Here is a 65,662-nt window from a genome sequence, read left to right as displayed (position 1 = left end):
CCTGAACACAGAGCAGACCACGGGTGGCTTGGGGATGTGGGAGAGAAGGTTGGAATCTGCCTGAGCATCTCTGGGTGAGTCTCTCCCTGTGTCTGGCCCTGGGTTTCTCTGGAATCACCTGTGCAGGTGGAGCATGGTTCTGGGTGCGCTGGTTCCTGGCCTGGAGGTGGTGAAGCTCCAGGAACACGTGGCAACTGCCACCCTCCCTCCTTCTCCCCCAACCCCACCTCACAGACCTGAGGGTCCCCAGTGGAGGGCAGCCAGGACCCCCATGGCAGGATCATGCACACACACATGCACACGCATGTGCAATCACAGCCATGGCCCTGTAATCACAACTGCCGAGCTCTAAGCACCTCCGTTACATTTCCTTGACTCCACACGATGCCCCCATCTCCCCCACTTCTGCAGAGAAAACACAGGTCTGACCAGTTAGGATGCCTGAGGGAACCCAGCAAAACCAGCCCATGATCCAGGTCCTCTGGATCCCAAAGCCTGTGCTTCTTCAGGAAACCACCTTTATTCTCTACATACCCTGAAACTGCACACACAGTGGCACGCACATGCACCCATGTTGCACAGACACGCAGCACAAGGCACACTGGCAACATGCACACACCTCACATGTGCACTCAAGCATGCACTATGCACACGGCTGACGTGGCTCACATGTGTAGGTTTGAACACCAACACATACAAAAGCAGCAGTTGTGTGGACACCCCCCCACATCCGTGGGCCACCTGCTCCCCTTCCAGGCTGGCAGACAATAACGTCACATTTTCTGAGGCACCTGGTCAGCCACAGCCTCCCCCCGCTGCCGCAGATCCCCTTCACTCCCCTGGGCAGGAGGACAGATCTGAGGCTGAGAAAAGGTTTGCTGGGGTAAGTTGGGGGGCTCCACATCTCTGACCTCAGACCTCCTTGCCAAGGGTCCCCAGGCCCTGGAGAGGATCTTCCTCTGTGTCCTGACCAGGAGGGTCCAAGCTACAAACCCTGACCTCAACCCCTTGCTGCACCCCCTCCTTTCCTCAGGCGGGGAGCCCAAGGCCACCAGGTGCCAGCTAGGATAGTGAGCTCAGCTCGATTTCAGGAGCCTAGACATTTTTGGTAACCACAGATACTGGCTGCCTTCCCAGCTGCAGAAAGGGCTAACACTTTCCCCACGAGGCACATGGCCCCCTGGAGCAGGACGGGGTACTGACCATGGCAACTTGTGTCTGGGCTGAGGGCAGTGGGTGCTGCTGATCAGGCATAAAGGGGCCTGTGAGCCCCCAACCCTGTGCTCCCAGCCCACAGTGTCCCCTTGGGTTCCTGTCCCAGACCTGTAGGGGAGGCCACTGGGAACCAGGTCAGGGGCAGCATATGGCCATCCAGAGCCAAGGCCCAGGGGCCGGTGGTCAGTGCTGGAGGCCGCGCTTGCATTTTCCCCTTGCAGAGCTGCTGTCCCTGAGTCCCCTGCCCACCCGAGCTGGCTGCTTGCTCAGCCACATTGCCAGGATGCAAATGATGGGTCCCTGGGCGACCACGGGCACGCTTCTTAACCTCTTGAGGTCTGTGTTCATCACATTTATTTACTGCCATTGTCACTTGCATTTATTTGATAAATTATATAACATACGGATATTGTTATTCATTGCTTTGTAACAAGTTAACCTAAAATGTATTGACCAAAACAACAAGCATTTTTCATCTCAGGGGTCCCTGAGCGTCAAGAACCAGGGGTAGCTTGGCTGAGGGCAGAATGGTGGCCTCGTCTGAAGGCTCGACAGCCAGTGGGTCCACTTCCCAAATGCACTCTCATGGCTGGAGGCTGCAGGTCGTGGAGTACAGCAGCCGGCTTCCCCCAGAGTGAATGATGGGAGACAGAGACGTACAGACAGACAGTGCTTGCTCGCAACCTAGTCTCAAAGCAACATTCCCTCACCTCTGCAGTGTCCTACTGGCCACATCCCCTGGTGCACACACACGACGTGAACACCAAGAGGGGCCTCCGGTTCCTCACCCATGGTGGGCTCTGGTGAGTGTAGCCCCAGGCTCCTGGGGCCGGGCAGGGGAGGAAGCAGGGATTTTCGGTGGGTTTTCTCTCACAAGCTCTAAGCACCTCCAGCCCCGTCCCTGCCCCAAATTTCCGAGTGACTGTAGCTGAATGGACTGGCAGGCTGACTTCTGTCACCACCAGGACTGAGTCCCTCTCCACATTTCAAACATCCGTGACCTGCTGCCATTGTCAGGCCCCCAGCCCTGCCTCCCAGGCAGACCCGCTGCACAACCCCCACAAAGGCAGGCCGGCTGGGGTGCACAGGCGCTCAGGGAACCTTTATTGACGCGTGGTCCTGGCGGGGGGGTGGGGTGGGGGTGGTAATGGCCAGGGCCCACCGAGCCGCCCTCCAAGGGGCAGGAGGGGATCCAATCCAGGCTCCCTGGAGGTGTTTCCTGTATTATTCAGCAGGTAGTGTCTGCAAGACAAAAACTAAAATAAAAATAGCTGGGGGGGGAGCCTGGGGAGAGAAGGCCCAGTCCCACCCCCAGCAGGAAGTGGGGAGCATGGGAAGAAGCACGACACTGTTGGAGTGCTGGTGAGGAGACAGGGACTGGGGCAGGAAGGGGGTCTCCGGTGACACCCCGCCCTTCTAGCTGACCTGACCTTCCAGACGGGAGGAGTTCCTGCCCACCAACCCAGCTGAGCTTCGGGTTACCCCCTTGGAGGCCCCCTCCCCCCCCACAAGGACAGACCTCCTTAGCACTGTCCACACCTCCTGTCTGTTCAGCTCTGCCCAGGACTCGCAGCTCAGGATGGGGGGGGAGCTGCCCTGAGGGTCCCGCAGAGGGAACCAGAATTGCAGAGCATACATCCAAGGGTGTGGCCAAGGGCCACACGGCTGCCATCATCCTGAGGCAGCCCGTGAACCCGGAGAGGTGGGGCGAGGTAGCCAGAGAGCAGGAGGCCTTGGTGGGGACTCGGGCATCCCCACCAGGCCTCTCCCGAGTGTCCAAGAGGGCACAGCAGATGTAGAAGTTGTGCACGGAGCAGCCTCCTCCCGTATACCTCCACTCCCCCCTGGCGCCCCAGGCCAGGCAGGGGTCTCAATGCAGCCTCGGGTGGTGGATCCAGGGGTTAGCCACATGTGGGCGCGTGACCTGGGAGCACCCCTTCGCTGCAGCTAGAGCACCGAGACCGCCCCCAGCAGCCGCAGGTGGAGGCGGGGCGGAGCAGGCCGGTGACTCCCGGGTCCTCTGGGGCCGCTGTCCAGCGCTGCCAGGTGGCGTTCGGTACTCACGGTGGGTGAGGCTGGTACACCCGGTCCCCTCCCATGGCGGGCTGGTCCCGCGGGGGACGCCCTGAGCCCGGTCCTAGGGGCCCTTTGCCGATCTCTCCCCAGTGCCCCGACCCGGGGCTGCACGCCCCGTCCCTCCAGGCGCAGGCTCAACCTGTGGATGGGCCCAGGACGGCTTGTATCGAGCCGGGAAAACAAAGCACGAGGCGGACCCGGCCAGAACCGCGGCTACAGGGCAGAGGGCGGTTACCCTTCACCCCAAAGCGGTTCAGCAACTCGGCCGCGGACACAAGTCCCGCCCCGTCCAGGACCCTAGGCGTGGGAGTCGGGAAGGGCGCCCTTTACAAGCCAATCCGCCCGCTCGTGCGCGGCTCCCTTCCCACACTGCGGCGCATCTTCGGGAACTCGGGAGCTGTTACCTTCCTGCCCGGGCCTCGCGGGGACCCCTCACAACCCACACCCCAAGGCGGGTCTCTGGCTCCCGCACAGACCCAAGCAAAGCCATCCCGGGCGCAGGCGCGGACTGGGCGGGGCGGGGCGGAAACAGAGCGACGGAGGGGCCGCCCGTAGCCCGGCCCCACGGGGAGCCCACCAGCGAGAGAGGCGCAGACCCCTGCATCCGAGGGGTGCGGCGGCGGGAATCCCCCGGACGCTTCTCTGACTGATTCGCGCGCTCCGCGCCATGCGCCGCGAGCGCTCTCCAAACCGCACTCCGGTCCGCAAACACCTTCCACAAAGGCATTTCCCGTTTGAATTAAAAAAACAAACAAACAGAAAAAAACTTTCCACTCAGCCTCTAGAAATAAATATTCTCGGGAAACAGTTTTGGCAAAGGGCCTCGGCCCTGGAACAGCGCGCGGCCTCACCGCAGCCATGGCCTCCAGGGCGCGCTGCGACGCTGCGGTCCAGCGCAGGGGGCGGCAGGGGGCGGCGGGGTCAGGCCCGGCAGGAGCACGAAGGCGGCCCCGGAGCCCAGCAAGGGGAAGGGGCCATCCAGCGCGGGCAGCAGCGGTCGGCCCGCATAGGCCTCCGGCGCCGGGCGACGCGAGGGCCCCAGTTGGCCCAGGCAGGCCGCCAGGTGGCCGAGCAGGCGGGAGCGCACGTCGGCTGGGACGCCCTCGCAGCTGGCCAGGAAACGGCTCACCTCGGCCAGACACTCGTTGAAGCCGGCGCGGTACTTGCCCAGGACAGCGGGGTCGGCGTTGAGCGCGGCTGCAGAGGCGGCAGGGACGCGCGGTCGGTGCCCTGGGCGCCCCGCGCTTCGGCTTACCTCTTGCCCACGCCCCCTCGCGCCTCACCTGTCACCTGCACGCGCCGCAGGCTCTGCAGATGCCTCACCGTCATCTCCAGGATGTCCGCTTTCTCCAACTTCGAATGGCGGGAACTCTGGGCGCAGGGACCCGGCAGGCTGTAACCAGCCGTGCCTTGAACTTGGCGTCCCGGCTCCTGGATACCGCCACCCTCCCACCCCGCCTCACCTCTTTCCTGAGGGTGTCCAGGATGAGGGTCTTGAGCTGGGCGAGGCTGTCGTTGATGCGCGCTCGGCGCCGCTTCTCCATCACCGGCTTGGAGGACTGTGGGTCGGGCTGTGGCTGAGTCCAGCGTCCGGCCGCCCCCTCCCCGTATACCCCCTGTCCCTCCCGGCCAGGACCCCACCTTGCGGTGCTCGGCCGCGATCCGGGGCTTGTTTGGGGTCCGGCTGGTGCTGGCCGGCGCTGCGGTGAGCGGCAAGGCGCTCGGCTTCTCCGGTGTGTCTGCGGGCATGGCGCGCCCCTCGCCAGGCGGAGCGCGCCGCCGGGGGCACGGGCAGGCTGGCGGGCGAGCGGCGGGCGCACGGACCCCTCCGGCGGATCCCCGGCTCCAGGCTCGAGCGCGGCGCCCCCCGCCCGGCTATTTAAGGCCCAAGGCCGCACGGCGCTGGCGCGTGTGAACACCGCTCCGCTTTCTTTCCCACACTCGCGGCAGCCAATGGTAGGACGCGCTTCCCCCTCGACTCCCGCGCGGGCGACAAAGGAGGGCCGGGCACCCCCGCCCGCGTCCATTCTGGCAGGTCGAGGCGGGGGGCCATCGGCGCGGGGCCGGGGGGATCGTCAAGCCCCTCCCCCACCGCTTCCGGGAAGCGCGCCGGCTGGGGCTTGGGGTTCCCGGTGCAGAGCTCACGCGCGGGAGATTTGCCAGGAAAACCCGCGAGGGGACCGGGCCAGGCGTCCGCCCAGAGCGGGCTCGCCTCGGCCACCCCCTTCCTCCTTCGCGATCCCCACCCTCGCCCGGCGCCGGCCCAGGGCTTCTCGGCACAGTCGCCGGATCTGACCTGCGGCCCCCCGCTCAGTCTCGGGGACCCCCATCCCCTGCGCCGGAAAGGCCCCCGAACCCGGCTGCCCTGTCCCGGCGCTCTCTGCGGCCCCGCCCCTTCAGCTCCCCTCCTGTCGGCATCAGTAACTCAGCGTCAGCGGCCCTGTGCGTGCTCACCCACTGACAGTTTTCCCCGCACCTTATGAGACTGGTGCTGCTGCTTTCTTTTTTCAGAGGAGGGAATTGAGGCACAGAAAGGTTGGGTCATTTGCCCAGGGTTCCAGTTAGCAAGGAGCCATGACTGGGGTTGGAACCAGGCCTGTTTGCTGCAGCACAGCCTCTGCCTGGCCGGCTGCCGCCCCCCCCCGCCCCCCCCAGCTCCGCCAGCTCCCCCAGCCCCCTCTGGTCTCCTGGCATCTGGCACGAGGCCTGTGACACAGCAGCTGTGACGTGAGCATCGTTTGAGAGGAACAAGCAACAGCAGTCACCTAGCCAGGTGCAGCCAGAGAGGCGGGGCTCCACTGGCCGAGGTCACCGAGGTCACCGGGCAGAAAGGCCCAGGTGGTCCCTGGCCACCCAGACGAGGGGGCTGCTCCTCTCGGCGGGGGGGGGGGTCGGCAGTATGACGTCCCAGGACAGGGGTGGTGGTGAAGGTGCAGGTGGATGATGTGGAGCAGAATGCAACCACGCAGGTGGAGCCTGGCGGCACGGCCAGGTACTTGGGTGACAGTGTGGGGATGGCGCAGGCCGCGGTGTGTGATGTCTAACTGTCACCAGTTTGTCTCTTTACACCTCAAATCTGTGGTCTCCGTTAGAAAAGGCCTGAGCCTTATCAGGTCCTGATCCAATGGGTTTGGGCTTCATCAAGTTACCTCCCACTCAGTTAAGAGTCTAGGGACAGATGATAGTTTAAAAGTAAAGAGCCCTCAAGACAGGAAAATTCACCTTTAGCACATTTTTACTGAAGGAGCATTTAAGGTAAAAGGAACAAGTTTACGATGTAAATATGAATTGATACATTACCAAGCCTGGGAGCCCCCTGCTCCTCCAGAAGCAGCTGGAGCTCCCCTTGTCTCAGTTACAGAAAATTTATAGCAGCTTGATTTAAAGTATCTTTCATTAAGTCATATTCTGTTTTTACTTTAAATAATGAGTTGTGAATACAAGTGACTCAGGAAGCAAAACGTTTTGATCCATGATTGGTTCAAGATCAAAGGAGGGTGTCCACAATGCTGTTAAAGACTTAGCCTTGAATGCCTGTAAAACTCTACTGATAATATTTTTACTAATTAATCTATGACTTCTGTAAGAGCAATGTAACATACTTTTACTTATATAAAGTCTAAAAATTAGAATAAAGATTACTATGACTTGTCTCTAACTTGTTAATATAGTTTTCTCATTTTATTCTCTGATTAGTTTAGCCATTACATCATATTGATAAACATACATTTGATTAGGACTGTACTAACTTTGCTACATTATTTACGACTTCTCTGTGATTAAAGTAACAGCTGCAGCCCATCCTGTTTCCACAGAGGCCCAGGTGATGACATGTTAACTATATCTAAGAAGGTTGAGAGGGCCTTTCTGCTTTCTTGAAAATATTCACAGCTTTTCTGACTGTTTAGCCTCTCCTTCAGTATAATCTTCTATATGGGACTTGAAGTCTATGAATCACCTGTCCCAGTTATTATAGTAAGGCCTTTCTATTTTCTATCATTTGGAAATTGTACTTGAGTGTTTTGGGGTAAAAGTTCTGTTAAATGTGCTTCTGTATCAGAAGGAGTAACTGGTTCTTCACCATCAGAGCAGAAAGCCTCAGGTGGTCTGTGAGAGCAGCACGGAGGGGAGAAGGCAGCGTCTCATTGTCTGGTTCCTCAGCGGAGAGATTGTCCAGTAACAATATTCTCCAGAGTCCCCAGCGCTGTGCTGAGCCCCACAAAGCAGGGCACACGAAAGAGGAGGCGTGATGGTCATGGTTTTCCCCTTGATATTTCCAAACCTGGTGGTGGGAGGAAGGGCCCTGGGGACCCCCCAGTGCTTGTTCTGCTGAGGGTCTCGTGACACAGCCCCTGCGGGAGGTGCTGCTGTCTTTGAAGTGCCCCAGGCCCTGGCGCTGGCCCTGGCAGCCAGTCATGGACGGGTCAGGAAAGGCTTGCTGACCGCCAGGGTGGGCCGGCCTGTCCTCGGTGCCCGGAAGGCCCTCATGGCGCGGGAGGTCGGCTCTAGATGCACACCGTGAGGACAGCTGTGGTGAGAGACGGAGGACGCAGGGCCGTGGCTGGGATGGAGGAGAAAACCCTGCAAGGCACCCACCCGATGGGGTCTTCAGGGAAGAAGAGGGGGAGGCAGTGGCATCCTGGTGTCAGACAGGAGGTGCTGGGCCAGGGGAGGGGAAGGGGCCACCTACAGGCTTTGGCCTGGAGGGGTCTGGGGGACGGTGGGGGGATCATCTCAGACGCTGTGGGAGTGGAGGGGTGTCTCCTTAGGTGTGATGTCCCAGGCTGGCAGGTTCACCCTGCCCAGATCTGCACCTCGTTGGGGATCCCTGTCCCTGGAGCCTCTGTCTAGAAGCCTTTTCTTCCCTCTGAGACGAATCCTGCTCTGATCGTCTTTAGTCCCACGCCTCTTCCAGGAAGCCCTCCCTGATCCAGGTCCGGAACTGGTCCTAACTCAGGCCTCTGCTGTCACTTTGGACACCCACAGTGGAGCAGGCTCAGAGTCCCACTCCTCCCCATCTCACCCAGTCGGGTGCAGGCTCGGGAATGGGGCCAGGCCCAGGTGTGTTAGTGGGGGTGAGGGAAAGCCAGTGGGGGTCACAGAGGGGACCTTGCCGAGCCCAGAAAGCCCCAGGAGCTCTGGTGGAGGCTCCCTCGCCTGCCCGGACCCCCTTTACAGCCCTGCCCTGGTGCCCAGGTGGCTTGGGCCAGTCTTGCTGAGCCCCTGACTCTCCCCTGAGTCTTCAGACTGTGCCCCATATTGACCACCAACACCTCCTCCTCTGCTGGGAGGGTTTGTCTCGGGCTCTGGCTGGGGTGCTGCGGTGTGGCCCAGGAGAAGGAGTGGCTCTGAGGTCCTGGAGAGAGGGGTCCGCTGCTCTAGGGGTTCCGATCTGCAGAACTTGCCCAGCTCCCCAAGGGCAGAGCCCCTCAACCCAGTGTCCGCTCTGGTGGGAACTGGAACCAGGTGTCCCCAGAGCCCATTCTGAGTGGTCAGCTGGGGCAGCGCTGGGTGTGCTGGAGGGTCCCCTTCACTCTCTGCACCAACAGGCTGCGAGCAAGAGCGGGGCCTGGGAGGGACGGTGCCGTGTGTGGGTGCTGCCTCCTGCCCTGGCTGGGCCCGGAGGGACGGTGGGATTTATCCTCATGGCTAGACTCCACCATCACCCGTCCCTCTAGAACGTGGCTGCCGCCGGGGCCGCCCAAGGATGAAAGCTCCACGCCACTTTCTCAGCAAGCCCTGGTCGGACAGAGCCAGCCCTCTCCCAGGGACCGTCCAGTGGTGACCTCAGCCACTTGGTGTCATCCAGGAGGGTGGCCTCTGGAGCTGTGGTCAGCCAAGGACAATGCGGGTAGAAGGTTCAGATGGATCTGGGCGCACGCGGAGCTGCTGACATCCCTGTAGTTTGGATCCCTGCCCCCGCCCGGAAGCTCAGCCTGTCGCTCCGGCCCGGGGAGCAGTCGGTCCACGGGAGAGACGTCTCCTAGGCGGCAGGAAGTCTCCTCAGGAGCCTGGAGCCAGAGGGCTGGGACTTAGCGCGGAGATGCTGAAGCAAAAGCCCATTTCCTGGTTGTGGGGACGGTCCCACAGGTGGTGCACGTGTCAACACTCCTTCAGTAACTAGGGGCCGTTGTCGAATGTCAGTTGTACCACGTTACATTAAAGTGAAAAAAGTCAAACTCATGGTTTCCACGTTTCTGAATGTCATATCAGATCAGCCTTGAGATCCTAAATTCACATGTGCTCAATAAAACAATTAGGTTTATGATTTTAAGCAGAAAGGTGAGAGGATGTTACTGAATTTGTTAACAAACTAAGATCCACCGCATTTATACATTTAATTTCACTACACTTATAAGGGTCTCACGTGTTGGACAGGTGCTTACTGAGCATCTTCCATAAGCAAGACCTGCGACGGATGTCCCGAGGAGGGGAGGTGGCCAGGCAGTAATGAATAAACGAATCGATTGCATTCTGTGGGGAGAAGAGAGCTGGGGCGGTGAGGGGCACGGGGATGTACCTGCCCCCTCCTTTTTTCCTTTAAATGGGGGGTCGGGGAAGCCTCACAGAGCAGACTTGGAGGAGGTTAAGGCAGTACACGGGTGGGGGGTGCGCACGGGAAGAGGGCAAAGCAAGTGCTGGGCCTGGGGAATGAGGGGGGGTACGGGGAGGGTCCCGTGGGGGAGGACCGCCTGGGCGGAAGATGGGGGCAGGGTCTGTGGTGGCCCAGGCGAGAGGCAACGGCCGCGCGTGCGTCGGGGCGGTGAGGGTGGGTTATGTTTCTGGAAAGGGCTTTTGTTGCCGCTGTTAGACAGGTGAAGGGCTTAAAAATGAAACAAATAGATTAAGTGCTATACATGCCATTTAAAAGGTTTCAACTTCTCAAATATTCTTGCTCCTCCAGAGATTCTGGGGTTCCCTCAGGGGCCTTGTTTGAACCCAGCACAAGGGATGGGTTGTCTCTTCTGAGACTGGACAGAAGACTGTGACCCTCCTACTTGCCGTCTCTTCTCAGCTGCTCTGACGGAAGCAGCTGCCAAGTGCTAGGAGAGCCCCTCGTGGCAAGGAGCTGAGGGCAGCCCGTGGCCAGCAGCCCGTGCAGAATGGAGCCCTGCGACAAGGTGTGAGTGAGCTTGGGAGCAGACCTTTGCCCAGTTGAGTCTTGAGGTGACTGCAATCCCGGCCAGAGGGCAGCCCAACGAGGCCCAATTCCTGACCCACAGAAAGTCTTTTAGCCCCCAGGTGTTGGAGTGCTTTGTTGTGTAGCAAGAGATAAGGCAAACTATTGTAAATCTTTTGTCTAAACACAGAGAGCATGGCAACTTCATAATCTGCCTCTGGTAATCCTCATGGCTGGGAATCCTCAGGCTCAGCTCCTGCTGGCTTTCACTCATGGTGCCTTGTTTCCTTGTTCGCTGAAGGCCTGGGATGAAGGCATCTTGCTCCAGAGGATTTGCACTTCGTTTGCAGGATCTGGGCACCACTAGTACCAAAGCACCTTAGACAGAAGTCATGCTTGAGGTTCAGATCTCCCTGAGGACTGCCTCAGTCACCCCCTCTCGAGACAGGTTCTCTTCGAGACACGTTTTCTTTCGTGTCTGCCTCCCCCCTTCCCTCCTGCCCATCTGCCCGACCTGTCCTGCTCGGTACCAAGGCCACCGTCTCCCACGTTCCCTGGATGGGGGGTGGGGGTGTGGCTCCAGGATCCCCCTTTTCCGGAGGCAGGGCCGGCTTCAGGTGCACCACCTCACCACAGCTGGGTTTACTGCTCAGCTGTTGCCGTCTTGAAATTCTTAATAATCTTTTTAGCCAGGGCTCACAATTTCATTTTGACCTGCTAATTCTGGGGTTGGTCCTGCCTGGAGGGGCCACCTTCAGGGATCCTGCCCACTGTGGGGTGCGTTTCTGAACTCCCACCTGCCTGGACCCCGTCCTGCCTTCTGAGAGCATGTTCCTCACCATTTGTCAGTTCTTTCAATCCTTGGAATGTGTGTGTTTTTTGTTTATGTAGCTTTGTCAGTTTTCAGTTTTCGGGGGGTGGGTCTGAATGATGTAACCAACAATCCCAAACAGTAGAAGTCCTACAAGAAGAACTTAAGAGCCTAAGAAAAAACTCTAAAAGTTTGAATTTGTAACTTAAATACATTTAGTATAAACTTTTAAAATCTTCGCATGCACAGAAGCTCCCCCAAGCCCCTGCACACCTGGCTGTGGGATCAGGGGCTCTGGGGCCAGCAGGCAGGGGGTCAGGGCCAGGGAAGTGTGCACGACGCCCACAAGCTCCGCAGCGCTGAGCCCAGAGGGCAGGACTGGAACAGGCTCTTCAGGACTGAAGCCCTCGGGCCCGGGACAGACACCCAGTGCTGGGCTGCTCGAGGGAGTGCAGGAGCCCCCTTTGTCCTTCGGGAGTTGGCACAGCCGCCCGGAGCTGTGGCTGTGCTTTGTGCCGTCAAGGCCGTGGCTGAGCCCCCCTCAGGCACTCACTGGCCGGCACTGCGGTGAGTCCTCTCCCAGCTGGGGTCGGCCCAGCAGGGCTGCACTTGGTCAGCTAACTTGCTGAGCTCCTGCCGTGTCCCAGCCCCAGTCTTCCAGGGGGAAGATGAATCGGGCTCTGGGCTCAGGTGGAGTTTGGGGACTGAGTGCTGAGATCAAGGCCAACTGGGTCCATAGGCAAGGGGCAGGCAATGTCAGGAAAGGGAGATGGGGGCGAGAGGAAGTAAGCAGGAAAGGGAGGTGGGGGCGAGAGGAAGTAACCAGGAAAGGGATGTGGGAGTGAGAGGAAGTGACCCGGAAAGGGAGTTGAGAAAGGAAGTAACCAGGAAAGGGAGGTGGGAGCAAGAGGAAGTAACCAGGAAAGGGAGGGGGGGCGAGAGGAAGTAACCAGGAAAGGGAGGTGGGGGAACCCAGGAGGACGTCCAGGAGCAGGGCTCTGCGGCTGCAGGCAGAGGAGAGGGCTGTGCGCGTGTGCAGACACATGTGCATGGGTGCATGGCCAGGCAAGGCTGGCTTCTCACGTGAAGGACACATGATCCCCACTGCGAGGACCGTGGGGCCAGGAGGAGGCCATGGGGTCCGGGGAGTCATGGCCGTTTTCCTGCAGGAGAATTCTCTGCTCCCCCCACACCCACCCGCGGGGTGGGCCCTGCTCGGTCAGTCGCCTCCTTAATGCGCGCCGTCCTCGCAGCACCGTGGAGGTGAGAGGAAGTAACCAAGAAAGGGATGTGGGAGTGAAAGGAAGTGACCACAAAAGGGAGGTGGAGGTGAGAGGAAGTAACCAGGAAAGGGAGGTGGGAGTGAAAGGAAGTAACCAGGAAAGGGAGATGGGGGCAAGAGGAAGTAACCAGGAAAGGGAGGTGGGAGTGAGAGGAAGTAACCAGGAAACGGAGATGGGAGAGGAAGTAACCAGGAAAGGGAGGTGGGGGCGAGAGGAAGTAACCAGGAAAGGGAGGTGGGAGTGAGAGGAAGTAACCAGGAAAGGGAGATGGGAGAGGAAGTAACCAGGAAAGGGAGGTGGGGGTGAGAAGAAGTAACCAGGAAAGGAAGGTGGTGGTGAGAGGAAGTAAGCAGGACAGGGAGGTGGGGGCGAGAAGAAGTAACCAGGAAAGGGAGGTGGGGGCGAGAAGAAGTAACCAGGAAAGGGAGGTGGGGGCGAGAGGAAGTAACCAGGAAAGGGAGGTGGGGGTGAGAAGAAGTAACCAGGAAAGGGAGGTGGTGGTGAGAGGAAGTAAGCAGGACAGGGAGGTGGGGGCAAGAGGAAGTAACCAGGAAAGGGAGGTGGGAGTGAGAGGAAGTAACCAGGAAAGGGAGGTGGGGGCGAGAGGAAGTAACCAGGAAAGGGAGGTGCATTAGCCTTGGGAGATCAGGAGGCACGAGCCAGGCCCAACCCCAGCCATGGATGGGCTTTTCACCCCCAATATTCTGTTTCCATGTAAGTTGGTGGTTTTCTTTTTACAAAAAAGAAATGAAATTCAGGGCAGCACACAGAGAGGCTGAGAGGACACACAGACATGGGGAGGAAGCCACTGAGGCCAGAAGCTGGAGGCCACGAAACCGCGAGAGGAGGGAGAGGCCAGCCTCTGCGCCAAGGGTCTCTCCACGAGGCCAAGGAGCTGAGGGTCGCCAGCAGCCGGTCTTTGAGGAGGAAGTGTCGCCGGTTGGTGCCCTGATTTGGACATTTTCACAGCCTCAGAACTGTAAACTTGTAAGTTAGTAAATCCCCATTGTAAAAAGCAACCCATTTGTGCCAGTTTGGATATACTATGTCCCCCGAGAAAAAGCCATGATCTTTTAATCCAGTCTTGTGGGACACTGGGATTAGGTTGTTTCCATGGAGATGGGACCCACCCATTCAGCATGGACCTTGATTCGTTCACTGGAGTCTTATAAAAGCTGACAAAGAAAAGAACCTGAGAGCTGCAGCTTACAGAGACATTTTGAAGACGGCCGTTGAAAGCTGACACTTTGGAGAACGCCACTTTGAATCACAACCTGGGAGCAAGCAGACGCCAGCCCCGTGCCTTCCCAGCTAACAGAGGTTTTCCGGATGCCAATGGCCTTTCTCCTGTGAAGATACCCTATTGTTGATGTTTACCTTGGACACCTTGTTCCAGTTTCTAATGCTGGGTTATGCAACACACCAGACATGGATTGACTTTTATAAAGGGGGCTTATTTGGTTACAAAGTTACAGTCCTAAGGCCATAAAAGTGCCCAAACTGAGGTATCAACAGGAGGACACCTTCACTGAAGAAGGGCTGACAGCTTCTGGAACCCTCTGTCAGCTGGGAGGGCACATGGCTGGCGTCTGCTGGTCCTTTGCTCCCGGGCTGTGTTTCAAAATGGCTTTCTCCAAAATGTCTCTCTCAGCCGCAGCACTGAGCTCATTCTGTCTGAGCTCATACAGGGCTCCAGCGATTTAATTAAGACCCACACTGAATGGACGGGGCCACACCTCCATGGAAATAATGTCATCAAAGGTTGGGTGGGTCACATCTCCACAATCAAAAGTTTCCACCCAACAAGACTGGGTTAAAGACCATGGTTCTTTTAGGGGAACATAATATACCCAAGCCGGCACGGCACAACCTTTCTATGGCTGACGGCCTTCCATGTGGTGCTGTGCGGTGAGCTCTGTCCCCAAGACGCCGTGTTCAAGTGCTCACCTCGACCTTATTTGGAAACAGGCTCTTTGAAGATGGGGTGAGTTCAGACGAGGCCCAGCTGGGTTAGGGGGGGCCTGACCCCAAGTGACCAGTGTTCTCATGCGAAGGGGAGATTTAGACACACGGTTATTGATTGAATCGTGTTCCCCAGAAGATGCTGAAGTCCTGCTTCCCGGTTCCTCAGAAAGTGGCCTGATCTGGAAACAAGGTTGTCGCAGACAGAATCAGGCAAATTGAAAGGAGGTCACCCTGGAGAAGGCTGAGTCCGCAGCGACCGGCGTCCTTAGGAGAAGAGGACGCGTGGACGCGCAGGGGACGGCAGCACCCGCCGCCAGGAGCCAGGAGCGGGGGTGGCGCGGCCCCCACCCCACCCCTGACGTCAGGCCTCTGGCAGCCCCCGGAGACAGACCCAGGCCGCAGCCCATCCTGCTCACCGCACCGTCCCACCTTTGGGCCACCGTCGGCTCCGAGCATCAACCACGGGCTACGGGGTGAGTCCAGGTTTGTGGGGCTGAGGACTCGCAGCAGCTGCCCTGCTGCAACCCCAGTGGCGTGTGAGGGCTGCAGTTGCCCCTCGTCCTCACCAGCACTCACTTGTCTGCTTTCTTGCTGTTGTGTAGCCATGTGGTGGGTGTGAGCTGGTGTCTCGTTGTGGTTTTGCTATGCGTTTCCCAGATGCTGTTAACCGTCTCTCTGCCTTCTCTGGGGAGATGTCTACTCACGTCTGTTGCCCAATTTTTAATTCGGTTGCTTGTCCTTCTGTTGTTGAGTTGAAAGAGCTCTATGTATGCTCTGGGCACTACCAGACCCTTATCAGATATACGATTTGCAAATATTTTCTCTGATCCTCTTTTTTTTTTTTCCCATTTTCTGGATAATGTCCATAAGTTCATTTTTTGTGGAAAATGAAATATACAGCTCTTTGTGAAAAGAGAATCTGAACAAATACCCTCCTGGATCAACGGTGAGTATGTCTGCATGGTGTGGACTGCTGCTGTTTCGTGTCGTGCCTGAATTAAACACGGCGATGCGGTCCACGTTTATTCAGTTTGCTAACCAGTAAACAGAGAGTGCAGGTTTCCGGTCACTCGTCCCTGTCTGGGCTTTGGTGCATTTCGGGGTTTCTGACACCGGGAGAGGTGAACGCTGCTGTGGGTGCCGACGGCACTGGGTTTTGTTTCTGTCTCCACTCCCGGGCACGACTTGGGAAAAGGAAACCGAAACCCAAGCAGCAGCCGCCTCCCCGGCCCCTCCCGCGGCGTGACGTGCGCTCTCCGGGCTCATAAAAGGGCTGAGCGGCCGCGGGCGGGCAGCCGGGCGAGGAGGTGGACAGCGGACAGCATAGCCTGGGGACGAGCCGGAGCCGCAGTCATGGTGAGGGGCGCAGGGGGGGCGGGGGCTGGAGCTCCCTGCCCTGCCCCCAGGGCGAGCCCCACTGTGAGCCGAGGGACGGCAGGGCTCCGTCTGGAGACCCCCTGGGGGCACAGAGCCTGGCCTCTTAGGTGGCGACATGAGGGGCCCTGTCCGCCCTCCAGAAGCACCCCACTCTGTGCTCTGGGGTCCGGAGCTTGCCCTGTGGCCGGTGCGGGGTGCCCAGGGGGCCCTGGGCGGGGCAGGGTGCTGAAGCTGTGCGATGTGCCCACAGGGTTGGGACCTGAAGGTGAAGATGCTGGAGGGCACGGAATTCCAGGTGCCCATGACCGAGTCCACGCTGGCATCCGAGCTGAGGCAGCAGATCGCCCAGAGGACCGGCGTGCCCACCTTCCAGCAGCGTCTGGCGGTCCACCCGGCTGGCATGGCGCTGCAGGACGGGGTGCCCCTTGTCCGGCAAGGCCTGGGCCCCGGCTGCACGGTCCTGCTGGTGGTGCAGCGTGCCGAGCCCCTGAGCATCCTGGTGAGGGACAGCAAGAGCCGCAGCAGCGCCTACGAGGTATGGCTGACGCAGACCGTGGCCGAGCTCAAGCAGCAGGTGTGCCAGCGTGAGGGGGTCCAGGCAGACCTCGTCTGGCTGAGCTTCGAGGGGAGGCCCATGGATGACCGGCAGCAGCTGGGGGAGTATGGCCTCAAGCCCCAGAGCACCGTGTACATGCACCTGCGCCTGCGGGGCGGGCGGGGGTGCAGGACGGCTCCCCCCAGCCAGAATCCCTGACATGTCAGATGACAAGAATAAACGCTGATGCAGACTGAAGTGGCCTCTGCCGTCTGTCCCTGGCACCTCACATTCTTATGTCTGTCTGTCCCTCATTCTCCCCCTCCCCGCGAGGGGGTTGGGGAAGGGGAAGAGGGAGGGAAGGACCCAGAGGGGCTCACGATGACCAGGTTAAGGGACGGTCCCACCATCAAGAGCCTCGTGCAGTCAAAACAGTGACCCTCTCCCCTCTGGAGACACTGAAGATCTGCCCCCACACTCTGGGAAATTCTTTGCTAGAGGAAGAAAAAGAACATTTGCTGGGCCTCTCGAGGCCAGGCGTGAGCGTCCCCAGCCCCTGCACAGCTGCCCCTCTGCACACCTGCATCAGCAGATGGGGGGGGGGGGCAACCTCAGGCCCTTCTGCGCCCTGAAAGGAGACTGGACATGGACCCTGGGCCTGCTTGGGTCAGTTGTGAAGGGAGTTAGGGCTTGCGGGTCCCCCATCAGTCTGCCCTGCCCATGGGCTTGGGCGAGGAAGGGGTGCGGCCACACACATTGAAACTGAGCAACTGGAGGCAGCCCTAGTGCCAGCTAGAGCCCCCTATGCCCCCGGGGGCCATGCAAGGCCATCCGCTTACCGGACAGGCCATGGCCAGCAGAAGAGGGACCCACGGTCCACACAGGAGGGCCCTCCCAGATGGGGTGGCTCCTTATTTGGCACATCGACACTCCCTTCCTCACAGGATGCTGGGTTCTTGTAGTCTCCTGTACCAATTCCCCAAATGGATCCCAGGATAGCCAGGATGAGCCAGCTTTGGGCTCAGGAGGGATGTGGGTCGGCCCCGCTCCTTTCTGGGACAGAGTCCTTGGCCGTGGGATGCTGGCAGACAGAAGTCCCCTTTCTGGCCTGTAGGGGTCCACATCTGGGCTGGGGAACCCAGGTCTGGGTGTGTTGTGACCACCTTTACAGACAGGTGGATGTGTTTGCTGGGGTGGTGAGGAGTGTCTCCAGGCTCCAGCCTTGTACCGGGCTCCTTCGCCCCTTCCGCCCGGACCTGTGCTGGGTGAAGTCCTGGTCCAAGTGGGTGCCCAGACCCTAGGGGTGCTCTGGAGGGGTCTTCAGCCACGCACTCCTCACAGCCTCTGGGTCGGAGATCTGTGGCTGGCTTGGGGTGCAGGCAGCAGAGCAAGCTCAGCCCCGCGGAACAGCGGGGCTCTCTCTCTGCCCCCACCCCCTCTTCAGCTAGGCCAGACCCAAACTTGGCCTCTCTGGACCTCAGTTCACCCCCCTACCGGGCCAAGCTGGCGCAGCGCCTCTCTGGGGATTGGGGAGAGCGCGGCCGGCCCCGCAGCTGCACGACGGCAGGAGGCGCCGTCCGCCCTGCAGTGGGGCCCGAGCCGGCCGGGAGGCGGGCGAGCCTGCGCCCCGTCCGGCCAATCCCCGCAGACCCCCGCCCACACTGGTCCCGGCCAGCTGAGGGCCGCCTCCTTGCCCCGCGGACTGGCGGCTGAGGGGGAGGGGGTCCTTCCCTGTTCCAGCAAGAGGGACCTGGCGTCCCGCGATTAGGTTCCTCCGGCCTGGGGAGGTTGCCACCCCGCAGAGCCCGGAGGGAATCAGGCGGCCCCCACCCCACGTCCGCGGCCTGGGAGCCCCGGCCGCTCCCAGCCCCAGCGCCGCCCCGAGCTCCTTGGAAGTCCCGTCACGTCGCTTCCCGATTATGCATTAACCCGATTTGAGCCGCATTTCCTGGAGAGGGGGGTCCGGGAGAGGGAGGGGCGTCTGTCCGCCGAGAAGCGCCGCCGCCGACCGGACGCCTCGGGCCCGCCCCCCGCTCCTGGGTCCCCGCCCCCGGCCGGCGCCGAGGTCCCTGCGCTTTGTTCGCGGCCGGCGCGGGTCGGAGGGCGCCGGGCGGGCCGGGGGCGGGGCTGTCCGGGGTCCCACCCCCGCCCCGCCTCCCCCCGCGCCGCCGAGCGCCCGCCGCCTCCCCGCGCTGCGCCCCGACCTGTCCAGTCCCGTTGGCGGCGCGGCCCGGCCCCGCGCGCTCTGCCCGCCTGCGCCCCGCGGCCGCGCCATGGCGAGCCTGCGGCTGTCCCGCTCGGGCCCCTCCGGCCCGGCCCCGCTGCGGCCGCTGCTGCTGCTCCTGGTGGTGGCCGCGCGCGCCCTGCCCGGCGCCGGCGGGACGTGCCCCGAGCGGGCGCTCGAGCGGCGGGAGGAGGAAGCGAACGTGGTGCTCACGGGCACGGTGGAGGAGATTCTCAACGTGGACCCGGTGCAGCACACCTACTCGTGCAAGGTGGGCCCCCGGGACCCCGTGGGACCCCGACCACCGCCCCCAGCGGCTTCCTGGCCCTGCAGACCCCCTTCGAAGCCCGGGCAGAGAGCGTCATCCCTTCGCCACCCGGCCCCCTCGCCCGAGGCCCGTCCCTCGCGATGCCGGCCGTCCCGCTGGGTCCCCCGCCCCCAGGTCGTGGGAACGAGCCCGGACGCCCCGCAGCCTGCGCTGCGCTCCCTTGGCGACCGCCGAGTCCCGGAAAGCTCCCGAGCGCCGGAGGGAGTTCCCGTGGTGCCACTGCGGTCCCTCCCGCCTTGGAGCCCAGACCTGCGAGACCCTCCTGTGTGTGCCCCAAGAGAAACAAGTGCAGCCTCCACCCCGCCCCCATGTATGGCTGCCGCACCGCCCCCCCCCTCCCCCCCGCCACCAGGCGAAGAAAGGAAATGGGGGTGAGGGAGGTTCCAGGCCGGGGTTGGGGTTGGGGTAGGGCCAGGCGGGTGGTCTCTGCGGTCCGCCCCCTCCCCAGAGGCCTTTACAGGGGAGAGGGGGATTGGACGGGAGAGAGGGGTGCGTGGCTGGGTTCCCTAACCCACAGAAGCCGGGTGGGAGGGGCTGCTGCAGAGACGTGTTCCGGATCCCCAGCCCCTGATGTGTGGGGGCAGGGCCAGGTGCCTGTCCACCCCCTTCTCAGAGAGCCTGGGCTCCCCTGGCCACAGGGAGGGGGAGTTTGCCTGCCTCCCCCTCGGCTGGAACTGGGGACCGGGGTTGGTCATGGTGGTTTCCCCTAAGGCCTACCCCAAGGGAGGGCTCTGGGGACCCAGATCCTCCCCTCCCCTCCCCCCGCCCGTCCCACTCTGGCCCCCGAAACCACCGCCCGGACCAGAAATCGGATCATTCCTCCTCCATGGAGATTGGCCTGTGTGGGCTACAGCTGGGATCCCCCGCAGCCCCCTCCCCTCAGACCCACCAGGGCACTGTGCCAGGTCCCTGCAGGATTTTCCCGACTTCCTCCCGCTGCTCCTGGGTGTGGCTGGGGTGGGGGGAGGAGATGGAAGCCACTGGGCCCGTCCCCTGCCTGGGCAATCCGGGGCCTACTGTGTGTCGGGGTGGGGGGGGGAGGTGACGGGGGTTTGGATGAGGCTCTGCCTGGGAGACCAGGGTGGAGGGGTCCCAGCCGGGTCCCCCGTAGCCTCTCACCAGCCGTGGGGCAGGCCCTGCCACCGCCAGCGAGTGGTTCCCGGGAGGCTGCCCACCCAGCCTGCCGCTCCCACCCCTGGGGGGCCCTGGGGTAACCGTGTGGGCGTCGCCTGGGCAGGCTGGGCCGCTAGTCAGAGCAGGTGCCCTCGGGGTGAGAAGGTGGAGGGTGGGGTGCCTGGCGCTGTCCAGGCTCGATTCTGAGGCTCATGGGCCGCTCAGCTGAGCACAGTGAGCCAGGAGGACGGGGCTCCCACTCCTGGGGGCTGGAGTAGCCCACCCATGGGGCTGCCAGGAGCCGAGCGGGGCCCCCCAAGAGCCCATCACCCTGAAACCCCGTCTGTGCTCGCTGCACTGGCTTTGTCTGCTGGGAGCCCTGTGTGCGGGTGAGCAGATGCGGAGAAGAGAGAGGGGCTTGGAAGGCAGGTGCCTTGGCCAGGTGGGCTCCGTCCCAGGTCCAGCTTGAGTTGAGGCAAACAGTGTTGGGGTCTGGGCTGGCTGGGGGTCTGTTGGGCCCAGGAAGTGGGAGCAGCCCCATGGCATGGTCGTGTTCATGGGTAGCAGTAGCTTCTGGGTTCCCTGCAGCTTCTGCCTGGGGTGCCTCAGGCTCCTGACCGTCCAGGGCTTGGGGTTACTCATGCATCCATCCAAACCTAAGCCGGAAACCAGGGAAGGCTCTGTAGCCCCCTCTTCCTCCAGGGGAGGGGGTCAATGATGTCTGCCTCCCCCCCCCATATCCACCCAAGGTTCGGGTCTGGCGGTATCTGAAGGGCAAAGACGTGGTGGCCCAGGAGAGCCTGCTGGACGGTGGCAACAAGGTGGTGATCGGCGGCTTTGGAGACCCCCTCATCTGTGACAACCAGGTGTCCACTGGGGACACCAGGATCTTCTTTGTGAACCCAGCACCTCCATACTTGTGGCCAGCGCACAAGAATGAGCTGATGCTCAACTCCAGCCTCATGCGGATCACCCTGCGGAACCTGGAGGAGGTGGAACACTGTGTAGAAGGTGAGGGGCTGATGTGGGGACGGCCAGGGCCAGTGGTGGTCAGGGTAGGCAGACAGGGGATGGCGGGCTGTGGGCAGAGGACGCTGTCTGCTGGCTGGAGTGCACGGCGTTTTGCGGCCCAACGTCGCCCCTGGCTCTGCTGTCCCGAGAGCAGCAGCTTCAAGTCTGCTCCCCCCCCCCCCGCCCCCATCTTCTGACTTGGAGCAGAAGCGAGTCCCAGCTCTGCGAACAGACGGGCCTCATCTGCTCCACCCCAGCTCTGCCCACCCCCCTTGGAGGGCCTTTTTCCAGGAGAGAAGCTGGGACCAGGTGAATGAACCCCAACTCTCTACGAGCCTACACAAACCCCTGTCGAGCAAACCCTGCTTGGGGCAGGGGGCAGAGGGTTTAGAGGGGGCTGCCCTGGCACTTGTCTTGAGAGAGCTGTTGGGGGGGGTGATCCCTGAGCAAGTTGAAGGACCCCTCCTTGTCCCCACCTGTGTTCTGAATGGCCCCAGAGCACCCCCCACCCCCACTTAGCCTCTCACATGACTAGCCCCCACCCACCCCACAGTCACAGTTGGGGGCTGAGATCCATGGCTGGGGAGTGAGCCTGGGGGGATGTAGGAATGGCTTGTCGCCCCTGCATCCTGTCTGTCCCCTCATGTCTGCCTGGGAAGGATGTATCCGAGGTGGAGGGGTGGTCGGGCGAGCACGCTTCCTCCCAGGGTGGTGGGAAGGATCTCTGACTTCCTGTCCCGCCGACATGCTCTGTGGCCAGCAGGGAAGTCCTACCTCTAAGCTAACACACTGCCAGGGGTCCCTGAATGTTGCCTCATCCCCTTGCTTGCCTTGCTTGCCCCCGGGGTCCAGGCCCAAGACATCCTGTGGAGAAGGGTTCTCTGGGGCCAGCAGTCTGGAGAGACCTGGGGTCTGGGGTGCTCTGGGTCCCATGTCCCCTTCCAGGCCTCTCAGCTGTGGGGCCCCAGCCCGAACCTCATACCAGGGGGTACTGGAGACCCTGGCCCTGCCCAGGAAGCCTGTGGTCTGTGGAAAAGAGGGGCTTGGCAGGCACGAAGGTGACATCCTGGCAGGGGGTTGAGGGCAGCAGTGACAGGAGCTGGGTGAAGGGCTGGGGGTGGCTCGGGGACAGGAGTGGGTGTGAGACATGATGCTCGGTTCTGGGAACGGGTGGGTGGGTGGGTGCCAAGGAGGCGCCCGACACTGGGCGAGGGGGTCCTTCCTGGGGAGTGGTCTCAGAAGGGACAGGAGGAGGAGAGCCAGGATGCTGGCCAGTCCCTGTCCAATCATTTCCTGTGCTGTCGGGAGGGTCTGGGCCGAGGGCCCCGAGACTCAGTAACTGAGGATGCGGCTGTGGGGTCAGAGGGCACGTGCTGGGAGGGTCACGCCAGGCTTTGCACCGTGGAATGGCTGGAAGGGAGGGGTCAGGGGCCTGTATCTGTTCTGTGGGAGGTGAGGACACGGCCACGCTCCCGGGGCCGAGACTACCTTAGTGAGGGGCCCAGCCGACCCCTCCCCCACTCTGCCCGGCCCCCCAAGGGCACAGGGTAAGGTTTGCGGAGGTGGCCCTCTCCCCAGACCACTGATGGCACCTCGCATGGAGCTCCCCCCGTGGGAAGGCCCAGAGCGGCCGGGACACAGCCTCCTGCAGTGGTCCCAGGCCCCCCTCCCTCCAGACGGAATCCCCGGACGCCCGGGGCAAAGCTGGTCATCTGTCCGTCTCCAGCTGACTTTCCAGCCCAGCAGCCGCCCTGAGGCCCTGTCCTCCCTGGGCAGCCCGAGGTCCGTGTCTGTAAAATGGGCGGGTCCTGGGCTGCTGTGGCCTGGGGAGGGGGCTCCCTGAGGAGGGGGGTCCTGGGGGCAGAGGACCTGTGGGCCCCTCCCCATCCCTGCCTGGCCCGTCTGGCAGGCGAGACCCCCGAGCCGCCACTGAAGGGGCACCTGCTGCCGGCCGCACACCTGGCGCCAGCTCTAGCCTTGCCTCCCGCCTCCCGCAGCTTCTCCCCGGCTGCCATGGGCCTGCCCTGCCCAGCGAGGCCGCCCCAGCCCCCAGCCCCTGGGAGGCTCCTCCCCCAGCCCGCCCCGGGATCCACATTCCTGGAATAGCTGAGACAGGTACGCGCTCCTCCCTGCGGCCACCTGTGGGCGGGGAGCCCGCCGGCCTGCTAGGGCCCCGCCTCTGGAAGGAGCCCCCCACCCGCTCTGCCGGGGAAGCGGCCCCTCCTCTCCCTGCACCAGCACCCACGCGCCCTGAGCCCGCCCGGACGGGCACCTCCTTGGCGGGTCCTGCTGGGCGCTGCCCACCCTCCCCACCCCTGCCTCACAAAGGCCCACGGGGTGCCCCGAAGCCTCCAGGAGGGCCGCCGGCCTGGCTGCGGGCCGGCACGGCGCCCGGGCCCACCCCTCCCCACGAGGGGCCAAGCAGAGAAAGGAAGTGTTTGCCTCGGCTGGGCCTGGCACAGGGACCGGGCCGGGGGCCAGCCTGGGAGCGAGCCTGGCCCGGGGCCTGGCTGCCCCTGCCCAGCCATGCAGCGGGGGTACCGGTGGCCGCGCTCTCTGGCCCGGCCGGCCTGGTTCCCGCCCGCAGCACCCTCCCTTCCTGCCTGCCGGGCCATCAGGAGGGCAGTCGGCTCAGGCTGCAGCCGGTGGGCCGGGCTCCTCCGGCCTCTGCCTGCAGAGCAGCTCACGAGGACACTTCCAGGCTGCAGAAAGGCTGCCCCCAGGGACCGGGTGGGCCAGGCGCCCCCAGAGGGCCCCAAGAGCCCCTCCCCCAGCCCCTACCTGGCAGGTCTGGGCTTGAGGCTGGGGGCGAGAGCAAACCCAGGTGGGGGTGGCCCCTTGGATGTCACCCGAGCTCACAGGGGCGGGAACCCCTTGCCATCAGAAGCCAAAGGCCATGCAATGGTTTGGGGACGGGGGCCCTGCCTGGCTCCCCTCGACCCCACCCAGTCACTTGCCGAGAGCCCTCCCCTCGTTTTTCCCTTTACTTTCCATTGGAAAATGGGAGTTGTTTTTAAACTGTCCTTCCTCTCACCTCTCTCTGTCTACACTGGCCTCACCCAGGGGAGCTGGGCAGAGCGGGTAATGATGGACCCTGCCCAGTCCCCCCAGCATCCCTTGAGGGTGCTGGTCCTGCACTGGGCAGACAGGAAATGAGGGGGTCCCAGGAAGGTGCTGTGCAGGCGAGGTCACTGGTCAGGGCTCACTGGCCCGGTCTGGGGTTCCCCCTGCTGCCCTCACAGGCTGGGGGACAGGAGTCCAGGGATTGCAGAGGGTGAGGCGGAGCTGCTCCAGCGGTATTTGGGGGTGGAACAGACTTCAGGGCCACAGGGGTCCAGCCAGAGGTCATTCTGGCCATCCCCCTGTGCTGTCAGGCCCTGCTGCCTGAGGCTCACTTTCTTCCTGAAGGGTTCACCCCCCCAAACTGGTGAGAATCAAAGCCTGCCCCCATCAGCAGCATGGCTTGTGTGGGGGAGCAGCTGCAGAAAGTGGTCTCCCTCACCCCCAGGCCTTTGCTTCTACCTGTGAGATCCAGGGCAGGCCCCATCACGGGCTATCTGGCCACCCCCCACCCCCCACTCCAGGAGCTGCTCTTCTGATCTCTGGGCACGAGGGAGACCCCAGAAGTAGCCTCTAGGCCTGGGTGGGGGAGATCGGGCCCCCTGCCCTGCCCTCCTGGCTCCAGCACCCCCAGCCACTGGATGGGGGGCCATGGGGAGGCGCCAGTGCCACAGTAGCCCACCTGCTTGGCAGCCCCCCACAGCCCCAGGAAGCCGCCACACAGGCCTCGCCATGAGAAAAGCACACAGCTGCTCCCAGGGTATGCAGCTTGCAGGGGAGGAGGGCAGTGCTCACTCATGGTGTCCCCCACCTTCTGCCTGGAGTGGAGCCCCCACCACCAGCTGCGGCAAGATGGCCTGCTGGGGTTCCTGGGGCCTTCAGCAGGGAGGGAGGCTCCCCTCCAGCACAGACCCTGAGAACTTCCTCTGAGGACGGCCCCCTGCCAGGGTGCTCACAGCTGGACGTGGGAAAGGGGAGGCAGGCCTGGTCCCCCAGCCCCGTGCCCCCCATGGAGTGGAAGCTTGGGGGAGGAGGCATCTTTGTCATCACAGGCAGCAGCTGTTCACAGCTGTGAGTGTCCTGGGTGTGTGCCTGTCTGTCCTGTGCTCACATGTGTGTGCCTGTGGGTGCTGCCTGTGTGCACACATCTGTGTCTGTGTGTCCGAGAGTGCATGTGAGCATGTGTGTGTGCATGCGTGTGCTTGGACTGGCCCCAGCCCACTCCTGCTGCCCCCTGGTGTTAAGCTGGGCCCCCTGTGCCTGGTGCAGGGCGGACACGGGCAGGTGCTAGGCCCGTCTCTGGAGAGGACTGGCAGGTTCTCAATGTCAGTGACAAAGGTACGTGCCAGCAGGGAAGCCCAGAGACAGGCAGAGTCCTGAGGGCCCCTTTGGCCTCACCGTCCCCCACGTGTCTGCCAAACCCTGGTGGCCTAACATGGCAGGCACAGCTGGGTCTGGTGCTGGACTGGAGTGGGCCTGACCCACCAGCCCCCTCCTCAGGCCACCTCTGTGCCAGGCACTGGGGAGGCAGGAATCTTGGTGTGGCTGCCAGGGACAGATGTGGGACTCGGTGCACGTCCAGAAGGAATGCAGAGGACACAGGCTGTGGGCTTGGGAATGCCAGGCTGTCATTCATTCATTGCCTTGTTTCTGCTTCACCCACCCGTCCACTCAGTGGCTCCGCAGGGGGCGGCTGCTGCCATCTGCCCAGGCTCCCAGGACACGGCCAGGCGGCCAGGCCTCAGCCGAGCTTTGAGGGGTGAAGGTGAAGGGGGAGGGCGTTCTGGGAGGGGTGGCGAGGGGTGCAGGGAGCAGCTAGTGATCTGTGCAGTCTGGACGAGCACAGGAGGAAGCTGTGGGGAGGGTCCCTAATGGCTGCGAGGCCTGGCTGGCTTTCCCATCTGAAACCTGGGGTGCTGGTGGCCCCTTGGCCGTGACCTCATCCACCTGGCCTCCTGGGTCTGCTTTTCTGTCTCTCTGCCCCCTTGCTTCCAGCACCTTGGCCTCTCCTGGTGTCGGAGCATCTGCACCCCAGGCTCTGTGGAACCACCACCTACCTGCACACAGACCTTGCCAGGCTGGGTGTCCCTGGCACCTCCCCACCACATCTCCTGACTCGTGGAGCACTGACCAGATTGGGGCCACACCCTGGGCTCCCCGAGCTTCCCCTTTGCTTCTAGAGATGGGCAGGGCCGGGCTGAAAGGGCAGGCTGGGGTGGCTGCACAGGGGCAGAGGGCACCTGCCCCGTCCCCACCTTTCCCCAGGTGCCTCTGGGCCTGGCCTCGTTCCGCTGGGGCCCCCTGGCGGCTGCAGCCGCCTCCTGCCAGGTGCCCGGTGCTCGAAAGGCCTCGGGATCGGCCCTGCCCTTTGCCCTGTGGCCCCTGGGCTTCCCCTCGCCGGCCTCCGTCTGCGGCCCACCCGGGACCTTTGGGTGTGCTGTCCCTGGCCTGGGGCTTTTCTCCCAGATCCGGGCCCTGCCCCTCCCCGCGCTCAGCGGCCCAGACCCTCCAGTGCAGGGCGCGGTCCCAGGCCACCCGGCCTCTCCGGGCTGCGTCTGAAGTTGCCGGAATGTGCGTGGAGCGTAACCGCCCTGAGGGGGAGGGGACCCAGCTCGGGACGCGCCTCCCGCGCACAGCCCGGACCGTGGGCGGGGCCGGGGACCCAGGCCGGCGTCGGGCGCCCCCTGAGCCCGCTTTGCTTAGTCCAGCAACCCGGCAGAGCAGGCTTTGTTGCCCGGTTCTCCAGGGCACCTCGTCCCGGCCACACCACTAAGTGACGGATTCAAACCCAGGCCGGCCCAGGGGCCTGCGGGGCGCGCCGGGGCGGAGGTGGGGCTTTGGCCTGAAGCCCGGCGGGAGGCGCACCCCAAACTAGCCCGGCCCGGGCCCAGCAGGGCTGAGCTGCTGTGAAATGCCCATTGTCTGCCCAAGGCCGGGGTGGGGGCTCCGCCCGGCCTCCCCTCTTCTCCTGCGCGGTCGGGACAGACACCTGCGACGCTGGGCCGGGCCGCGGCGGCCTGGGTTTTCTCGTGGACCGGGGCGCTCTCTTAAGTCCCCGGGGAGGGGGCGGACAGGCGGCCCCCAGCCTGGAGGTCGGGCCTTGCGTCAGGGTGCGTGTGCGCATGTCCCTGTGCGTGCCGGGGTGGGGGACTCCCTGCGGGCAGCTCCGAAGAATCCGGACCCCGCCCCCGCTGCAGACCTCACCGCCCCCTGGAATGGGGGGAGGGAGGAGCCAACTCGGGGGCAAAGGGCCCGCGGTCGCCTTGGGGGCTGGATTTGCCCACCCCTCTCAGGCCCCACCCCACCTTCTCAGCGGCAATCAGAGCCTGTTTGTGCCTGCACGCTTGGGGTAGGGGGGTGAGCGTGTGACACCGTTTGTGCATGTGGATGAGCGTGGGAGGCACCGTGTGTGTGCATTAGGTGAGGGAGGAACATGTGTGACACCCAGTGTCTGTGCAAACTTGGGCGAGTGTGCATGCATGTCTGCCTGAGACCCCGGTGCTGTATACGTGTGCAGTCATGGGCTGCTGTGAGTGTGAGCCCAGAGAGGAGGAGGCTCTGTCGGTGCCTGCGGCAGGAGTCTGCGTGGGCTAGTCAGGGCTGAATGAATGTCTGGAGATCCCAAAATAGCTCCAGTAGTGTGAGCTCCCCCAGGCTGGGCCTGGGGCCTCAATGGCCCTTTGTCTGGCTGATGTGTGGGGCAGCCTTTGAGCGCTCCTTGAGGAGGGGAGGGGGGCTCAGACCCGGGCTGGACTGGGCGGGGCTTCCCTTCCCCCCCCCCCCCCCGCCCGGCTAGCGGCTGGCCCTGCCTGAGCCCCACCCAAGGCTCTGCTGGCCCCCTCCCCAAAGGAGCACCCAAGGCTGCCTGCCAAACCCAGGGTCTCTGCTTGTTGGAGGCTGTCCTCTTGGAGACCCTCACAGGCCCAGACTGCTGTGCATTGTTCCCCCACTGACACCCAGTCCCATCCCCTGCAGGGTTCATCCTCGGAGGCAGCAGCAGGTGAGGGGGTGTGTGGGTGCGTGAGCTGGTGGGCACAGTCCTGGGGCTTTGTGGGCAGTAAGTGGGCAATTATGTGTGGACAGCCCCAGCCACCCTGAGAAGTCCACTTCTTCCCCCAATCAGTGCCCGTGGGCTTTGGAAGCCAGACCCTTCCCCCGGGTCCATGGCCCAGGGTGGGCTGACAACTCACTGTCCAGGGTATGGTCTGGGGGGCTGCGGGCAGAGCCAAGTTCCAATGAGCATGAGGGATGGGGGCAGGGGTGCTCCCTGCATGGTGAGGGTACAACCAGCCAGGGGCCAGGGGTCTCCGGGTGGTTTGAGAATGGGACTCAGTTAGGGTCTCACACATGTTGTGGCCTGGGGGGCACTATGCCGTTTGTTTTGGCTTTCCTTGAAAGGTCTCTTTAGAGCCGCACTGGCCCTGGGGGGCACTGACAATGGACAGAGGCTGATTTACAGTGAGTGTGTGAGTGTGAGTGACCTCGGATGTGTGTGGCCATGAGTGTGGCTGTGTGTGTAACCATTAGTGTGCATGCAAGTGAGTGCATTTCTGGGACTGTGTGGGTGTGCACGTGAGTGTGAGTGCAGTTGAGCGTGAGTATGGGTGTGTGAAAGTGTGCTAGTGTAGGGGTGTGTGCCCGTGTGACTGAGGTGAGTGGGTGTGAGCAGGGGGCAGGTGGGGGGCTGTGGAGTGTTGAGTGTGCTTACAGCTGTGGTGGGGAAGGGTCAGGGCCATATGGGGGAGTGGCTGGCAGGCGCTGCCTGGCCCCGGAGAAGGGCAGATGGGCGGAGGGGTGTGGGGTGCAGAGGTGTCCAGGTCCAGGCAGGAGGTGCCCTGCTGTGGGCGCGTGGTGGACGCTTGTGGGTCCCTCCTGGGAGGCTGAGGGCGGTGGGGGCTGCAAGTGGGGAAAAGGGGGGCTGGTCAGGGCAGGAAGCTGTCGGTCACGAAACGGTCACCCAAGCGGTCCTGGCTGGGGAGGGTCTCGGTTTCAGAGTAGGGCGGCCAGGTAGAGCAGCCCGCAGGGGTGCCGCGGAGGGGGCGAGCGGGGAGATATGCGGGGCTGGGGCTGGGGGCAGGGCCCAGGTGCTGCCGCCCGCCCCGCCCCGCTGTGACGTCACGGCCCCGCCATTCCCAGGGCGGCCTCTGGGGGCGCTGCGGGACCGCGCCGGGGAGCCGCGCGGTGGTCTGCACGAAGCTCATTTGCATGTTCCACCTGACGCCGGGGAGGTGGGGGGCGCGGGTGGACGGAGGCGCTGCTGTCACCTCCTAGGGGAAGGGAGGGCGAGGCGATTCCTAGCCCATTATCCCACGCCACCCCCCACCCTGGGCCCCTCCCCAGCCCACTCCCCACCGTGCTCAGTACCTGCCGCCCCCTGCCCCCCACCTCAACCCACAGAGGGTGGGGTCGGCAGGAGCAGAGGCACTGGCAAGTACACGTAGGAACTGGGGACACGCACGCGGCACACGCAGACGGGCCCACACTCGGACCTTCTGAAGACCCCCAACCCCGCGCCCCTGTTTACACACTCAGCTGGGAAGAGCCCGTTCCTGGAAGGGTGGGGGGTCCGAGGGCCTGCCCCAGGGCTGCCTCCACCCCGGCGCCCCCCACTCTGCCCCACCCTTACCCCAGCCCGCGCTCCTGCCCTTCCCAGGCCCCCCCGAGCTGCCAACACACCCCATCCCTGGGCCCCCAGGCCCTGCCCCCGTGCTCCTGCACCGCCTGCCCCAGCCCCTGTCCCGGACCCCCCTAGCCCCGGTGGCCCCCCAGCCCCTGTTGCCTTTTGTGCTGCCGCCCTCATCCCTGCATCCGCTCGGCTCCAGGACTGCGACTCCCCATGGGCGCTCGGGTCCCTGGAGGCGTCCTCCTTTGTCTCTGCTCCCTGCCCTCCCTCCCACGGCGCCCCTCGCCCCTCACTCACCGCCTCGGCCGCCGGTGAGGGCGAAGGGGAGGCCGGCGCGGCTGGCCCGGAGGCGGGAAGCGGGAGCGGCCCCTCCGAGCGCCTCTTTATTCTCTTCCGCCGGACGCGGCGGCTTCGCTCCTCCTGCCGCTGCCATCAGCCGCCGCCCGCTCCGCCCGGGGCGGGACCCTCCGCGCCCGGGCCGGCGTCCTCCCCCGCCGGCAGTCCATCTGTCCGTCCGCCCGCGCAGCCTGAGGAGGGGGCCGCCCCGGGCCTGCGCACAGACCAGCCTGCCCAGGGGAGCCAGGTGGAGAGCGGGGGCTGTGGGGGCTGCCGGGGGGCTGCCGTGAAGACTGGGCGCCGCCGGATGCGTGCTGACCGCTGCCCACAGCTCCCTCAGGGCCCCCTCTGCCTCCGTCTGAGCCCAAATTTGGGATTGCTTCTCTGGGAGACTTCTGCACACCTCCTCTTCCGAGTAGCTTCAGGAACCCGGACAGAGCCTCGAGGGCAGGGGAGGGGCTTGGTCCCCTGCTGCTCTGCATAGGGCTGGCCTGCTGGATGCCCACCCAGACCCCTGCCCGGTGGTCCCAGCATGGGGGGAGCAGCCCTGCAGAGGCCTAAGGGTGCCCCATGAGCACGCCTCGGCCAGCGTGGGGTTGAGCAGCCAGCCATGCCTCCGCCGCTGGAGCGGGACCCCCGGGGGCAGCGCCGTGTCTCCCGGGTGGTGCGTTACTTCACGATCCCTTGCAACGCCTGCCTGATCCTGCTGGCCACATCCACACTTGGCCTCGCCGCCCTCCTCTTCCTCAGCTCCTGTATGTGGCTGTCGGGCGTGGCTGCCCCGGGCCGCCCAAGTGGCCGAGCTCCCCTGAGCCCTGGGGGTTGGAAGGCAGGAGTCACCGCAAGGCCAGAGCCGTGAGAGGGCTGGAGGGTCGCGGGGGGCCGCTCTCTGCACCCTGAGGCCCCTGGGGTCCGTCCTGGGGCTCATGATGCTGACCCTTAACCTGCAGAAACAACTTTCTGCTGGAGTTGGGGATGGAGGGAGCTGAACCCCTGGCAGGGGCGAGTGGGAATCGGGGCTGGGCTGAGCTCACCGGGAGCTGGTCCCCGAGGGCCGCCCCTGCCCCCACATGTCAGGGTCCTCGCTGACCTGGTGGGTGTCAGCCCTCGACCACACACTCGCCCCCGGCCTCGGCCCCGCCCAGATTCAGGGCAGCTGGACTCAGGAAAGGACAGAGGTGGGGAGGGGCCCTCCCTCCGGCCTGGGACCATGCGAAGAGGCCTGACTTGGAGATTTGTTTCTTTCCAGATAAACCTGGGGCACATTTCACACCAGCTCCCCTGACGCCTGCGGATGGTGAGTGGGGTACCCGTCGCGGAGGGACAGCAGCTGCTGGGGGCCTCTGCCCAGAGGACAGTGGACACTCTCAGGGTGGGGGGCATCCTTGGCGTGTCGGAGGTGAGAGGAAGCTGGGTAAGGGCCCGGGGCCCTCCTGGGGCGGCCACAGCAGAGGGTCTGGAGTCCCTTGGCCGCCAGCCTGTGGGTGAGCGAGGGGGGCGCCGACTCCTCTGAGCCTTACCCCCGCGTGAAATTGCAAACGAGTCCACAGAAGCCACAGGCGGAGGAGACAGTGTCTGGGCAGGGTGCAGGGAGCAGCCAGGGGCCCGGCAGGCCCAACACTGCAGTCCTCTGTCCTCCCTGTTTGGCTGGATGGAGGCTGAAGACAGACAGATGCTCAGAGGGGTGGGGACGGGGGCTCCGGGTTGGCTAGCTGCCTGAGGGGCCCAGGCCGCAGTGGGGGGCTGCAGTGAGGGAGGGTGGGGCCCCCTAGACCTCTTTGTGGGATGGGGACCCGCCCTCCCTGGGGGCTCCTGTGGGGATTAGGCTCAGGTAAAGGGGGAGAAAGGAGGCCCCCAGGATCCTTTCTGGCTTGGGGTGGGGTGGGGTGGGGTGGGGGCTTCTTTCCCTGCCCTGCCCTGCCTCCTTTACCTGGGAGCTCTCGGTACCTGCCCCACTGGGTGTGTCTACAGAACTGGGGGGGCACTGGGTTTCTCTCTGGGGGCCCTGAGGTCCTCTCTGGACAGGCCCCTGGCTGCACCATCTGTCCAGTAGCTTCCTGTACCTTCGGGTGGGGGCTAGGAGGGCGGGGAGGGCCTCCCTCCCTCTCTGTGGGGAGGTGGGGTAGGGGCAGCCGCAGCCTGGGGCCTGAGAGACCAGGTTGGGGGTTTGTGGTGGGAGTGGGGGGGTTGGGGACCTGGGAGCAGGAGTGGGCTCAGGGGCACGGTCTCAGCAGTCACCTGGGGCCGCCGTCTGCCCAGCCGAGCTGCCCTTGTTCTGTCTGACACGTTTTGGTTCCCGCAGACCTGGGACCCCGAGCTGGGCAGCGGCAGGGTGATCTGGGAGGATGGGCAGTGGGAATGAGGGAGTCTGGTCCCGCACCCCCTGTCTGTCTCCCACCACGGCTGCCCCCACGAGCTCCCAGAGGTGGGGGGTGAGGTTTCTGAGGGTGCAGGCCGCGGTCCACAAGGAGGACAAGGAGCTGAGGAGGGGCGGGGCCTGTGCTGGGCCAGGTTGTGGACGGGATGCCTGGAGCCCGCGGGTTTAGGTGTCCTCTCTTCCACAGCCCGGAAAGGCTGGCGTGGGGGCATACAGGTGGGTTCCACGGGCACGTGCCTAGCCGGCCACATGCCACAGTCATCATCAAACACAGACCATCTTGTACCTGCCCCCCCACCAGTTTGGCCCCACCCTCTCCCCAAACCAGGAAAGGGTTAAACGCAGCCCTGGTTAAAGGGTTAAATGCAGCCGCTTCCCAGGGCTGCCTGTAAAAAGCATGGCCACGCCCCTGCATGGCCACGCCCCTGCATTGCAGACCGCTGGGAGCGGAGTGGCTGCAGAGGCTCCTGGGGGGCCCAGGGCTCACTGCTGAGGGGCAGCCACCGAGCACAGACGGGTCTCGCTACTGTCTTAGCCCACGCTGTTGTTTGTAGTAGAGTGACCTCGACAGGAGACCACCTGTGCCCCAGCTCCCTCCCACGTGTGGACATGTGAGCAACACAGGCCTGGCACACACACGTGGCGTCTGCTAGGATGACCTTGCATGCACGAGTGTGACCACGTGTGGCATGCGCGTGTATGCAGTGTGCACGTGTGTGTGGGCGTGCACAGAAGATGCATATGCGGGTGATGCACGTGTGTGTGCACATCTGTGCGCGTGTGTGTGTGTGCGGTCACTTACACGTGCCTGTCTATACAGACGCCGTCTGTGCGTGCGCGCTTTTGGAGCCAGTGCTCTCCTGGTCCTTGGGGTTTCGGGTTAGGGTCAGGGTGAGGGGCGTGCAGCTGGAGGGGGGACTGGAGGGGCTTCCTGGAGGCAGCGGCTCCTGCACTGAATCTTGGAAGGAGTTGTTTCAGCCAGAGCCACTTCTCCAGGGTGTAGAGGCAGGGCCGGCTCCGCGCTCTAAACCACCGCTTTGCCTGCTGCAGCCACCCTGGGAGCCAGGGAGATGGTTGGGGACATGCCTGGGTCACAGAGCAGGGAGATGGATGCGCTGGGAACCCCCTCCAGCTCAGCAGCAGGGAGAGTACCGGGTGGGTGTGGTGACCAGCTGGGGAGATGGCGAGGACCCACTGGACTGACCTGGAAGTCCCCGGGACCTTGGGGTGGATGGGGGTGAGAGAAGTGGGGCAGGAAGGAGGTGGCAGCACCTGGGAGGGCACGCAGAGGGCCGGGGGGAGACGCTCCAGAGCTCGGTGAGAGCGAGGCCAGAGGGGACGCTCCCGCTAGGATGGCTCTTCTGACGAGCTGTAACAGCTGCACCCTCTAGCACTTTGCAGATGTGGGCTCATTTGGCGAGGCAGGTCCCGTTGTCCTTATTTACAGACGGGGAAACCGAGGCACGGAGCAGTAACTGCCCAGAGCCATGCAGTGACTGCAGACCTGGTTGTGCCTGGCTCCGGGAACCAGGAGGGGGAGGGGAGAGGAGGACAGGCCGTGGGCTGGTGGGGAGGGGGCTCTACCCTGGCCTCTCCCCCAGCCGGTGGGTGTTCACCATGTTCCGGCCCGCAATGCTGGGTGGGGGCAGGGATACTCACAGACACACAGCCCTCCGGGTGGGCCGTCGCCATGGCAACCGCGGGCTCCTGCTGCCAGGGCCGGCCCTGCTCCCCCATCCTGGGTGGGTGGGGTCGCGCCCTCCTCCGCTGTGACTTATTAATGATAATGGCACCCGAGGAAAATGTATTACACTGTAGCAGCTGCAGCCCCAAGGGCCCGCCCCGCCCCCACGGGTGCAGCTGTCCTGGGCGGGGGTCTGGGGGTTCAGGCCTGGTGTCTGCCTGGGCACCTGCAGCCACCAAACAGGGCCAGGTGCAGCCGCCACCTTCAGGCCGTGCCAGCCCTGCCCTGCTGCAGTTAATTGTTCACAATTAAAGTCTTAAAAAAATAAAACGACAGTGAAGCCCCCACCCCCACCCCATGCTCACCTTCCCAGGGACGGTCACTGTGGTCCTGTCCGGCCATGGCCGCTGCATGTCGGTGTGAAGGCCCAGGACCGGGGACAGCTGGGGGCCTGAGGGGCAGGATGGGGCAGAGGGGCTTGACGGGGGCTGGCCTTGAGGGGAGGGTGGAGGGTGACGGGGGGAGGGTGTGCAGGCGCCCGGGAGGGGAAGCATCTAGAACAGCAAGCGGGGGAGGCAGGGGGAAAGGTGGAAAGGAAGAGGGTCTGGGCAGGGGCCGGGGGGCCTGGTGGGGAGACTGGGGGCGAACCCTGGGGCAGCAGCTCCCAGGGGCGGCGAGAGGGGGCTGGGAAGGGCCCTTGGCTGCGGTGGGTTCCTGACGGCCGTTCCGTGGACCCCGAGGGACCCCGCACGGTTATTTCCGATTGGTTTTGACTTACGGTATCGTGGCAAAGAGACCAGGAAACTTACTCATTTCATTGTTCTCTGCTGGCCGTGAACAGTCTCGTCTTTGAGTATCGCCTCGATTATACAGTCGGCAGGCCCAGAGGGCACCGGGTGCAGTAGCTGCGCTGCCCGCCGCCTCCCCACTGGCGATTTGTATCTGTTTTCTGTATCCATTTCAGGTTTCGTCAACTTTACTTTTGTTTCTCAAGGAGTCAGCGTTTAGCTTTTATGATGCTTTCACACGATCCTTGTCTCTTTCACTTCAACTCTGTTATTTCCTTTTCATTTCATTGACTTGATGCTTTTTTTCTAACTTTGCTCCAGTTCATTCCACAAGCATTAGGTAGTAATCTCATCATTATAAAGTTCAAAATGTTTTTTACTTCCCATCACAATTTGTCTCAACTTAATATTTATGTTAATTTCTGAATGTGTGTGGGTTTTCTCTTTATCTTTTTGTCTTTGGATTTCTAACTTAAATTCATCATCATTGAAAATTTGCTTTGTGTTATTTAAATATTTTGAAATTTGTTGACATTTGCTTTTCTTGCCTACTATTTGGTCAATATTACATACTCTGTATTTTCAAAATAAATGTGTTATTCTGTAGTCGCTGTTGTGTAACATTCCATAATTGGCATTTTAGATAAAATTGGTTAATCGTTTTGACCTAATTTGAACTTTTTGAACCTATGCCATCACTGACTTTTTACTTGTTGAATCTGTTAATGTACATAGAATGGTGCGTTCAAAAGCAAAATCTCCAGGCCGGTGAGGGCTTGGATTCTGCAGTGGGGAGAGGAAACTTGAACAGACGGCACTGATGCGGGGACAGCCTCCCACTGTGGGGTGCACCAGGCTGGGGGCCGGGCTCTGGTGGGTGGGTGTGCACGTGCGTGTGCACAGCGGTGGTGAGTGCACGCGCAGGTGCACAGCTGTGTGCATGTGCACGGGGGCCTGGGCCCAGGTGCCGGGCAGGGCCAGCTCTGACCCTTCGCCCTGCCCACAGTGTGCCGGGGAGTGCTGTGCGGCTTCGGCGCTGTGTGCGAACCCAACGCTGAGGGGCTGGGCCGTGCATCCTGCGTGTGCAAGAAGAGTGCCTGCCCCAGCGTGGTGGCGCCCGTGTGCGGCTCGGACGCGTCCACCTACAGCAACGAGTGTGAGCTGCAGCGGGCACAGTGCAGCCAGCAACGGCGCATCCGCCTGCTCAGCCGGGGGCCCTGCGGTGAGGGGTCCAGCGGTGGGGGCCCAGAGGTGGGGGTGTCCAGTGGTGGGGGCCCTGCGGTTGGGGGCCCAGAGGTGGGGGGCCTGGGGTCAGGCCGACCGGCCGCCCGCGTGACCTCACCTGCCACTGCCACAGGGTCCCGGGACCCCTGTTCCAACGTGACCTGCAGTTTTGGCAGCACCTGCGCCCGCTCGGCAGACGGACGCACGGCCGTGTGCCTTTGCCCCACGACCTGCCCAGGACCCCCCGAGGGCACCGTGTGCGGCAGCGACGGCACCGACTACCCCAGCGAGTGTGAGCTGCTGCGCCACGCCTGCGCCCACCGGGAGAACATCTTCAAGAAGTTCGACGGTGCATGTGGTGAGCCGCGCTGTGGCGTGTTCCCTGCGTGTGGGGGGCGTGTGCACACGTGTGTGGACACGGGTCGGCGGGCAGTAGCTCCCTGACCCCGCCCCGCCCCCACAGACCCCTGCCAGGGCGCCCTCAGCGACCCGAGCCACGTCTGCCGTGTGGACCCGCGCACGCGGCGGCCCGAGAGGCTCCTGCGGCCGGAGAGCTGCCCCCCGCAGCGGGCGCCCGTGTGTGGGGACGACGGGGTCACCTACGAGAGCGAGTGCGTGATGGGCCGCACAGGGGCCACCCGAGGCCTGGTCCTGCAGAAGCTGCGCTCCGGCCGCTGCCAGCCACAAGGTGGGCAGGGGCCTCGCGTCCTCCCTCGTCCGCTCCCTGGCCGCCCCCCGCACGCTGTCCCCACACCCCGCGCGGGTCCCCGGGCAGCCGCCTCCCGGTGACGCCCGCCCTCGCGGCCGCCCAGACCAGTGCCCGGAGCCGTGCCGGTTCAACGCCGTGTGCCTGGCCCGCCACGGGCGCCCCCGCTGCTCCTGCGACCGCATCACCTGCGACGGCACTTTCCGGCCCGTGTGCGCCCAGGACGGGCACACGTACGACAACGACTGCGCGCGCGGGCAGGCCGAGTGCCGGCAGCAGCGTGCCATCCCCGCGCAGCACCAGGGGCCATGCGGTGAGCTCCCGCGTCCTGCCTGTGGCGCTCACGGGGCGGGTGGGCCGGGGGGTCTGTCATCACACACCATCCTCATCCCGGTCACACTCTCCTGGGGTTCTGGGCGGGGCGCGGGGCGGGGTCCCTTGTCGGGCGCAGCTGTGCCGGGGGGAGCGGGGCCGCGGAGGGTGCAGGCAGCTGGCTCCGGGGCTGGGCCCGAGGCCGGGCTGCGGCGTCTCTCCGCCGTCTGTCTCGGTCGGTCCGTCTGCCCATCTTTCTGGTCTCTCTCTGCGTCTGTCCGTCCCTGCTCCTCGGTTCCTCCTTCCCTCTCGGCTCGGCCTCTTGTGTCTTCCAGCCTGACGTGTGGCAGGAGGAGGTGCCGCGCCTGCCCGGCCGGGAGCCCACAGCCCGAGGTCGGCCCCGGTGCAGCGGGTGGGGGGCGCGCTGCTGCCTGGCCTTGCGGTCCCCAGAGCGATGTAACAGCCCCCCACGCGGCCCCCGGGCATGACGGGGGTGCTGGCGGGCAGTGGGCAGAGGCTGGGGGCTGAGCTGCCGGTCAGGCCTGTGTCCCGCCGTCTGTCACGTGTCCTTCCCTCTCTCTGCCATGTCCTGTGCGTCTGGCCCTTCCTGGCTCTCCTCTGCCATCCCCCACCCTGGAGGGGTCTGCTGCGTGGGGCTGGGGGCTTCGTCTGCTAGGAGGGGGAGCCAGGGGAGCCCCGCTGAGCACCATCTGCCTTCTCTCCAGACCAGGCCCCCTCCCCATGTCGCGGAGTCCGCTGCCCGCCAGGGGCAGCATGTGCCGTGAGGAACGGGGAGGCCGCGTGCGAGTGCCAGCCGGCGTGCCCGGGCGCCTACGACCCCGTGTGCGGCAGTGACGGCGTCACGTACGGGAGCGTGTGTGAGCTGGAGGCCAGTGCCTGTGCCCTCGGCCGGGACATCCGCGTGGCACGCAGGGGGCCCTGCGGTCAGTGCTGGGCGAGGGGGGCGGAGGGCTCACGGGGGCACCTGCTGTCATGGTGACGGCGCCCCCTCCCCAGAGCGCTGCGGGCAGTGCCGGTTTGGAGCCCTGTGCGAAGCCGAGAGTGGCCGCTGCGTGTGCCCTTCGGAGTGCGTGGCCACGGCCCAGCCCGTGTGTGGCTCCGATGGGCACACATATGCCAGTGAGTGTGAGCTGCACGTCTCGGCCTGCACGCGCCAGGTCAGCCTGCACGTTGCCTCGGCCGGACCCTGCCGTGAGTGGGGCCGGGGAACTGGGGGGCCGGGGGCCAGGGTGCGGCGTCACACCCGGTGGGCTCTGCTGACCCCGGGCCTGGACCTCCCTGCAGAGACGTGTCGGGGCACAGTGTGCGCCTTCGGGGCTGTGTGCTCGGCAGGACGCTGCGTGTGCCCACGGTGCGAGCGCCCCCCACCGGGGCCCGTGTGCGGCAGCAACGGCGTCACCTATGGCAGCGCGTGCGAGCTCCGCGAGGCGGCCTGCCTGCAGCAGACTCTCATCGAGGAGGCCCGGCCGGGGCCCTGCGAGCAGGGTGGGCCTGGGGTCTCGGTGGATGTGGGTGGGGGGGCCGCGGCGTGGGACCTGCCGTGACCTGACCCCTCCCGCAGCTGAGTGCGGCTCGGGGGGCTCCGGCTCCGGGGAGGACGGCGAGTGTGAGCAGGACCTGTGCCGCCAGCGTGGGGGCATCTGGGACGAGGACTCGGAGGACGGGCCGTGCGTCTGTGACTTCAGCTGTCAGAGTGTGCCCCGGAGCCCGGTAAGCCCCAGCCCTGCCCGGGGGGCAGCCAGGAGAGGCCGCGGCCCACGCTGAGCTCCCCCCTCCAGGTCTGTGGCTCGGACGGGGTCACCTATGGCAGTGCGTGCGAGCTGAGGAAAGCAAGGTGTGAGTCTCGGCAAGACCTGGACGTGGCAGCCCCGGGCCCCTGCCGAGGTGAGTGTGGATTCACTTCAGGGTGCTCTCTGGTACTTTCTCAGGGGCTCTTGGGGACCAGTCACGATGTGGCATTGGTGCTGCGCCTGCCCCCCGTGGTTCTGGAGGCACGTGATTAGGTGGTGGGAACACGTCTCCACACCCGTCTGTGGTTTGCACACATCCACTGGGCCGTGCGTGCGTGGTCCTGGCTGCATGTGTGTGCACACGCTCCTCTGTGTGCAGGCCTTGGGCCAACATGTCCTCAGCCGCACACGAGCTCTGCACCTACGACCCCAGCCCCGGGCTCCCGGGTCCGGAGCAGTGGCAGCAAGGGCGGGCGCTGGGCCCTGGGGGCTGCTGGTGCCATGCGGCGTCTCAGGCCATGTCCCCACTCACAGGCCCCACCGCAGCCCCACTGCCACCCGCGCTGCCGCCGCACTGTGCCCAGACCCCGTACGGCTGCTGCCGGGACAACGCCACGACTGCCCAGGGCGTGGGCCTGGCCGGCTGCCCCAGTGAGTGTCGGCCCCTCCCCGACGCGGGCCTGGAGGCCAGGCGGGCACGTGCCCATGCCCTGCCCTGGCCTTGCAGGCGTGTGCCAGTGCAACCCGCACGGCTCCTACGGCGGCACCTGTGACCCAGCCTCCAGCCAGTGCTCCTGCCGTCCGGGTGTGGGGGGCCTCAAGTGCGACCGCTGTGAGCCTGGCTTCTGGAACTTCCGCGGCATCGTCACCGACGGCCACAGCGGCTGCACCCGTGAGTGACTGCAGCGTCCTGGGCCAAGGCTCTGCTTCCCTCACCTACCAGGACGAGACCCCTCCAGGCTCCGGTGCCTGACCCCTGACCCCTGCCCCCAGCCTGCAGCTGCGACCCCCGGGGTGCCGTGCGGGACGACTGTGAGCAGATGACCGGGCTGTGCTCCTGTAAGCCCGGGGTGGCCGGCCCCAAGTGTGGGCAGTGTCCAGGCAGCCGTGCCCTGGGCCCCAGCGGCTGTGAGACAGGTGAGCCAGGCCCTGCCCCAGCTCCCTGTGGGGGTCCCAGCACGTGGCTGGGCCGCTTCAGCCCGGGGGTCTGCATCTGCACCCCAGACTCCACAGTGCCTGTGACCTGTGCCGAGACGCACTGCGCGTTTGGCGCATCCTGCGTGGAAGAAGCCGGTTCTGCTCGCTGTGTGTGCCCAGTGCCCTCCTGCCTGGAGGCCAACGCCACCAAGGTGCAGAGGGGGAGATGGTGGGCCGCGGTGGGGAGGGGAGGGCGGGGTCCTCCACCGAGTACCCTCACTCTGTGCCCCAGGTCTGTGGGTCGGACGGAGTCACCTACGGCAACGAGTGCCAGCTGAGGACCATCGCCTGCCGCCAGGGCCTGCACATCTCCGTGCAGAGCACCGGCCCCTGCCGGGGTGAGGGTGACCCCTGACCCCACCCAGTCCCACATGACCCCTGATCCCACCCCACATGACCACCTGACCCCTAACCCTGTGCCCATTTGTTCCCCTGCAGAGCCTGCCCCTCCCAGCCCCCACCCGACCTCTGCATCCGAGGCCACTCTCAGGCTCCTCCCCAGTGGGGCCTTGCCAGCCCCGCCCAGTGCCCTCCCCCTGGCTCCCAGCAGTGCCCCCCGCAGCCAGCCCACTCCTCGGCCTTCATCGTGGTCTGGGACCACAGCCAGCATCCCCAGGACCGCCGTGCCCCCAACAGCTGCCCCAGACACAGCTGGCCTGGCCACATCTGCCTTTGGGGAACTGGGCAGCACGGACGGCGACAACGAGCTGAGTGGGGACCTGGAAGCCAGTGGGGCCAGCTCTGGGGGTGAGCTGGGCTCAGGGGTGTGGTGGGCAGAGCTGTGGGGTTCCCACCCAGAACACGGCTCAGGCTGCACCTCCTCAGGGCTTGAGCCCCCCGAGGACCTTGGCACCGGGCCCCCTGGGCCTCCCGTCGAAAGGGCCTCCTGCTTCAACTCACCCTTGGGCTGCTGCGCGGACGGCAAGACGTCCTCCCTGGACGCAGAGGGCTCCAACTGTCCCGGTGAGTGGCCGGCCGGGCGGCCCGGACCAGCCCACGTGGTGGCCGCCTGCCTGGGGCCCTCCGGCTTCGGTGCGCACATGTGTGGGGTCTCGAGGCCTGGGACGTGCCCAAGACCCTGTGGCTAACCCATCTCGCGGCCAGAAGCCCGGGGCTCCGAGGAGTCTGTCTGGTAACTGGCGTCAGCCCCCTCCCCGGGGTTCCCGTTGCCCCACTAACCTCATGACCATCTGACTAACGCCCCTGCCCTCCACACCCCGTGTGGCCTGCCGCGAGGCCCGTGCCCGTGGCCAGCCCGGGAGGCCAGGCGGGTGCCGGGCAGGGCCTCACTGCCCCTTCCCCACAGCCACCAAGGCCTTCCAGGGTGTGCTGGAGCTCGAGGCCGTCGAGGGGCAGGAGCTGTTTTACACACCAGAGATGGCCGACCCCAAGTCGGAGCTCTTTGGGGAGACCGCCCGGGGCATTGAGAGCGCGGTGAGTGCGAGGGGTGGCAGGATGTCCAGCCCTGGCCCTGCACCCAGAACAGAGCACAGCACCGGGCGGGAGGACGCCGAGAGTGGGGCAGCTGTCTGCCGGGCCCCGGCTGCCCCCAAAAGCCCTCGCTCTCCCTGTCCCCAGCTGGACGACCTCTTCCGGAACTCAGACGTCAAAAAGGACTTCTGGAGTGTGCGTCTGCGGGACCTGGGACCCGGCAGCTCCGTCCGCGCCATCGTGGACGTGCACTTTGACCCCAGTGAGTGTCCGTCCCTCTTGAGAGGCTGGGGGGGCTGCCGCGGGCACCCCCGGGCTCAGCGCATTTTCTCCCGCAGCCACGGCCTTCCGGGCGCAGGACGTGGGCCGGGCCCTGCTGCGGCAGCTCCAGGCGTCCAGGCGCAGGCCCCTGGCGGTGAAGCTGCCCCTGCAGGAGCACGTGCGTTTCATGGACTTTGGTGAGCGGCCCTGGGACCTGGATCCGGCCTGGCTGCCCAGCGCTGACCGCCTGTCCCTTCCCTGTACCCCAGGACCCCTCGCCCAGCCCCCTGACAGCTCCCCCCCACCCCCCCAGACTGGCTTCCTGCATTCTTCACCACGGGAGCCACCACGGCCACGGCCGGAGCCACCACGGCGACCCGCCTGCTGTCCCCTGCCGTGACCCCCCGGGCCCCCGGCAGGACCACAGCCCCCCCACACACGCACCGGCCCCCCGCCACCACCCCGAGCCGCGTGCCTGGACGCCGGCCCCTGCCCCCAGGCACCCTGAGACCCCCGAGACCCTGCGACTCGCAGCCCTGCCTCCATGGTGGGACCTGCCAGGACCAGGACGCCGGCTCGGACGTTGCCTGCAGCTGCCCCCCCGGCAGGGGAGGTGTCGTGTGTGAGGAGGGTAAGGCAGGTTCGGGGGCAGTAGGACCAAGGGTTGGGGTCTGGGACTGGCTGGAGCAGGGGGCAGGGCCTCTGGGGATGGGAACGGGGGGGGGGGGGGGGGGGGGGGGGGGGGGGTCCCCGTGAGCCGGGGTCTTGGCAGTGTGGGAAGGCAGGTTAGGGGGGCTGTGGTTGAGGCCGGTGGTGGTGCCCGGGGGGCCGGCTGGAGGGCTGGGCTGGGCGGGGGTCCCGGCCTCGGCGTCAGCCCAGGCCTGCCCCTCGTCCGCAGCGCTGAGCCCCTCGGTGCCCTCCTTCGGGGGCCGTTCCTTCCTGGCCTTCCCCACGCTCCGCGCCTACCACACGCTGCGCCTGGCGCTGGAGTTCCGGGCGCTGGAGCCGCAGGGGCTGCTGCTCTACAACGGCAACGCCCGGGGCAAGGACTTCCTGGCGCTCGTGCTGCTCGGGGGCCGCGTGCAGCTCAGGTGTGCGGCGGTACCTGCGGTGCCTGAGGGGCGGGGCGGAGCCTTTGGGGAGGGGCCTGCGAGGGAGGGGTGTGCCTGCGGGCAGAGTCTCGGTTGAGGGGCGGGGGTTGTAGGTGGGGCCTGCAGGGGGCGGGGTTGTGGGTGGGGGCTGCAGGGAGGGTGGGGGCGGGGTGGTGGGCGGGGCCTGCAGGAGGGCGGGTGGTGGGGAGGGCGGGTGGTGGGCGGGGTCTCTGGGGAGGGAGGGGCCTCTGGGTGGGGCGGGGCCGTCCTGAGCGCCTGCCCCTCCTCCCTCCACCTTCCGTGTCTGCTTTCCTCTCAGATTTGATACGGGCTCCGGCCCCGCGACACTGACCAGCTCTGTACCGGTGGAGCCAGGCCGGTGGCACCGCCTGGAGCTGTCACGGCACTGGCGCCGGGGGACGCTTTCGGTGGATGGGGAGACCCCTGTCCTTGGCGAGAGCCCCAGTGGCACCGATGGCCTCAATCTGGACACGGATCTCTTTGTGGGCGGCGTCCCGGAGGACCAGGCCGCTGTGTGAGCACTGCCCAGACCCTTGGCCCTGGCTGGCAGGGGACACGAGTGCTGACCCTGGCTGTCCTGCTGGCCCAGCCTCTGACCCCGGCCCTCCCACCGGCAGGGTGCTGGAGCGGACGTCTGTCAGTGAAGGCCTCAGGGGCTGCATCCGCCTGCTGGACATCAACAACCAGCGGCTGGAGCTGAGTGCTGGGCAGGCAGCTGTGGCCCGCGGCTCCCGGGTGGGCGAGTGCGGGCGCCACCCCTGCCTGCCCAGCCCCTGCCACGGCGGGGCCCCCTGCCAGGCCCTGGAGGCTGGCGCCTTCTTCTGCCAGTGCCCACCCGGCCGCTTCGGTGAGGACAGTCCCAGGGCAGCGTTGGGGGTGGGCTGTGACTGTGGGCAGGGCCAAGCCTCACAGGACTCGCATCCGCCGCCCCTCTGCATCTGCTCCAGGCCCCACCTGCGCAGACGAGAAGGACCCGTGTGAGCCGAACCCCTGCCACGGGGCGGCCCCCTGCCGTGTGCTGCCCGGGGGCGGGGCCAAGTGCGAGTGCCCTCTGGGGCACGGGGGCCCTTTCTGCCAGACAGGTGGGGGCGGGGCGAGGGGAGGGTCAGGGTGGGGCTGAGGGGGTCAGAGACCAGGGTAGGGCCGAGAGTTTGGGTTCGGGATACATTAGGGTCAGGATGTGGGTTGTGAGTCACGTTCGGGTTCCAGGTGCAGCTCAGGGTCAGGACCAGGCCAGTGTTGGGGCTGGCGGGCAGGGAAAGGGTCAGGGGCCCAGAGCGGGCTCTCCTGTGAGACCCCACCCCCACCCTGCACAGTCTCAGAGCACAAACACCCCTGGCTCCTCCTGGCTGACTTCAGTGGTTTCTCCTACCTGGAGCTGAAAGGCCTGCACACCTTCGAGCGGGACCTGGGGTCAGTGGGACAGAAGGGCGTGGGCAGCAGCCACGGGCCAGCCCAGGGGGCAGTGGGAGTCAGTGCCCTGGCAGGACCCAGCTGAGGCCCACGCCCCCAGGGAGAAGATGGTGCTGGAGGTGGTGTTCCTGGCCCGCAGCCCCAGCGGCCTGCTGCTCTACAACGGACAGAAGACGGACGGCAAGGGAGACTTTGTGTCCCTGGCCCTGCATGACCGCCACCTGGAGTTCCGCTACGACTTGGGCAAGGGCGCGGCAGCCATCAGGTGGGCGGCCGGTGGGCACGGGCACGGTGGCTCTGGACCGGCTGCAGATCAGGGGGGCCAGCGGCCAGGTGACCACTCATGGGGCCCCTCCTCACCAGGAGCAAGGAACCAGTGGCCCTGGGCACCTGGACCAGGGTCTCGCTGGAGCGGAACGGCCGCAAGGGTGTCCTGCGAGTGGGCAACGGGCCCCCCGTGCTGGGCGAGTCCCCGGTGAGTGCCTGGGCCGTGGGGGGCCGGGCCTGTGTGCCCCCTCTCTCCCTGCTGCCCCGCCTCCTGCCTCGTCTCCCAGGGGCGTGCCGTGCAGCCCCCACCCAGGCCCGGCTCTCACTGGACTCTCTCTCTCTCCCCGTCTGTCCCGTGCCCTCCGTCCGTCCGTCCCCCCTCTCTCTGCACCCCTGCTCTCTGGCTCTCGCTCTGCAACCCCCCACCCTGCTCTCCGGATGTCAGAAATCCCGCAAGGTACTGTCTGTCCCCTCGTCCTGCTCATCATCTCCTGCCTCCCCTCTAGAGTAGCCCCCTCCCCACTAAGGAGCCCATGTCGGCCGTATCTGTGTGACTGACTCGCTTCCCGGCTGGGCTGGGGGCCACGCCGTGGCTGCCCCTCACCCCGCGCTGCCCCCCAGGTGCCGCACACCGTCCTCAACCTGCAGGAGCCGCTCTACGTGGGGGGCGCCCCCGACTTCAGCAAGCTGGCCCGGGCAGCCGCCGCATCGTCCGGCTTCAACGGCGCCATCCAGTCGGTGCGTGGGGTGGGGGCCGCTGGGGTCTCCGTCCTCCCGGGTGCTGCCCCGGGGGAGGCGCTGCTTGCCCGGCAGGTGGGGCAGCCCCTCTCTCGCCCTCCCGCAGGTCTCCCTGAGGGGCCGCCAGCTGCTGGCCCCGGAGAACCTGCTGCGGGCGGTGGAGGTCTCAACCTTCCAGGACCACCCCTGCACCCGGGCCTCAGGCCACCCCTGCCTCAATGGCGCCTCCTGCCTGCCGCGGGGAGCCACCTACGAGTGCCTGTGTCCCGGCGGCTTCTCAGGGCTGCACTGCGGGGAGGGTGAGTGCGTGGGGCCGGCTGGGGCAGGCCGGGGGGAGCCCCCGCAGATCCGGCCCTCACCCGCTGTCCCCCAGGGCTGGTGGAGAAGTCGGCGGGCAGCCTGGACACCCTGGCCTTCGACGGGCAGACCCACGTCGAGTACCTCAACGCCGTGACGGAGAGGTAACGCGCCTGGGCCCGCGCCGTCCGCCTGTCTGTCTGGTCCTGTCTGCGCAGCGTCCCGGGCGCACCTCTGCCTGCCCCCCTCCCGCTCTCTCTCACTGTTTGTCTCTTTGTTTCCAAGCGAACTGACCAATGAGATCCCAGCGTAAGTAGCGCCTCACCTGCGCTATCCTCTGCCCCTGACCCTGACCCCCGACCCCGACGTCCTGTCCTGAGCTCATCCCAGGCTGGAGCTTTTCTGTCGCAGACGGAGGAGGGTGGGCGAAGGGGCAGCTGTGCCCAACACCCCCTGGGATGTGGAGAGTCACCCCTTCCCAGCCACGTGGAGCTGGGTGGTCTCAGAAGCCCTCCGTGGCCCAGGGCCCTGCCCCCAACCAGGCCCCCCGGGCGTCCCTGCGCCTCGCCGCCCGAGCCCTGCCCATGTGTGTCCCCACACCTCTCACCTCCTGGGGTCTGATGTCACGGGGCGTGGGGAGGGGCTGCTGCACCCCCAGCCCCCCGCATCTGCCTGTCTGTCCCCTGCTCACTGCCTCCTTCTCTTCCTGCCTCTAAGCCCCGAAGCTCTGGATTCCGGGTCCCTCCCCAGGTGAGCTCGTGTCAGTGCCCGAGGGACCCGGATGCGCCGTCTGCCTGTCCACTGTCCATCTCTGTCTGACTGTCTTTTTTTTCTACCTGGCTGTCTGTCCGTCCCTTCTCCTGGGTCTGTCAGTCCTTCTGCTTTGTGTCTGTTCATCTGTTCCTCACCTCCCAACCTGTGACTCTTGCCTCTGTCTCGTTATCCGTCGGTCTGTCTGTCCATCGGGCTGTCTCCCTGGGCTGCCGCCACCAACACCTGTGGCTGTTTTATCCTCCTGGCCCCTCCGCCCCCGTGCCACCCCCCGGGGCGCTGCCTGGGCCCTGACCCCCCTCTGCCCGTCCAGCGAGAAGGCTCTGCAGAGCGACCACTTCGAGCTGAGCCTGCGCACTGAGGCTACGCAGGGGCTGGTCCTGTGGAGCGGTAAGGCCACCGAGCGGGCGGACTATGTGGCGCTGGCCATCGTGGACGGGCGCCTGCAGATGGCCTTCGACCTGGGCTCCCAGCCTGTGCTGCTGCGCTCCTCCGTGCCCGTCAACACTGGCCGCTGGCTGCGGGTCAAGGCACACAGGTCTGTGGGGTGCTGGAAATGCCAGGCGGCCCGGGCCTGCGAGTGCTGCCTCCTCTTGGGAGGCCCGGCCTGAGGACCCTGGCCAGAGCGGGGTGGGGGAAGCAGTCACAGGCCGAGAGGCTCCCGACTGCATGAGGGAGGGCCCCAGTCCCTCATGCACCCCATCAGAGCCTGGCCTGTGGGGGTCACCCTGCCCGTCCACCTGGTGGCAGTACCGTGGGGTGAGGTGCCTGCAAGGTGCAGCGTGAGCGGGCACCAGGGGTCAGCAGGTCAGGGGGCAGAGCCTGATGTTTGCTCCCCACCCTCAGGGTGCAGAGGGAGGGCTCCCTCCAGGTGGGCAACGAGGCCCCCGTCACTGGCTCCTCCCCGCTGGGCGCCACACAGCTGGACACAGATGGGACCCTGTGGCTGGGTGAGTGCCAGGGGCAGGGGCAGCCAGGCTCTCAGGACCTGGAGGGGACAGACCCCTCCCTGGACGGCAGAGCAGGGCCTGTCCTCTGTGGGGCCCGGGAGGGGGGTCTGGGGGCACATGCAGGACGCCCTGCGCCTGCCGTCCTTGGTCATCCAGGTGTCAGGCGGGTTGCCAAGTACGGGCCCATCGGTCTCTGGGTCCAGCTGGGCAACCGTCCCTCTGTCTGCCCACAGGGGGCCTGGAGAAGCTGCCTGCAGGCCAGGGCCTGCCCAAGGCCTACAGCACAGGCTTTGTGGGCTGCCTGCGGGACGTGGTGCTGGGCCAGCGGCCACTGCATCTGCTGGAGGACGCAGTCAGCAAGCCGGAGCTGCGGCCCTGCCCCGCCCCGTGAGGCACCCGCTGCCCGCTGTCACCCTGCTGTAATTATTTTCTATTTTTGTAAACTCGATGCTTTTTCAATTTGGTTTTCTTGCCCGTGTTGGCCGGAGGGACTGCTGGGGCGGCCCCTTTTCTACCCAGGCAGCCGTGCTGCAGGTAAAACCTGGTGCTGATGGGCTCCCCAGGGACAGCAGCAGCAGGATAGACAGCGGGACGATGGCAGGATGGACAGGCGCCTCTGCCAAGGGCCACCGCATTCTGCCCCCTGGTGCCAGCGGCCACTCTGGCTGCTCCAGTTTCATGTGTGCACCCCTGACGGTCCTTAGTGTCACCAGGCCTGTCCGCACGCACACACTGCATGGGGGGTTCTGTGTCCCCAGAGCAGGAAGGCGCTGCTGGGATGCGACAGGGACCCTTCCTCCATGTGAGATCCCCAGGACCTCCCCAGGGTCCCACTTCGAGCTGCTCCCCACTTCCTGGGAATGCTGCCTCACCCCAGAGCTGGCCTTGCCCAGGGCCCAGCACCCCCTGGGCCTCCTGTGCCAATACTGTGACTTGGAGATGCTGTTACTGGTGGGGACACACTCTGCCCCCCCCCCCCCAGCCATGTCCACTCAGTCCTAGGGCTGTAGGGAGCGGAGGCATTCGAGTGCCCTGATCCCCGGCCACCCTGGGTGTGGCTGTGCTCCTCCCTCCACTCCGGGCTCGCAGAGGCCCCCAGAGATACCCCATGTGAGTGATCGGGGCCCACGCCTGCCAGGCAGCCCAAGGCCACTGACCCAGAGCTCTTCCTGTGGACATTGTTTAACACCCGGGGCACGGGGCTGCCCAAGCGGCCGAGGACACGCCCTTGCAGCCCATCACCCAGCTCCAGGGGCCATCAGCCTTGTCCATGGGTGGCCACGGGGCAGGGAAGGCAGGGAAGAGCTGTGTCTGCTGTTGTCACCCCGCCTTGCCTGGCCCCGGCCTCTGGGCAGAACAGATAAAGCTGGTGGGGGACAGCAGCTGGGCCCCCCACACACACTAGCCCAGGCAAGCCATGGGGGTCAGAGCCCAGAGCAGGCAGAACATTACTAACCCCAGCACCGTGAAATAAAATCTTGAAACTTCCTGGAGAGGTGTCTGTGTCTGCCGGCGTCAGGCCATCCCTTCCGTGGTGTCCCCGCAGCCCCAGCCTTGGGGGGCATGCAGGCCCTGAGCTCCCTTAGTGGCTCTGCGAAGTGGTGAGCTCTGCACTGATTTTGTATAAATAGTAGAAAAAGCTAGAGAATGCAAATAAAACCAAACACTCTTAAGAGCTGAGGCGTGGAGCTGTGGCTTTCTCGCTCTTCGTGGTAAATCTGTTGTGTGCGACCAAGGCCAGAGACACCACACATGTGCTTCCCTGCAACCCCAGCAGGTGCCGTGGAGGGTGAGGGTGAGGGTGGGGGTGGGCGAGCACAGGGAGCAGGGACCAAACAAGCCTGGGGCTTCGAGAAACGCCCAAGGGAAACCAACCCTCAAACCAAGCCCTGAAGGATGTCAGGTGCTGGCGGGGGGCACAGGAGGGTCGTCCCTTTAGAGGTGTGGCAAGTGCAAGACCCTGCAGCAGGCAGAGGGTGGTCTGGGGCAAGAAGAGGTGCCCAGGACTGGGCGGAGCAGCAGGAGGCCAGAGCGCTGGCCAGGGTGGTCGGGGGTCGGCGGGCAGGGGCAGTCCCAGGTGCCTTGGCCTGGGCAGGTTTGGAGCTGTGTTAAGAACTGGGGGAAGCTCTGGGAGAACCTTAAGCGAGAGACGAGGAAGCCCATGGCTGACTTAGTGGGGTGCAGGGGAGGGGAGAAGGGGGTCAGCGGGGCTGCCCTGGGTGGGAGAGCAGCCAGGGCGGTGGTGGAGACGGGTCTGGGACGGCCTGGAGGTGCTGGGCCGCCCGGGTACCCCGCGGAGGGGCCAGGCTGAGGCTGTGCGGGGAGCGGTGGCTGGGGCGGGGCTGGGGCGGGGCGGGGCGGGGCCGGGAGCGGAGCTGTGGGCGGGGCGGGGGGCGGGCGGGGTGTGTGGGCGGGGCGGGGCTGGGCGGGGAGAGGCGGGGCCTCGGGGTGGGAGGGATCAGGGCGGGGCCACGGGGTGGGCGGGGGTCAGGGCGGGGCTGGGGGCGGGCTGGGGGCCGGGGGGGATTGTGGGCGGGGGCTGTGGGCGGGGCCGCGAGGTGGGCGGGGGTCAGGGGTGTGGGGGGGGGCCGGGGCCGCGGGGGCAGGGGCAGGGCGGTGGGCGGGGGCGGTGGGGGAGGGGTTGCCGCGGTGGGCGTGGCCTTTGGTCGGGGCGGGGCCTCGGGGCGGGGCGGGGCCTTCCTCGGAGCAGCGGCCGCCTGGATCCCGCCCGGCCCCGCGCCCCAAGCGCCCGGAGCGCCGACCCGGTTGTGCGGCCCCCGGAGAACGGATATGACCTCGCGCAGCTGAGCCCGGCGGTGGCCCCGACGTCGCTGCCGCACGAGATGCGCCTTGGCCTCTACGGGCGACGCGGGTGAGCCCCGCCCACTGCCCCAGCTCTGTCGCCCCCAGGCCCGCTGTCCTGACATCCTGCCTCTCTGGGGGTTGGAGGGAGGGAGAGAGCACTTTGCGCCCCGTCTCTGAGGAACCCCTCCAGGCGGCCGGCAGCAGTGGCTGGAGCTTAGAGGAGGGCAGCAGGGGGCAGGACGAGGCCCCCCATGTCCCTTCCCTGCTCAGGGGTGGTGCTCAGCTTCCCCCTGGACCTCTGGCCTTGCTCCAGGCTCCCCTTCCCAGCCCAAGGGTGGCTCGTCCCCCTCTGGACTTGGGCTCCCTGCGTGGCCAGCCCTTCCTCCCTTACAGGGAGAGCCCCCTGGCCCTGGGGCTCCTGCCAGACGCTGGTGGGAGCCAGGCCAGCTGCTGCTCCCACCAGCTTCCTGCCTCCATGGAGGGGCCCTGCACTTTCTGCCCAGATCCCTGCTTCTGAGTATGCACACACACGTACAAGCACGACCCTAGTGGGCATGTGGGCAGAGGGCATGTCGTTGCTCCCAGGGCCCCCTCCTCTGGGACCTGTGACTCTGCAGCCCACGAGGACAGGGTCTGCCCTGGGGGCTCACATGGCCCCTCCCTCCTGAGCCAAGGCAGAGACCCCTGCCCTCAGCCGCCACCAGCCTGTCCTCAGTGCCTGAGGGGTGAGGGTCCCTGGAAACCTACAGCCCGAGGGCCAGGTGTGGGCCTCGAGGGGACGGGGCAGCCTGGCTGAGTGACCCCTGAGGTCGGTGGAGGTGAGTGGCTCCCCCTTGGCAGCACATCCCCCGAGAGCTGGAGGAGGGGACGGGGTCTGGGTGCCAGCACCGGGCGGGCTGCCCATCTCCGGGGGGAGCTGCTGGGGGTTTGAAGCGGATCCGCTGGCCCCCCAGAGGCCCCTCACCACCTTGCTGGCCACAGGGTCGAGGTGGAGCCGTGAGCCGGGGGCAGGCCCTGGAGTGGTGTCCAGGCTGAGCCAGCAGAGCAGGGCCCAGGGCGGTGGCCAGGGTCGGCGGCTGGTTCTGGGCACACTTCGGAGGCAGGAAGAGGGGAGTGTGGACAGATCATGGGGGGTGCCAGGGCGGGTCTGGCTTCTGGGGGTGGCGGCGCCGTTGCCTGAGATGAAGGTTGAAGGACTTCCGGGCAGGCTGGGGGTGGCTGTCGGGGGCTTGGGTTTTGCAGGTACCGAGCTGGAGGCTGAATGGGGGAGAGGGCTTGGGAACGTGGGTGGGGCTCGGGCAGGGCATGGGCTGCAGGTGTGGGTGGTTTGTGGGTGGGTTTCAAACCTCAGCCTGGGAGCTCCCCAGGGTCACATAAGTGGGGGCCTCCGGACACTCCGGCTTGTGGGTCAGGACCCAAAGGAGGAAGGCCCTGCCGGGGTGAGGGCGCGGGAGGGGGGTTTCCGGAGGGGCCGATGGGAGTGCAGAAGCCTGGCTAGGGACTAGAGATGTGCCCGAGGATCTGGAACTTTGATTTTTAATTTAATTAACTTACATTTACATCTTCATGGCTGCCTGGGAGCAGGCTGCAGGTTAGGAGTGCAGATGCTGAAAGGCGAGCCGAGACGAGGGCAGTGGGTGCAAGATGGGGGCGGAGGGGGCCTGCGGAAGGGGAAGCAGAGGGACCTGGAGACCAGAAGGGATGGGGGTGCAGGTGGGGGGGGCGGGCACGGGGGTCCTGGCAGAAGCTCTGCGGCTGGGCCGGGAGAGGCCCTGCAGGAGTCGGGGGGGTAGCAGGCGAGGGGCCGGTGGGAAGCGAGGCAGCCCGGCTCGCCGCAACCAGCAGATTTGATTTCTGCTCTTGAAGAATCTCTCCAGCTGCCCTGTGGGGGTGGGGTAGAGGGCAGGAGAGCCCTGCTCCCATCTTGGGGCGAGGGAGGGGCCCCAGGTTTGGAGCCACCCCCCTTGTCCACCCTCGGAACCTGCTGTCCGGAAGCCCAGGCTTTGTGGGAACCGGCTGCAGTGTTACTGCTGGGGGCCGAAAGGGAGCCACCACGTTCCTCCCTCTCTCCTCCCCGATTCCCTGCCCACACTCTGAAAGAGTATGATTTAGTCCGGAGCCCAGGGACCCCTGCCCCAACAGGGGACACTCCCTAGGGGGAGAGTTTCTGACCCCAACAGGAGTGACCTGAGGGAGAGGACAACCGGGCCCGGGTGGTGGGGGCAGGGGAGGGCCTTTGAGCTCAGGGGCTGCCCGAGGCTTGTGCAAAGGCCCAGTGTGGGTGGAGAGGGCTGGGCTGTCCCTCCAGGCAGGAGGCTGTGGAGGGGTCACTTGAAGGGGCGGGCAGGGCAGGAGGCAGATGGCGTGCCAGGTGGTCGCACCCTGGGAGAGGGGAGGCGCTCAGATTCTGCTTGGGGATGGCGTGGGTGGGATGTCCCCGTTCCCTGGATAGGGTCTCTGGGGGAGGGGCGGAGGAAGGGACCCTGCAGGAGGACGGGCGAGGGGCTGTGGGCAGGCTCCCAGCAGAGGGGAGAGCCGGCCAGGGGAGGTGGCCACGCAGGGAGAGGGGCCAGGGGCCAGATGCCCAGGAGAGGACGCTGGACCGACAGACAGACAGAAGGAGCAGATGGGAAACCCATACCGGCATCAGGCCCCCTCACACCCGAGGAGTCTCCTGGGTCCCTGAGGGCCCCCCCGGGGGTGAGCCTGCCCCCGCCACGGAGAAGGAAGTGCTGCTGGGCCCCGCGCCCAGGGCCAAGAGGTCCTCCGGGGGCCCCTCCTCTCCTGACCTCCACCGCACCTCCCCGGGCTGCATCAGGCCCCGGGGTCTGCAGCACAGAACTCGTCCCGCCAACCCCCGCCCTGCCCTCGCTGCCCACCCACTCACTCACCCGCCTGTGCAGCACCACCCACCCACCCACTCGTCTTCCCACTGCCCACCATTACCTACTCATCCACTTCTTAACTCAAATATAGAAATGTCCTAAGTAACGTTCTAATTAAGCACTATTCCAGGCCCAGGGTGATGGCAGTGCAGTCTCTCTGCTCACTGGGAGCTTAAATCCTGGAGTGATGAACTCATCCACATGCAGGATGTCAGGGTGGCAAGTGCCAAGAAGGAAACACAAGAGAATAAGGGGATGGAGAGGGGCAGAGGAAGAGTGGAGGGGAGAGAGCCGAGGAGACGCACTTGAGCATTGCCTGGGGCAGTCCAGACACAGAACAGCTGCTTCCCGGGGTGCTAGTGGCCTCTGTCAGAGGAGCTGTGGCTGCGAGGAGGGCCCTGGAGTGGTGGGCGTGAGGGAGGAGGGGGAGGGAGGAGGGGGAGGGGAGGGCAGTCGGTAGTGTGAATAGAGGGGTGGGGGCTTGGGTGGGCTGCTCAGGAGTGAGGTTCCTGTGGGACCCCCAGCTCCCCACTTCCCCACAGACCCTGTTGTCACTGCCCCATCTCTGGAAATGCTGGCGGGGCGCGTGCTGGGTGTGAGGCAGGACTCCTGCTGGGGTACACGCTGCGTGCTCAGGGTCCCCCAAGTCTCCTCGGGGACACTGACTTGGGGTCCCAGCCTGTCCAGGTGGTTTCACCCCAGCGTCAGTGGGGTGGAGGCAGAACAGCCACTGCTGTCGGGGGCCAGCATGGAGCTTCCCGGCGAGACCCACCAAGAGCAGACCGAGGGCTCCACCCTGTCAGTCAGGTGGGCGCCTCTGACAGGTGGGCCTCCCGGGGATCAGGCCTTGGTCCGAGGTGGGGGGCAGGGCAGGGGTCAGGCTCCCAGGTCCTGCTGGAAGGGGCTGGGGAGCGTCCTGGGCAGGCTCATGCTGGGGGGGTGGGGGTGGACATTTGTGCCCGGGGCCCCTGGGCAGGAGGCACTAATTTAGTGGGGCCTTTAGGCTGGGGTGTGTGACGTGAGGGCCTCGCTGGGGCCCCCTCCCGCCCTCCGCAGGGCCTGGGGTTGGGACGGGAGCGTCAGGCCTGAGCCCTCTGCCTGCTGCAGCTGTGCACTGGGGGTCGGGCTGGAGCCCGTGGACGCGGCCTCGTGTGGGGAGGGGCAGGGGAGGGGCCACAGTCAGCTGAGAGAGGACAGGGTGGGGGTCAGCTTGTGGGAAGAGTCGTGCTTGGGAAGGGGCTTCCGCAAGGGCTCCAGATCTGTTCGGGTTCTCCCGAACTCGAGACAGCAGCCAGGATTGAGGTTAGCACTGAGGATGGACTTCCCTCGACCTGGAGAAATGGAGAAGTTCCGTCCCTGAGGCGTCCCAGTCAGTGCAGGGGCTGCAGGGAGGCGTCCTGGGGGCCCAGCCTGGATCTCTGGAAGCAAAATCTGCCACCAGACCAAGGAAGGGGCCGCGAACTTGGGTCCCAGTGCTGGCTGCCCGGAGGGAGGTTGGGGCTGGGGGCTGCTGGATCAGAAACTGCTAGGCAGGCAGAAGCACGGGGAATGTTCCGGAAGCTGAGAGTGGATGGTGGGAGCAGTTCCCCCAGTGGTGACCGGCGCGTCCACCCTCCAGGCGCCACAAAGAGGTGACCCGTCAGGATCCAGAACTCGGGTGACCACTGCAACCCGTGCAGTGGGAATTTTGCAGCTTTGGCCGAGCTGGTGCAGCACTACACGGGCCCGTGCAGGGGCAGCACCGGGAGCGCAGTGGGGGTCCCAATGAGCTGCGGCACCCGCTGGGCTGCCAGAACCCCACGTCGGAGTGGTGCGTGCCGGGCCGGCCAGGCGCCTGCCATCAGCCCACGTGTGCATGAGCGTGACTCGGGGCCCAGAGTCCAGCCCAGCGGCCCCAGAGCTGAGGGCCCGAGCGCCAGGCGCAGGGGGGCACGGAGGGAGCAGGAGTCCTGCGGCTGCCCCCCACCCCCAGCCTCCCCCTGGCTCCCTTGGGACCCCCTGCAGGGAGCTGCTGCCGCCCTGCCCCTCCCTGCGGGGTCGCTGCCCGCTGTGGCCGCCCCGGGCCCTGCAGAGCCACAGCTGGCTCCCGGGTGCATCTGCCTCGAGGAGGGCCCCGTCTGTCGGCCCAAACCTTTGTCCTGGGGCCGGGGCCTTGTGCCCGGTGAGCCTGTGTGCACCTATCTGCGCCTCTGTCCCGGGGCCTGTGAGTCTGGGCTGGGTCTGTGCTCCCTCACCAGGCCAGGCCGGGCACCTCAGGCTTTACCCGCGCCCTCCTCCTAGGCCAGGTGGTACCATGGGCACCCGTCTGGCAAGGAGGCCCAGCAGCTGCTGGTGGAAAAGGGTTGGGCCAGCAGCTCTCTGGTGCAGGAGTCAGAGCCAGCCCAGGGGCTTTGTGCTGTCGGCCCTCGCCCTGGAGCCCGGCTGGGCGCGGGGCGCTGACCACCAGCCTCGGGTCACTCACGTCATGATCCGCTTCCAGGTGGGGTGGCAGGTGGCTGGGGGCAGGGCTGGAGGGAGAGCTGCAGGGGTCAGGGCCCACTCTGCCACCTGCAGCCCGATGGGACGCTCAACGCCAGGGGCGGGGCACACTTCGACACCCTCGAGGGCCTCGTGGACCACTACAGGAAGACCCCCGTGGTGGGGAGGTCGGGGGCTGTGGTGCACTTCAAGCAGGTGCACCGCTGTCCCCTGCACAGGAGCCCTGGGACCAGGGGAGATCGGGAAGGGAAGGGCCTGGGGACAGAGCAGCCGGGACGGGGGGCGGAGGGGACTCTGCACACACGCGTGCTGGCCCCTCGCACATCCCTTGGGGGCTCCAACAGGGGGTGACTGGGCAGTGCAGCACTCGGGGCGGGGACGCCGGACCCTGCCAAGGTGGGAGCCAGGCTCCACCCTGCAGTCCCTCAAGGCCAAGCAGGGATTCTGGGAGGAGCTTGAGGTGCACCCCCACCCCGCTCCGTGTCCTCCGTGTCCACCGCAAAGGCCGGTGGAGGGGTGTCGGGTTGGGGATGAGGGGGCTTGCGAGGAGCTTGAAGACCTGACCCCTGCCAGATGCTGCAGCAGGGAAGGAGGGTCAGCGGCCAGAGAACAAACCCAAGAATTGCTATAAGAACATCCTTCCCTGTGAGGGGCAGGGGTGGGGGTCGGGGCTCCACCGTGCCTGGCCCATCGGAGGGTGACTGGAGGTGGGTGTGCATTTCCCACCTCTTGCGAGGCGTCCCTCTTGCACAAATCTGACCATGTCCTCCCCCGTCTCTGCTCACCATGGGGTCGTTCGGGTGGGTGGGGCAGGAGCTTCCACTCTCCCCCAGGGACCTGAGCAGCCCCTTCCCCTCCCAGTGACACCACCTCTGTCACCCTCCGTGAGGTGGACGAAGAGGTGCCAGGAGCCGACTACATCAGGGTATGTGTGCAAGGCGGTGTGTGAGGGGATAGGTGTGTGTGGGTGGGCATGCATACTGCATGGCAGTGTGAAGCAGGTGTGTGGGTGTGCATGGGGCATGCACGTGTGGGGCAGGTGTGTGTGCCTGGGGAGAGGACAGCTCCCCAAGCAGTTCTCCAGCGTCCTGCGGCTACTCTGCGTATCATTTGCACAGAGCTGCACTTGTCTCCTGGAAATAGCAGGCGGTTGTGTGCCCACCCCCTCCCCCCTTCAGTGACCCAGAGGAGAAGCCGGGCCAGGGCAAGGTGCACGTCGCCACGCAGGGCTGTGTGCAGCGCAGCGCCCGCCTCTGGGCCATGGTGGGCCAAGAGAACACGCGGGTCATCGTCGTGGCCCCCGAGGAGGTGGAGCGCGGCGGGGCGAGGGCAGGACGCAGCGGAGTGGGGGACCCAGCGCCAGTGGGGAATGCCCGCTGGCTCGGGGTCCTGCAGGAGCCTGTGGCCGGCAGCATGGCTGAGGCGAAGCCCCTTGCCCCTGCTGGCACAGACTAGTGTTTCTGCCACTGGCCGGAGCTGCGTGGCCGCCAGGAGTACGGTGCCTGCGTGTGTGCCACGGCCCGGCCACCGCGTGCGGGAGCTGGAGGGGTGGCGGTGGACCAGGTGAGCCCAGGGCACCCAGGTCGGCGCCAGGTGAGGCGGCCCCGGCTTGGGAGGGACCCCGCCCCGCACCCCCGTCGACTCCACTGGCTCGGGGACTTTCATGTCTGCCCCTGGCCCAGCTCGGCAGCCTCGGCGCCCTCATGGGCCGGTGCTCCCGATGCTGCCCGCGCCCCCGGCGGCTCCACCCTGTCCCTCCCGTCCCGGAGCGAGCGAGCTCGGGCCCCCCAGGCCTGGCCGCCCCCGGAGGCGCCGGGAGAGGCGGGGCCCGAGTCGGCGTCCCCGCCCCGCGTGGTGCGGCAGTTCCAGGACTTCGGGTGGCCGGGCCACGGGTCCGCGTCCCCGGCTTCCTGGAGGAGGTGAACCGGGCTCAGGGCAGCGTGTCCGGGCCGGGCCCATGGTAGTGCGCTGCAGGTGCGGCCCGGGACGTCGGGGGCGGGCGGGGCCTCGCCCAGGGAGACCTCCATCCGCGCCGTGTCCACAGCATGGGCCTCGGGCGCACGGGCACCGTCGTCGTGCCAGACCTCCCGCTGGGCACCATCCGCCGGCACGGCGAACCCCCCCCCCCGCCCTGCCCCCAGGGTGCTGAGCGCACCCCCCACCCAGGCCTGGACTGCGACATCGACGTCCCGGGCTCCATCCGCGGGGGCGGCGGCGGCGCTCGGAGATGGTGCAGACGGAGGCGCAGTACAAGCTCGTGCACCTGGCGGTGCAGAGGTACGTCCAGGGCGAGCAGCTGCCCCTGCGCCGGCAGGTGGGGGCGGGCCCACGCGGCCCTCACCATGGTAACCGCGGCTCCGTCCCCAGGGCCCGCAGCACCCGGCCCTGGGCGTCATGAGTGGGGGCCGTCGGGGCGAGACCAGGCCGGGGGTCTGCGGGGAGCAGGGAGGGACCGCGCGGCGGGAGCCGGGCCGACGCGCTTCTCTGCCCACGGGACTCAGAGGCACCCTGCCGGCGTCTATGAGAACCTGCTCCGGCGGTGAAGGGCGCCTGCGGGCGGGGGTCTCACGGCCCTGCCCCGGGCTGGGCCCTGGCGTTCCCCAAGGGACCGCTCGGGGGATCCCGGACTCTGCTCCTGAGGCCCCGTCTGCCCCGGCCTGGAGGCGCCCCAGGTGACCGCCCACACGTGGAGTGAGCGTGTGCCACCTGCTGCTTGTCCAGCCACGTGTTGACTTGCGTGTGGGATGGGAGTGGCCAGTTCTCACCTTCCTGCCTCCACATGGCGTCCGGGCTCCCCACCCAGGAGCCGCTCCTCCGTCTGGCCAGGGGGCTGGCACTTGGCAGGGAATAAGTGCTTGCTGGAGGGAGGCCTGGGCCTCTGCCTGCGGTGAGGGCGTGGCTCCGTGTGCATGCGTGTGCCCAAGCGTGTGCGTGCGTGCGTGTGTGTATGTGCAGGCAGGTGCCACGTCCTGTGGGTTCGTGCTATCGGGCAAGTGCTGTGTTCTCGCTTCTGGGGTCTAGCGTCTTTCCTGGGGCCGTTGGTGAGAGCAGGAAGTGCCTGGCTTTGGCGGGGGACGGAGTCGGGGGAAGTGGGAGGATGCGAGCAGGGGGGCGGCCAATCCAGAGCTGCGGGGGGCAGGAATGGGGGCCCGCCTGGGAACCTCAGGCCCACCCACCCCAGGGGGCCAGGCTGAGGACCTTTCTGGAGGGAGGGGCTCGGAGGGCCCTGGGCAGGGAGGGAGTGAAGACCCTTATCCAACCTGATAAAAAATAATTTATTTAAAAATGTACAATCTGTAAGGGAGCAAGGGAGGGGCCTCTGGGAATTTCCGCCCTAATCGTGGTCAAGGGCAGGCTTAGCACCCCCACCCGCGGGAGGGACCGCGCCTGCCCGGGAAAGGGGGCTGGGGGAGCCCAGGGGTGAAATGTGAAAAGAAAGCCGAGGCGGGCCCTCCCCTCAACAGCGTGTGTGGGGGACGTGGCGGCGCCTCCAGGCTGTTCTGCCAGCCTCAGTTTCCCCATCTGTGTGATGGGAGTTGGAGGGGTGGCCTCTGGGGCCCAGAGGAGCCTGTGATTCGGAGAGGCCTTGGGGCCCTTTCCCCACCCGCCAGGGCCCAGCCAGAGAGAGGGGTGTTGGCGACGGTGAGCTGCGGGGCGGCCTAGCTGCCGGCCAGGGCCCCGAAGGGCGGCGCGGTGGGGAGGGCCGCGGGGCGCCGTGGCTCGCAGTGCAGGTTCCCGGTCTTGAGCGCGCACTGCACGGGCCAGAGCACGACGCAGAAGAGCACGAGCAGCAGCGTCGCGACGAGGGCCACGCGCCGCCAGTCCCTGCAGCGCGCCCAGCAGCGGGCCAGGCGGCCGCGGGGGTGGGCAGGCCCGGGGGGCGATGCGGGTGAGGCGGGCTCAGGGGGCTTGCTCAGGCCCACATCCACACACAGGCAGCCGGGCGCGGCGGGCCCTGGTGGCGGGCGGCAGCACAGCTTGGTGCCCTCCAGCCAGACGTGCTGCTCCCGCCGCAGGTGGGCGGGCATCTTGGCCAGCAGCTGGTGGCTGGTGCGCAGCGCAGGGGCGCCAGCCGGGGGCACGGCCGTGGGCTGCCGGCAGAAGGGGCAGGGAACGGCCTCGCTGCCCGGATGGCCTGTGGACTGTGCCGCCGCCAGGCGTGCCAGACACTCCAGGCAGAAAACGTGAGTGCAGGACAGCTCCTTGGGGGTCTTGAAGATGTTGTCGTAGCCGTTAAAGCAGATGGAGCACTCCAGCGGGGAGGCCACCCTCTCGGAGCCAGGGGTGCCGGGGGACCTGGGGCTGCTGGACGGGCTGGGGAAGTGGGGGCTGCTGTTTTGGCGGGGGGCCCCAGGGCTGGTGATGCGCTCGGGGAACCAGGGTCTGCTGTTCTGGTGGGGGGTCCCAGGACTGCTGTTCTGGTGGGGGGCCCTGGGACTGGTGATGCGCTCTGGAAACCAGGGGCTGCTGTTCTGGTGGGGGGTCCCAGGACTGCTGTTCTGGTGGGGGGTCCCGGGACTGCTGTTCTGGTGGGGGGCCCCAGGACTGGTGATGCGCTCACGTAACCAGGGGCTGCTGTTCTGGCTGGGGGTTCTGGGGCTGCTGGCCAGGCTGGGGGTCCTTGGGCTGCTGGCCGGGCCATTGTCCATGGGGTTGCTATGGCTGGGACATGGCACTGCCGTGTGCCACACCTGCTGGCCTGATGACATGGCTCTGAGCTGTGGGACAGACAGAAACCGTGAATGACTCTGCACTGACCCTCCCCTGTGAGGTCACAGCCCAGCCTCTCTTGACCAGCCCCAAAGCTCCCGGGGAAGGGGAGAGCAGCCCCAGCACCTCCAGGGCCCCTGCCATGGGGTGCCTCCCCGGTACCCCAGCTGCTTCCTGCCCTCTGCCGAGCTCAGTGTCCAGTGCCAGGAGCCGTGCCCCTTGGGTCCTGCCTGGCAGAGGCAGGTGAGGGTGACTCACCCGTCACCTCTGTGGTGGGCAGAGCAGGCCAGGGCTCCCCCGCCCTGCCATGTCCCCTGGCTGCGGTGACACACCGTGAAGGCTCAGGTGTTGCAGCCTCATCTCGTGATGTCATGAGTGGTTGCCGTGCCCCTGGCATGATGCCGTGCGATGTCACCGTCCCAGTGCCCTGGGGTCAGTGGAGACCTGACCTGACTGGGCAGTGGCTGGGCAGGGTCCAGGGGAGGGAGGCCGCAGGTCTGTGCACCCACCCCTGGCCTGTACACCCCACAGGAAGCCCCACCCTGAGCACCTGCCCATACAGGTGAGGAGTGAGTGCCGGCCGAGCCTGTCTTACCTGGCGGCCAGGGCTCAGAGGGGAGCGGGCATGGCCCGCCCTGACGGCCACGGTGGGCTCCCTGGCTCCCGAGGCCCCCAGCTCTGGCGGTGCTGGCTCTCGCTCCTCCAAGCCAGGCCAGGCCCGCTCTCCACCTGGCAGGTGCTCTCCTTGGGGCCAGGCGTCAGCAGCTATCCGGGAGCCCCTGGCCCTGGCGGGCGTGTCCTCTGCTCTGTTCCAGGGAGGTGGAGCAGCAGCGGGACGGCAGGCTCCCGGGCGTGGAGCAGCCGACTGGCAGGCTGGTGCTGTTCTCAGGTGTGTGCTCCCGGGGCTGCGCAGGTGTATTTGTACCTTCGCAGTCATGCTGGCCAGGGGTGTGGCCTGAGGCCTCGGGGATTCGCTGGCTCCCGCCGCTCCCTGGTAGGCCGGGCGGGCAGGTGGGTGGGCAGGTGGGAGTCAGGGGCGAGGGGTTCGGGGCCTGGGGTGGGGCTGGGGTTAGTGTAGCCTCTGCAGCCTGGGCCCATTGGGGCTGGGTGGTCCCTGCCACAGTGGGGACAAAGTGTTTGCCCCACCTGCACCCCGTCCCCACCGCCTCTGCTGAGTGACCCCTTAGCCCCCTCCCCCTGCCTCCAGGCCCCCCAAAGGGACCCCTGTGCCCTCCTGAGCTCCCCGCTCCTCCACGCTCACAGCCCACCCCTCCGCCGGGTGCTCTCTCCGACGCTCCCTCCCCACCCCACCCACATCCCACCCCTTCGTGCTCACCTGCCCGTGTTCACGCCTCACCCACTTGCAACATGCTCACACGCGTGTGCTCCTGCCGCCCCGGGTGTTCGCCCTCGCAGGCCCCCCGCACTTGTGCTTCTGCCCAGCCCTTCACCCCAACCTGCAGCCTTGGGATCTGGGGAGTGGGGGTGGGGGTGGGGGTGGGGGGACGCTGGCCAGGGCTGCAGTTGGGGGCCAGTGGCTTCCTGGAGGAGGCGGCTGTGTCGGCCAGTGCAAAGGGCTTCCCTAACCCCGACGCCCGAGGCATGACTCCCACCCTGTTATCCCCCCAACTCCGACCCCTCTGCCTGCCTCCCCCAGCCTCCCTGGGGGCCATGGACCCCTGCCACTGTGCTGGGCTCGGCACCCGAGATGGGACCAGAAACCCGACCTGAAGGGAGGGGGCATTGGGTTTGGTGGAGCAGAAAGTCTTGGGGGGTCTCTGGTGTGGAAATGGGGGAGCTCAGGCACCCCCCACAGGTTGGCCTCAGTCCCACCCCGTGGCAGACACACTCTCCAGTCACCCCGGCCTCCCTGTGCCCAAGGCCCAGACTTCCAGGAAGCTCAGATGTGATGTGGCTTAAAGGGGGGCTGAGGGGGGCCTGATGTCATCAGGGAAGGAGGGAGCGGGGGCGTCGGATCCAAGAAGGGGGGCCTTCTGCCTGTTCCATGAGGGGACCCAGAGAGGGGGGTGGGGGCTCAGAGAAGAGGTGGGGTTCAGAGAGGGGGCTCAGAAGGGGGATGGGGGCCTAGAGGGGGGCTCAGAGTAGGGGGTGGGGCTCGGAGAGGGGGTGGGGGCTCACGGGTTTCAGAGAGGGGGTTGGGGCTCAGAGAGTGGAGGGTGGAGGCTCCTGCTTCCACAGGGACGTGACGTGTGGTCACCTGCCCCTCCAGGAAGTGTGCTCAGTCCCTGCTCTCTGAGAACTGCCCCGAGGGCTCCGCGAGCTGTGTGCTCTGAGTCACCGTCAGTGGCCTTCGGTGGCCCAGAGGAATGAGTCCTTGGAATTTGGCGCCTCGGTGCTGGCCGGGCAGACAGCAGCCGGAGCCCCTTCCGCTGGCCCTCACCCCTGGGGCTCCCCAGGGCCGAGCGAGGGCAGCTGGGCTCCGGAGCAGCTGTGTCCAGGGCAGTGGGCGGCGGCCCCGACCTGCTCCTCTGTCCCTGCAGGCAGGAGCCACGTGTGGCAGGACCAGCTGGGCAAGCGTGGACCCCACGTGCTCCTCCGTGTGCGAGTGGGTGAGCGTGAGCGTCCGTGTGCGCGCGTGTTAGCACGGGTGAGTGCCCACGTGTGTGTGCGGGTGAGGAAGCCGTGACTGCACGGACCCTGTCTCCTTGTCCTTGGCTCTTAAGGTGGCCCCCACAGCCCTGGAGCCCCCGACGCCCCTCACCCCCACACACTGCCCCCCCTGCCCCCCACAGGCCCAGGCGCGTCCCTCAGAGGATGTGGGGGGAACCCAGAGCCCCGTGGACCCGCGGCTGGAGGAAGGCGCACCTGGCCCGGCGAGCAGAGGCAGCCGCGGGCGCCGTGTCCTGCAGGCGAGCACCCGCCCCCGCCCCCCAGGAGCTGCCGCAGCCGCCCACCGGGGAAGCGAGTCGGAACCAGCGCGAGGCCCTGGGGCTCCGCGCGGTCAGTGCGGGGAGAGCCCTGCAGGCCGGGGCGTCAGCTGGCCCCGGGGGCTCCCCACCCCGCCCACCGGAGCACCCGGGTCGCCTTGGCCCTCGGGGCAGGAGGCCACGGACTCCGCCAGCACCGCCCCGTCCGCGCCCAGCAGGGACCACCACGGCCCCAGACGCTCCGCTCGGGACGGACCCCCGGCCAGGGCTCTGCCCCGCATCCCCGCGGACGTGCGTCTCGGTGCCTCCCCGGGCGCGGGCCCCGCTGAGCGAGGAAGTGAGTGCGCGGGATCCTGCCCCCGCCCTCAGGGCCCCCCGGGCCCCCCACTCGCCTCAGGGGCGTCAGGCGCGGCCCGGGACCCCGAGGCAGCTCCACAGCGGGTGCAGCGAGGCTGTCCCGGTCTGGTCGGCCCCGGGGAACGGAGGCCTCGGAGGGCAAAGCCGCGGCGGAGAAGCCGCTGGAATCCAGGGACAGGCCAGGGGAGAGGCCAGGAGCCGGCGTGGCAGCCAGCCCAGGACGCCGCACCCCGGGGAGCAGCTTCGCCCCAGGACGCCTCGATTTTGGACTTTCAGCCTCAAACCTGTGACCAGTGAACTCCCGTTGCTCCAGCCGACCCACTGGTAACCGGCCGCAGCGTGGACGGGCCGGGCCCAGCCTGCTCGACCTTGAGCCACTGACCCCACCAGCTCCGACCGGCCCCCACAGGCCCCCACCGGCTCCCACCGGCCTCAGGATCTCCGAGGTGGCGAGTCCAGCTGGGCGAGGTGGAGAGAAACCGGGGGGCAGCCTCCTGAGGGGAGACCAGGCCGCGAGGACCGGCTGCTCCCAGACCCCTGTCCAGATGCCCCCCATAGCCCTGCCCCCTCCCTTTCTGGTAACATACACAGAACATAAAATATGCCATTTTGACCATTTTAAACAATAATTTTTAATTGTGATAAAATATCCATAACATAAAAATCATTTCAACCATTTAATTGGACAATTCTTTGACATTAAGCACATTGCCACTACTGCTTAGCTTTCACCACTAGTCCCAGACTATTCTCATCACCTCAAACCAAAACTCACACTCATTTAGAGAAACTCCCCCTTCCCCACTCCCGCCATCCTGGAGCCCACGATTCTACCTTCTAACTGAATTTGTTTATTCTAAGTATTTCATATCAGAGAAATCATACAATATCTGTCCTTTTGTGTCTGGCTTGGTTCACTTAACATGATGTTTTCAAGGTTCATCCGTGTTGTAGTGTGTTCCAGCCCCCCGCTTCTTTTTTACAGCTGAATAATACTCCAGGGCATAGATAGACCACATTTTGTTAACCCATTCATTGGCTGATGGAAATTTGGGTTGTCTCCACCTTTTAGCAATTATGAATAATGCTGTGAACATTGGTGTACAGATATCTTTTGGAGTCCTTGTTTTCAATTCATGCACCTAGTATATAGCTGGGTGTGGAATTTTGCTGAGTCATAAGGTAATTCTGTTTAATTTTCTGAGGAATCACCACAGCAGCTGCACCATTTTACATTCCCACCAGCAATGCATGAGCACTCCAATGTTTCCACATCTTCACAAACACTTGTTATTTTCCATTAAAAAAAAAATAAGAGCCATCTTAGTGGGTGTGAAGTGGTATCTCATTGCAGGTTTAATTTGCTTTTCTTTAGTGGCTAATCATGTTGAGCATCTTTTCGTATGCTTATTGAACATTTGAATATCATCTCTGTAGAAATTTCTATTAAAATCTTTCACCTCTTATTTCGGTTTGCTAAAGCTGCTGAAATGCAATATATCAGAAATAGGTTGTTTTTTTGTTTTTTGTTTTAATTTTATTTTGAAATAAATTCAAACTTACAGGAACAGTTGCAAAAACAATACAAACCCCATACACAGAACTCCAGCATAACTCGACCCCCTTCCCTGATACCCCGATCCACCAACTTTAACATCCTGTCACTCCACCATTTCTTTCCCTCCCTCTCTCCCTCCCTCCCTATCTATCATCCATCATCTATTGCTCTGTCTTCTGAACATATGAGCAGGCTGTACACATCCTTGAACAAACAAAATACACATATACATTTCCGATGAACAAGTACATTCTTTTATGCAATCCCATTAAGCGCAGCTAAGAAGTTCAAGAAATTCAACATTGATACAAAGCTTACATTATATATTTCCTTTCTTTTCCTTATGTCCCATCCGTGTTCCTTTGAGCCTCCTCTCCTCCATCCTCAGATCCTATCCAGGATTATTCTTGGCATTTAATTGTCATCTATTTAGACTGTCTTTTTTTTTTTTTTTCAATTGTGGAAACATATATACAGCCTAAATCTTCCCATTCCACCCCCTCCCTGGCCTTCCATTAGTGGGATTAATCACATTTAGAATGATGTTATGCTCTTTCCCACCATCCATTACTAGAAATTTCCCTTCACCTCAAACAGAAACCCTACACTCATTTCTTATTAACTC

General features: G+C 65.3%; 5 protein-coding genes across 8 annotated transcripts; 3 read left to right on the top strand and 2 right to left on the bottom strand.

Annotated features, from left to right (window-relative positions):
* Positions 1 to 1,571: 1,571 nt before the first annotated feature.
* Positions 1,572 to 5,508, bottom strand: HES4 (hes family bHLH transcription factor 4). Of its 2 annotated transcripts, none has more exons than XM_037818951.1 (4): positions 4,933 to 5,508; positions 4,755 to 4,850; positions 4,575 to 4,684; positions 1,572 to 4,488 (listed from the first exon to the last, which is right to left on the bottom strand). In XM_037818951.1, exons 1-4 carry the CDS (start codon positions 5,038 to 5,040, stop codon positions 3,618 to 3,620), a joined length of 1,185 nt encoding a protein of 394 aa, XP_037674879.1. In that variant the 5' UTR covers positions 5,041 to 5,508; the 3' UTR covers positions 1,572 to 3,617. The 2 variants fall into 2 exon arrangements, with proteins under 2 accessions (XP_037674879.1, XP_037674889.1); XM_037818961.1 differs by having other exon boundaries at positions 4,066 to 4,488; positions 4,575 to 4,662; positions 4,933 to 5,500.
* Positions 5,509 to 15,658: 10,150 nt separating this feature from the next.
* ISG15 (ISG15 ubiquitin like modifier) lies at positions 15,659 to 16,640 on the top strand. The gene is made up of 2 exons (XM_037828764.1): positions 15,659 to 15,826; positions 16,098 to 16,640. The coding sequence occupies exons 1-2, from the start codon at positions 15,824 to 15,826 to the stop codon at positions 16,599 to 16,601; spliced, it is 507 nt and encodes a 168-aa protein (XP_037684692.1). The 5' UTR covers positions 15,659 to 15,823; the 3' UTR covers positions 16,602 to 16,640.
* A 1,718-nt stretch (positions 16,641 to 18,358) lies between these two features.
* AGRN (agrin) lies at positions 18,359 to 49,031 on the top strand. 3 transcript variants are annotated; one of them, XM_037828762.1, is made up of 36 exons: positions 18,359 to 18,877; positions 20,797 to 21,058; positions 31,327 to 31,374; positions 35,933 to 36,148; positions 36,284 to 36,508; positions 36,614 to 36,838; positions 36,963 to 37,169; positions 37,894 to 38,112; positions 38,186 to 38,380; positions 38,474 to 38,674; positions 38,751 to 38,899; positions 38,968 to 39,073; positions 39,454 to 39,570; positions 39,647 to 39,811; positions 39,913 to 40,056; positions 40,144 to 40,268; positions 40,349 to 40,454; positions 40,753 to 40,863; positions 40,942 to 41,079; positions 41,423 to 41,550; positions 41,695 to 41,809; positions 41,886 to 42,005; positions 42,122 to 42,439; positions 42,707 to 42,899; positions 43,219 to 43,434; positions 43,538 to 43,767; positions 43,868 to 44,002; positions 44,237 to 44,333; positions 44,434 to 44,598; positions 44,697 to 44,808; positions 45,222 to 45,338; positions 45,445 to 45,637; positions 45,712 to 45,799; positions 46,720 to 46,944; positions 47,253 to 47,356; positions 47,590 to 49,031. In XM_037828762.1, exons 1-36 carry the CDS (start codon positions 18,656 to 18,658, stop codon positions 47,745 to 47,747), a joined length of 5,895 nt encoding a protein of 1,964 aa, XP_037684690.1. In that variant the 5' UTR covers positions 18,359 to 18,655; the 3' UTR covers positions 47,748 to 49,031. The 3 variants fall into 3 exon arrangements, with proteins under 3 accessions (XP_037684690.1, XP_037684689.1, XP_037684691.1); XM_037828761.1 differs by having other exon boundaries at positions 40,555 to 40,863; XM_037828763.1 differs by lacking the exons at positions 18,359 to 18,877; positions 20,797 to 21,058 and adding exons at positions 30,441 to 30,832; positions 45,046 to 45,057 and having other exon boundaries at positions 40,555 to 40,863.
* Positions 47,951 to 64,073, top strand: LOC119514883 (translation initiation factor IF-2-like). The gene is made up of 6 exons (XM_037810637.1): positions 47,951 to 48,307; positions 48,367 to 48,466; positions 48,903 to 48,957; positions 50,103 to 50,228; positions 60,971 to 61,123; positions 62,988 to 64,073. Exons 1-6 carry the CDS (start codon positions 47,951 to 47,953, stop codon positions 63,805 to 63,807), a joined length of 1,611 nt encoding a protein of 536 aa, XP_037666565.1. The 3' UTR covers positions 63,808 to 64,073.
* On the bottom strand, positions 58,825 to 60,555 carry RNF223 (ring finger protein 223). Its single transcript, XM_037818937.1, has 2 exons — positions 60,493 to 60,555; positions 58,825 to 60,242 (listed from the first exon to the last, which is right to left on the bottom strand). Exon 2 carries the CDS (start codon positions 60,231 to 60,233, stop codon positions 59,184 to 59,186), a length of 1,050 nt encoding a protein of 349 aa, XP_037674865.1. The 5' UTR covers positions 60,234 to 60,242; positions 60,493 to 60,555; the 3' UTR covers positions 58,825 to 59,183.
* Positions 64,074 to 65,662: the final 1,589 nt, after the last annotated feature.

The sequence above is a fragment of the Choloepus didactylus genome, chromosome 2, assembly GCF_015220235.1.
Source record: "Choloepus didactylus isolate mChoDid1 chromosome 2, mChoDid1.pri, whole genome shotgun sequence".
Classification (NCBI taxonomy): Eukaryota; Metazoa; Chordata; class Mammalia; order Pilosa; family Megalonychidae; genus Choloepus; species Choloepus didactylus.
Note: the sequence above shows the minus strand (reverse complement) of the source record. Positions and strands in the feature narration are given on the sequence as shown.

Excerpts from the sequence above, each read along its gene's own strand:
- LOC119514883 (XM_037810637.1), top strand. The coding sequence starts at position 47,951 with ATGGCAGGATGGACAGGCGCCTCTGCCAAGGGCCACCGCATTCTGCCC. Across the intron at positions 48,958-50,102 it reads CTTAGTGGCTCTGCGAAGTG|CGCCCGGAGCGCCGACCCGG; the intron begins GTGAGCTCTGCA and ends CCGCGCCCCAAG. Across the intron at positions 61,124-62,987 it reads CAGGCTGGTGCTGTTCTCAG|GCCCAGGCGCGTCCCTCAGA; the intron begins GTGTGTGCTCCC and ends TGCCCCCCACAG.
- AGRN (XM_037828761.1), top strand. The coding sequence starts at position 18,656 with ATGGCGAGCCTGCGGCTGTCCCGCTCGGGCCCCTCCGGCCCGGCCCCG. Across the intron at positions 42,440-42,706 it reads AGGTGTCGTGTGTGAGGAGG|CGCTGAGCCCCTCGGTGCCC; the intron begins GTAAGGCAGGTT and ends CCTCGTCCGCAG. Across the intron at positions 44,599-44,696 it reads AAGGGCGCGGCAGCCATCAG|GAGCAAGGAACCAGTGGCCC; the intron begins GTGGGCGGCCGG and ends CCTCCTCACCAG.
- HES4 (XM_037818951.1), bottom strand. The coding sequence starts at position 5,040 with ATGCCCGCAGACACACCGGAGAAGCCGAGCGCCTTGCCGCTCACCGCA. Across the intron at positions 4,685-4,754 it reads TGGACACCCTCAGGAAAGAG|CCTGCCGGGTCCCTGCGCCC; the intron begins GTGAGGCGGGGT and ends GGCTGGTTACAG. Across the intron at positions 4,489-4,574 it reads GCGGCGCGTGCAGGTGACAG|CCGCGCTCAACGCCGACCCC; the intron begins GTGAGGCGCGAG and ends CCGCCTCTGCAG.
- RNF223 (XM_037818937.1), bottom strand. The coding sequence starts at position 60,233 with ATGTCATCAGGCCAGCAGGTGTGGCACACGGCAGTGCCATGTCCCAGC.